General features: G+C 47.5%; 3 protein-coding genes and 1 pseudogene across 3 annotated transcripts; 1 reads left to right on the top strand and 3 right to left on the bottom strand.

The window, feature by feature from the left end:
- The first annotated feature begins 22030 nt into the window (after nucleotides 1-22030).
- LOC124672681 (uncharacterized GPI-anchored protein At4g28100-like) lies at nucleotides 22031-24133 on the top strand. The gene is made up of 2 exons (XM_047208873.1): nucleotides 22031-22651; nucleotides 23735-24133. The coding sequence occupies exons 1-2, from the start codon at nucleotides 22031-22033 to the stop codon at nucleotides 24131-24133; spliced, it is 1020 nt and encodes a 339-aa protein (XP_047064829.1).
- Nucleotides 24134-39265: 15132 nt separating this feature from the next.
- On the bottom strand, nucleotides 39266-42479 carry LOC124678102 (annotated as a pseudogene).
- A 2343-nt stretch (nucleotides 42480-44822) lies between these two features.
- Nucleotides 44823-53250, bottom strand: LOC124678760 (tryptophan decarboxylase 2-like). The gene is made up of 12 exons (XM_047214619.1): nucleotides 53140-53250; nucleotides 50189-50261; nucleotides 49855-50085; nucleotides 48757-48920; nucleotides 48415-48555; nucleotides 47700-47759; nucleotides 47004-47168; nucleotides 46804-46860; nucleotides 46106-46170; nucleotides 45323-45446; nucleotides 45037-45174; nucleotides 44823-44945 (listed from the first exon to the last, which is right to left on the bottom strand). Exons 1-12 carry the CDS (start codon nucleotides 53248-53250, stop codon nucleotides 44823-44825), a joined length of 1452 nt encoding a protein of 483 aa, XP_047070575.1.
- Nucleotides 53251-60114: 6864 nt separating this feature from the next.
- On the bottom strand, nucleotides 60115-66050 carry LOC124672680. The gene is made up of 7 exons (XM_047208872.1): nucleotides 65817-66050; nucleotides 63771-64856; nucleotides 63520-63656; nucleotides 61943-62042; nucleotides 61753-61858; nucleotides 61618-61681; nucleotides 60115-60879 (listed from the first exon to the last, which is right to left on the bottom strand). Exons 1-7 carry the CDS (start codon nucleotides 66048-66050, stop codon nucleotides 60480-60482), a joined length of 2127 nt encoding a protein of 708 aa, XP_047064828.1. The 3' UTR covers nucleotides 60115-60479.
- Between the last annotated feature and the right edge of the window lie 5701 nt (nucleotides 66051-71751).

The raw sequence follows: 71751 nt of genomic DNA, 5'->3' as shown, positions 1-71751 counted from the left end.
ATCGTATGTGTTTTAGATCCATCGCACATGATTAATGGCTGGGAAGGCGTATGTGTATTGTCACACACAAGTGATTTATATCGGCATCACAAACAACTTTTCTGTGGAAAGCCGTTTGCGATTCCTCTGCACTTCCAGTCTATGTCTCTCTCTGCAACTATTTGAGCATAAAAAAATGAAGCAAATTGGTTGCACAGAACACACAATTCATCTTTAAAAAGATTTTATAATATATTTGGGTTTAGACCGGAAGGAACACCAGAAGGAAACCAATCTAAAATAGTTGCTCTTTCTGTTACAAAAAGTCCAGTGTTAACTTCACATTATATACATTACATACTTATATAGGACCTAATAAAACAGTAAATCACTCTCTGTTGCGGTCAGAAACCCACCGGCGGGCAGCGACTCGCAACACCGTAGAGCCGGGAACAACTAGGGCTGCGGCTGGCCCCAGTCCCTCAGAGCGACGGCCCGCAAAGCCTTCTGGTCGCACGTCCGATGCTGTCGCAAGGGCGTGCCACCTGACCTATACCTGGTCAGGGAGGTGTTGGATGATGCCTCGCTTAGTTTCCTGCATGGCATACACGTAAACATTAAATAAGAGCCTCGATCGGCTCTCAGGTTGTCCTGTGAATCGGCTCAAAGAGCCGATCCACCCATGATTCATACGAGGTGCACGAATATATGGTGGTCCTGCTTGATCGCCCATCGCAAGGAAAGCGAAAACCAGAACTCAAAATATTTTCCGGCGATATTCATTTATGGTGGTCCTGCTTGATCAAGATAAAGCTAATGCAATCTACGACGATTTAGGGTTTTCACCGCATAATCGGATCATCCTACTCATGATTGGGCCTCGCGCTCGCGTACGGTGACCGTAAGCCGATCCTAGACAGGGCCTAAAAACCAACACGAGGTTGATCCTCGGAACGTCCTGTCTAGGGCTAGCAAACTCCACCCTACACGCCGCTGGATCCTCCAACCCTTTGTAGGGCCTAACTGTTGGAGATATGCCCAAGAGGAAATAATAAAAGTGGTTATTATATATCTTTATGTTTATGATAAATGTTCATATACCATGCTATAATTGTATTAACCGAAACATTGATACATGTGTGATATGTAAACAACAAAGAGTCCCTAGTATGCCTCTTAACTAGCTTGTTGATTAATGGATGATTAGTTTCATAATCATGAACATTGGATGTTATTAATAACAAGGTTATATCATTGTATGAATGATGTAATGGATACACCCATATTAAGCGTAGCATAAGATCTCGTCATTAAGTTATTTGCTATAAGCTTTCGATACATAGTTACCTAGTCCTTATGACCATGAGATCATGTAAATCACTTATACCGGAAAGGTACTTTGATTACACCAAACGCCACTGCGTAAATGGGTGGTTATAAAGGTGGGATTAAGTATCCAGGAAGTATGAGTTGAGGCATATGGACCAACAGTGGGATTTGTCCATCCCGATGACGGATAGATATACTCTGGGCCCTCTCGGTGGAATGTCGTCTAATGTCTTGCAAGCATATGAATAAGTTCATAAGAGACCACATACCACGGTACGAGTAAAGAGTACTTGTAGGAGACGAGGTTGAACAAGGTATAGAGTGATACCGAAGATCAAACCTCGGACAAGTAAAATATCGCGAGACAAAGGGAATTGGTATTGTATGTGAATGGTTCATTCGATCACTAAAGTCATCGTTGAATATGTTGGAGCCATTATGGATCTCCAGATCCCGCTATTGGTTATTGGTCGGAGTGAGTACTCAACCATGTCCGCATAGTTCACGAACCGTAGGGTGACACACTTAAAGTTGGATGTTGAAATGGTAGTATTTGAATATGGAATGGAGTTTGAATATTTGTTCGGAGTCCCGGATGAGATCCCGGACATCACGAGGAGTTCCGGAATGGTCCGGAGAATAAGATTCATATATAGGATGTCATTTTATGTGAATTAAAATGTCGCGGAAGGTTCTATGGAAGGTTCTAGAAGGTTCTAGAAAAGTCCGGAAGAAACCACCAAGGAAGGTGGAGTCCACATGGGACTCCACCTCCATGGCCGGCCAACCCTAGTGGGGGAGGAGTCCCAAGTGGACTCCCCTTAGGGGGCCGGCCACCCCCCATATGGGAGGTGGAACTCCCACCTTTGGTGGGAGTCCTAGCTTGGCTAGGTTTCCCCTCCTTTTGGAAGGTTTTGGTTCGGGTCTTATTCGGAGACTTGGAGACCAACTCTTGGGGATCCACCTATATAATGAGGGGCCAAGGGAGGGGGCCGGCCACCCCAAGACCACAACCTGGCCGCCCCCTTTGAGTGGCCGGCCACCCCTCCCAAACCCTAGCCGCCCCCTCTCCTCCATAGCTCCCGCGTGCTTTAGCGAAGCTCCACCGGAGTTCTCCACCGCCACCGACACCACGCCGTCGTGCCGTCGGATTCAAGAGGAGCTACTACTTCCGCTGCCCGGCCGGAACGGGAGGTGGACGTCGTCTTCATCAACAACCGAACGTGTGACCGAGTACGGAGGTGCTGCCCGTTCGTGGCGCCGGAACCGATCGTGATCAAGATCTTCTACGCGCTTTTGCAAGCGGCAAGTGAACGTCTACCGCAGCAACAAGAGCCTCATCTTGTAGGCTTTGGAATCTCTTCAAGGGTGAGACTCGATACCCCCTCGTTGCTACCGTCTTCTAGATTGCATCTTGGCTTGGATTGCGTGTTCGCGGTAGGAAAATTTTTGTTTTCTATGCAACGTTATCCTACAGTGGTATCAGAGCCAGGTCTATGCATAGATGGTTGCACGAGTAGAACACAATGGTTTTGTGGGCATTGATGCTCTTGTTATCTTTAGTTGAGTACTTTGCATCTTTATGGCATAGTGGGATGAAGCGGCTCGGACTAACTTTACATGACCGCGTTCATGAGACTTGTTCCTCGTTCGACATGCAACTTGTATTGCATAAGAGGCTTTGCGGGTGTCCGTCTCTCCTACTATAGTAAAGATTCAATTTACTCTTCTATTGACAACATTAGTATCAACGTTGTGGTTCATGTTCGTAGGTAGATTAGATCTATATCGAAAACCCTAAACCACGTAAAATATGCAAACCAAATTAGAGAGCGTCTAACTTGTTTTTGCAGGGTTTGGTGATGTGATATGGCCATAATATGATGATGAATATGTATGAGATGATCATTATTGTATTGTGGCAACCGGCAGGAGCCTTATGGTTGTCTTTAAATTTCATGTTGAGTAGTTTTTCAAAGTAGTTGTAATAGTTGCTACATGGAGGACAATCATGAAGACGGCGCCATTGACCTTGACGCTACGCCGACGATGATGGAGATCATGCCCAAAGATGATGGAGATCATGTCCGTGCTTTGGAGATGAAGATCAAAGGCGCAAAGACAAAAGGGCCATATCATATCACATATGAACCGCATGTGATGTTAATCCTTTTATGCATCTTATTTTGCTTAGATCGCGACGGTAGCATTATAAGATGATCCCTCACTAAAATCTCAAGATAATAAAGTGTTCATCCTTAGTAGCACCGTTATCAAGTCTTGTCGTTTCGAAGCATCTCGTGATGATCGGGTGTGATAGATTCGATAAGTACATACAACGGGTGCAAGACAGTTTTGCACATGCGGATACTAAGGTGGCCTTGACGAGCCTAGCATGTACAGACATGGTCTCGGAACACATGATACCGAAAGGTAGAGCATGAATCATATGATTGATATGATGAACACTTTGAGTGTTCGCCATTGAAATCACACCTTTTCTCGTGATGATCGGGTTTAGGTGCGGTGGATTTGGTTCGTGTGATCACTAAGACAATGCGAGGGATATTGTTTTGAGTGGGAGTTCACCTAGATTTTTAATTATGTTGAATTAAAATTTGAACTCAATTTGTCATAAACTTAGTCTAAACTATTGCAAATATATGTTGTAGAGATGGCGTCCCCAATCAATTTTAACCAGTTCCTAGAGAAAGAAAAGCTTAAGAGCAACGGTAGCAACTTCACCGACTCGGTTCCGTCATGTGAGGATCTTCCTCTCCGGCGGAAATCTGCAATATGTGCTTGATGCACCGCTAGGTGACCCTCCCTGCAGAACTGAAACCGATGAAGTAAAAGCTGTTTACGAGACTCGGAAAACTCGGTACTCTCAAGTTCAGTGTGCCATCCTGTGCAGGCTGGAATCCGATCTTCAAAAACGTTTTGAGCACCACGATCCTCATGAGTTGATGAATGAGCTGAAAGCTATTTTTGAGACTCATGCGGCCGTGGAATGCTATGAAGCATCGAAACATTTCTTCAGCTGTATGATGGAAGAAGGCAGCTCCATTAGTGAGCACATGCTCGCCATGACCGGGCATGCGAAGAAACTCGATGACTTGGGAATAGTGATTCCTAACGGATCGGGGATTAATCGTGTCCTTCAATCACCGCCACCAAGTTACAAGAACTTTGTGATGAACTACAATATGCGGAACATGAACAAGGAGTTACTCGAACTCTTTGGCATGCTAAAAGCCGCTGAGATTGAGATCAAGAAAGAGCACCAAGTGTTGATTGTCAACAAGACCACCGGCTTTCAAGAAACAGGGCAAGTCTAAGGGAAAATTCAAGAAGGGTGGCAAGAAAGCTGCCACGCCTCCTATGAAACCTAAGAACGGCCCTAAGCCCGATGCTGAGTGCTATTACTGCAAGGAGAAGGGACACTCGGAAGCGTAATTGCTCCAAGTATTTGGCGGATCTCGAAGAGCGGCCTTGTCAAGAAGAAGAAAGAAGGTATATCCGATATACATGTTATAGATGTTTATCTCACTAGTTCTCGTTCTAGTACCTGGGTATTTGATACTGGTTCGGTTGCTCATATTTGTAACTCGAAACGAGAACTAAAGAATAAACGACAACTACCGAAGGATGAAGTGACGATGCGCGTTGGAAACGGATCCAAGGTCAATGTGATCGCAGTCGGCACACTTCCTCTACATCTACCTTCGGGATTAGTTTTAAGCCTAAATAATTGTTATTATGTACCTGCGTTAAGCATGAATATTATATCTGGATCTTGTTTAATCCAAGACGGTTATTCATTCAAGTCTGAGAATAATGGTTGTTCTATTTTTATGAATAATATCTTTTATGGTCGAGCACCACAAAAGAATGGCTTATTTCTATTAGATCTCGATAGTAGTGATACGCATATACATAACATTGATGCTAAGCGAATTAAATTGAATGATAATTCTACTTATATGTGGCACCGTCGTCTTGGTCATATTGGAGTGAAACGCATGAAGAAACTCCATACCGATGGATTACTTGAATCACTTGACTTTGAGTCACTTGATAGATGCGAAGCATGTCTAATGGGAAAAATGACTAAGACTCCATTTTCTGGTTTGATGGAGCGAGCTACTGACTTATTGGAAATCATACATACCGATGTGTGCGGACCAATGAGTGTAGCATCGCGCGGTGGTTATCGTTATGTTCTAACCTTCACAGATGATCCGAGTAGATATGGGTATATCTATTTCATGAAACATAAATCCGAAACTTTTGAGAAGTTTAAGGAATTCCAAAGTGAAGTAGAAAATCAACGTAACAAGAAAATTAAATTTCTACGATCCGATCGTGGAGGTGAATATCCGAGTTATGAGTTTGGCATGCATTTAAAGAAATGCGGAATACTTTCACAATTGACACCGCCGGGAACACCACAACGAAACGGTGTGTCCGAACGTCGTAATCGAACTCTCTTAGATATGGTTCGTTCTATGATGTCTCTTACCGATTTGCCGTTATCATTTTGGAGTTATGCATTAGAGACAGACTCGCATTCACTTTAAATAGAGCACCATCAAAATCCGTAGAAACGACACCGTATGAATTATGGTTTTAAGAAACCTAAGCTGTCGTTCCTTAAAGTTTGGGGTTGCGAAGCCTATGTAAAAAAGTTACAACCGGACAAGCTAGAACCCAAAGCGGAGAAATGCGTCTTCATAGGATACCCTAAGGAAACTATAGGGTACACTTTCTATCGCAGATCCGAAGGCAAAATCTTTGTTGCTAAGAACGGAACCTTTCTTGAGAAAGAATTTCTCACTAAAGAAGTGACTGGAAGAAAAGTAGAACTCGATGAGATTAATGAATCTATACTCGTTGATCGTAGTAGCGCAATGACCGGAAGTTGTACCCGTACCACCTACACCGGCAACGAGAGGAAGCTAATGATAATGATCATGAAACTTCGAACGAGGAAACTACTGAACCTCGCAGATCGACAAGGGAACGTGCCACTTCTGATTGGTATGATCCTTGTCTAAATGTCATGATTGTGGATAACAATGATGAGGACCCTGCGACGTATGAAGAAGCGATGATGAGCCCAGATTCCAGCAAATGGCAAGAAGCCATGAAATCCGAAATGGGATCCATGTATGATAACAAAGTATGGACTTTGGTAGACTTACCTGATAGCCGAAAGGCTGTCGAGAATAAATGGATCTTCAAGAGAAAAACAGATGCTGATGGTAATATTACTCGTCTATAAAGCTCGACTTGTCGCAAAGGGTTTCCGACAAATTCAAGGAGTTGACTACAATGAGACTTTCTCACCCGTAGCGAAGCTAAAATCCGTGAGGATTTTGTTAGCAATAGCTGCATTTTTCGATTATGAGATTTGGCGAGATGGATGTCAAAACGGCGTTCCTTAATGGAGACATTGAGGAAGAGTTGTATATGGTACAACCCAAAGGTTTTGTCGATCCTAAAAATGCTGACAAAGTATGCAAACTTCAGCCGTTCAATCTATGGACTGAAGCAAGCATCAAGAAGTTGGAACCGACGCTTTGATAAGGTAATCAAAGACTTCGGGTTTATACAGTGCCATGGAGAAGCCTGTATTTACAAGAAAGTGAGTGGGAGCTTTGTAGCATTCCTGATATTATATGTAGATGACATATTATTGATTGGGAATGATATATAACTATTAAGCAGTGTAAAAGGTTATTTGAATAACAGTTTTTCAATGAAAGACCTTGGTGAAGCATCGTATATATTAGGCATCAAGATTTATAGAGATAGATCAAGACGCCTAATAGGGCTATCACAGAGTACATACTCGGACAAGATTCTAAAGAAGTTTAGAATGGACGAAAGTAAGAAAGGGTTTTTACCTATGTTACTAGTGCAAGGTCTTGAGTAAGACTCAAGGACCGGCTACGGCAGAAGAAAGAGAAAGGATGAATCGGATCCCCTATGCTTCGGCGAAGTAGGCTCTATTATGTATGCCATGCTATGTACAAGACCGGATATAGCGCATGCCGTTAGTTTGACTAGCGGATATCAAAGTGATCCAGGAATGGAACACCGGACAGCGGTCAAGAATATCCTCGAAGTACTTGAAAAGAACTAAGGATATGTTTCTTTGTTATGGAGGTGACCAAGAGCTCGTTGTAACAAGTTACACCGATGCAAGTTGGAACAGTGATCCTGATGACTCTAAGTCACAGTCTGGGTACGTGTTTATATTGAATGGTGCCGCGATGAAGCCGGGCAAGCTCGAAGCGAGTGCACGGTGGCGAAGTCTTCAACAGAATCGGAGTACATAGCGGCTTCGGAGGCTTCATCGAAGCGGTATGGATGAAGAGGTTCATTGTAGAGCTCGGTGTGGTTCCTAGTGCATTGGACCCACTAGTCATATACTCGTGACAACATGGGTGCCATCGCCAATGCACAAGAACCAAGGTCACACAAGAGGCTGAAGCATATCAAGCTGCGTTACCACTCGATTCGCGAGTACATCGAAGATGGAGAAGTAAAGATTTGCAAAGTACACACCGATCCGAATGTAGCAGATCCGTTGACTAAAGCTCTCCCTAGGGCAAAGCATGACCAACACCGAATGCCATGGGTGTTAGGTTCCTTACAATGTAATCTAGATTATTGACTCTAGTGCAAGTGGGAGATCGTTGGAGATATGCCCAAGAGGCAATAATAAAAGTGGTTATTATATATCTTTATGTTTATGATAAATGTTTATATACCATGCTATAATTGTATTAACCGAAACATTGATACATGTGTGATATGTAAACAACAAAGAGTCCCTAGTATGCCTCTTAACTAGCTTGTTGATTAATGGATGATTAGTTTCATAATCATGAACATTGGATGTTATTAATAAAAAGGTTATATCATTGTATGAATGATGTAATGGATACACCCATATTAAGCGTAGCATAAGATCTCGTCATTAAGTTATTTGCTATAAGCTTTCGATACATAGTTACGTAGTCCTTATGACCATGAAATCATGTAAATCACTTATACCGGAAAGGTACTTTGATTACACCAAACGCCACTGCGTAAATGGGTGGTTATAAAGGTGGGATTAAGTATCCGGAAAGTATGAGTTGAGGCATATGGATCAACAGTGGGATTTGTCCATCCCGATGACGGATAGATATACTCGGGCCCTCTCGGTGGAATGTCGTCTAATGTCTTGCAAGCATATGAATAAGTTCATAAGAGACCACATACCACGGTACGAGTAAAGAGTACTTGTCGGAGACGAGGTTGAACAAGGTATAGAGTGATACCGAAGATCAAACCTCGGACAAGTAAAATATCGCGAGACAAAGGGAATTGGTATTGTATGTGAATGGTTCATTCGATCACTAAAGTCATCGTTGAATATGTGGGAGCCATTATGGATCTCCGGATCCCGCTATTGGTTATTGGTCGGAGTGAGTACTCAACCATGTCCGCATAGTTCACGAACCGTAGGGTGACACACTTAAAGTTGGATGTTGAAATGGTAGTATTTGAATATGGAATGGAGTTTGAATATTTGTTCGGAGTCCCGGATGAGATCCCGGACATCACGAGGAGTTCCGAATGGTCCGGAGAATAAGATTCATATATAGGATGTCATTTTATGTGAATTAAAATGTCGCGGAAGGTTCTATGGAAGGTTCTAGAAGGTTCTAGAAAAGTCCGGAAGAAACCACCAAGGAAGGTGGAGTCCACATGGGACTCCACCTCCATGGCCGGCCAACCCTAGTGGGGGAGGAGTCCCAAGTGGACTCCCCTTAGGGGCCGGCCACCCCCATATGGGAGGTGGAACTCCCACCTTTGGTGGGAGTCCTTGCTTGGCTAGGTTTCCCCTCCTTTTGGAAGGTTTTGGTTCGGGTCTTATTCGGAGACTTGGAGACCAACTCTTGGGGATCCACCTATATAATGAGGGGCCAAGGGAGGGGGCCGGCCACCCCAAGACCACAACCTGGCCGCCCCCTTGAGTGGCCGGCCACCCTCCCAAACCCTAGCCGCCCCCCTCTCCTCCATAGCTCCCGCGTGCTTTAGCGAAGCTCCGTCGGAGTTCTCCACCGCCACCGACACCACGCCGTCGTGCCGTCGGATTCAAGAGGAGCTACTACTTCCGCTGCCCGCCGGAACGGGAGGTGGACGTCGTCTTCATCAACAACCGAACGTGTGACCGAGTACGGAGGTGCTGCCCGTTCGTGGCGCCGGAACCGATCGTGATCAAGATCTTCTACGCGCTTTTGCAAGCGGCAAGTGAACGTCTACCGCAGCAACAAGAGCCTCATCTTGTAGGCTTTGGAATCTCTTCAAGGGTGAGACTCGATACCCCCTTGTTGCTACCGTCTTCTAGATTGCATCTTGGCTTGGATTGCGTGTTCGCGGTAGGAAATTTTTTGTTTTCTATACAACGTTATCCTACACTAACTATTGCGGATATTAAACTAATCCTTGTAGAACAAGGAGCAACCGTAACAGATCGGACCTACTAAACGATGATCAAGCGGGGTGCCGCCCCTACACCTGAGATAGGTGTAAGGGCGGCTAGATGCATAAGGGTTGCACTACGACAGCATATGATATGAAGAAAAATGCTAACCCTAACACATCTAAGATAACTACGTTGCTCGCCATCAAAAAGGCTTCAGCACGAGCAACGCATGAACAACGTAATAAGCTTGTGCTGCCTAGATCGCAAGATGCGATCTAGGCAGCATGGTGCTTACAGGGAGAAACCCTCGAGACGAAGGAGTTGGCGATGCGCCGAGATTTGTTTGTGTTGAACGTTGGTTGTTGTTTATTTCATAAACCCTAGATACATATTTATAGTCCAGGGGACTTTCTAACTCAAGCGTGCACCTAACCGTGCACGGGTAAAACTCTAACTCCTAACAGACACGTATCCTACTATGGTACAGATACACGGGCAATTAGCCCAAACTTGGTACACAAGGCCGATTCACATATTTCTTCCATGTATATTCTTCAAACCCATTCTGATCGCGGCCCACCTCTGACTCGGTCAAATTCTGGTGATAACACACTCTACTAAATGTCCTCCTCATCACCATAGGAGAAATTGATGATGTCGATACCATTGCCGGTGTCTGATGCCTCTGCATCGTCGACTGCTACACCCTCTCTGGAGCCTGATGCTTCTGCTTCCCTGACTGCCATGTGCCTTGCCAGCGTGATCATCCACAGCCCCGCAAGTTCGTAGATGGGAAAATACGAAACACCCACTCTGCGGACGGTCTTCTTACCATTCTTATTGGCTCACAGCCATGCACGCAGCCGGTCCTCGCAGAGAGTCTATAAGGAGCCCTCTACCACGCGATTCTTAACTTCTTCGCACGCGGAGTCGACGCGATGGACTCCTCTACTACCAATGCTTCCCAGCCAGCTCCTCTTCCTCTGGAGCATGCTCCTCCTCTGAGTCATACCCCGTCAGGTTGTTGACGCTTCCCCAGCAGTGTTTTGCTGTGAGGAATGCCCCTTCTTCACATATAACGACGCTAGGTCGATGCAACATAGAGTTGATTCACAGAGAAGCATGGCACAAATGCGGGGAGGCTGTCGACCAGAAGTGTGAGCAACGCATTTTATAGGTGAGGATGTAAACAACGCAAAGATTCTGAGTTCGTATTTCGAAAGAAAAAAGGTGAATTTGCAGTAATATTTCACGACCAAAAATTCACAAGCGATTTTTCATATACTGATGTTTGTGAAACTAAGATCAAACTGTGTGTGATACGTACCTACGCTTTTGCACTGATAAATTATGGGTGATGTTAATTAGTTGAGATGTTTGCTTTACAATATTGCAATACGCTTTTTTTCTATTGAAAAGTGTGGACGATATTAAAACTATACGATATTAAAACGAGGTGTGCTTCCGTGCGCACCCGTCCCCAAAAGTTAAAAGGGTAAAATGGTCATTTATGGCTGATTAGTTGCTAATCCAAATTAAATGTCGTAGGTCCATCGTATAGGCATGCATGTACGCTACGAACCTAGGTGAATTCCCATGCTTCCTACTGGAACTGCTATCCCGAGATTCCTGCTACTGCCTCCCTCCACCGCCTAGCCGCCTCGATCTCCCTCTCCGCTCCTCGTCCCTCCGACATTGCTGACCGCTCGTTATTGGAGTTGTGGCCAGTCCGGGCCATCAACAATAACATGCAGCGGTGGAAGAACAACGTTACCTGAGCAGCCGCAGCTTGCGGTAGACGCGGCAGCTCGAGGACGGCAACGTGAGGCCGAGGGCGAGGACATGAGGACCTGCTGCGGTGCTGCCTCATGTGCACGCGGCAGCGTCGGCAACAGTTTGTTGCGGTTCTACGAGACGCCGATGCGGAGCGCTAACGGTGGCGCGCGGCGAGGCGGAGGCCAAGTGCTAGGCAAGGCCGGCCCCAGCTGACGTCGTAGGCGCCGTTCGCCGAGAGGGTGCTCACCCAGCCAGCGAGAGCCGTAGCAGCTTCCGTACTGCAGATAAAGGGGGCCAGTCGTAGCCATTTTTTTGCCACTTAAAAGCTCAATTTATTCAGTTTGTAGACGTACAAGGGTCATTCTGAATACTGTACAACAAAGGAGGGCAGCGGCGGTGAATGGTTCTAGGCGGCTAAAACTTTTCGTTTTCAGGCCCAACTGTAGAGACCGATCCTACATATTGAATCTTGCTTCCACGTTCACCTATCAATATCATCGCCGGCTCCGTCGGCCTTCATCAGATCAACCGAGTCGATGTAGAAAAACGATGTATAAATACGGCCGTACCAAGTATATGACGCATACGGATCTAAATGGACGTACCATAAGGAATTTTTTTCTTTTCAGTACGGGAATAGAGGTTAAGATAATTCTTAATTATCCCTAATGCCCATCATGACCCTGATTTTGAAGGGGTACGGAGAGATCGAGCTGTTCGTGTATTTAAGTTACTGGAAGGGGTGCGTACCGAAGCAAAAGTGTATTAAAACTATCCATTTCATTTAATACCGATCTTCTCAATATAATTTTTTTCGAATTAAAAGACAACAAAAAGACATCTCAAATATTTAACTACTCATATATATAGTTCCTAAATCTTCTCCCCATCATCCGAGATGTCGATGATATCGTCGATGCCGGTGGACAAGCTTGTTGCTAGACTGGAGGCAAAGGCCTCTTCATCGCTGTTTGCGAGGACATTGCTGGCCATCTCCGTGCGCTCTTTGTCTTCCTCGCGTTTGTACGCGGAGGACACCAACAACAACTCCTGCACCTCGAGCAGCTCCTCCTCCTCTTCCTCCTCGTATCACTGCTCAGCCAACTCCCACAATTCGAGCTGCAGCGACTCCTCTTCCTCCGTCGTAATCGTCGCATCTTTTTCGTCCTCCAAATTCCTTTCGCCTTCATCGTCGTTGGAGGACCAGCCCGAGTACGAGGAGCCAGTTTCGAGGTCAGTCCGCGGGAGGGACTTCTCCTCCTCTGTGACCGGAGATGCTTTCCGTCTCTCATCCACCCCGGATGTGCTTGCTCAACATGGCCACGCTGCGTCGGCGGGCACTGCCAGACGCAAGAGAGGCGAGCGGCCTTCTTGCTTTAAACCATGTAGTAGTATTGTGTGTCTACCGTAGTGGGGCTTTAGGTAGCGCGGCCTAGGAAACGGAGTCGTCGGCGACATGTACATAGCATGAGGGAGGAAGGCAAAGATACTGCTAAGGAAAGTTATACACACAACTATTGATTTATTACTGTTTGAGATTAGGAGGAAAAAGCGAGACGGGTGAATTAAAGGAAATGTCGCGGAAGTTTTACACACGGTGGATCTTTCATGGAACGTTAGACATGGACGCTGACAATTGTGTCGAAACGATCTGTGTGAAGTAAATGTTACGGTTCAGAAAGCACTACTGTGTGAATTGTTCAGTGCAGGAAACAACTTAGACCGCGCGCACAAAGTTTAAGTTATTGAGCATCATAGTTGTTTCAGGACACACGAAGAAAAAATCTCCCATGTACCATAAAAGATTTAAGAAGCTAGATCGGAGAAAAGGAAAATATGTAGATGGAAAGGAAACTAGAACTTCCTCCGGTTCATATTAATTAACTTCATTTTATCTAGATTCTTATGTATCTAGTTAATTTTTTTGTCTACATGTATGTTTATCTAGATAAAATGGAGTACTCTTTTAACTCTTTCAGTTCCGTGATCAAATTTCGCGACGAAACTGTATTACTGTTTCATTTGTCTGGCTCCGACAATGCCCAAACCATTTGGCACTTGTTTAGTCGAGGATAGAATCATAGAAATGATTCCACCTGGCCCGCACCTGGCCGCTGCTCCCCCATCGCGTGCTGTTTTTCTCTCTTATTTTTCCCGAAGATCTCGCCTGCTGTTTTAGCGTGGCCGTACGGCAGAACTACCCCTCGCTCGATCTTGACCAATCTGTATCGAGGAAATTGCAAGAACAAGTAACTCTTCGGGACGTTTTTGCGCAGACCAGCGACTCTAATTGTTTTTTTGCACAGACCAGTGACTCCATGTCTCAGAGCTTAGAAAACACTTAAAAATTCGTAAAAAATTAATTACTAATCAAAAAGTTCTGAAATTTTTTGTGGATGTACTTAAGGATGCAATAGAACCATTTTTCACATAAAATCCATTTCGACTGTACAGTAAGCATTTTTTTTTTACAAAAAACACTTAAAAACACTAAAAACGCTTAAAAATTCATTAAAAAATAATTATGCATCAACAAATTCTGTTTTTTTTTTGTGAATGTACTTAAGGATGTAATAGAACCATGGCCCCGAAGCGGGAGTTCGAGCCGTCCGCCAACGACCATGAGGCCGGCAGCAGCCGCCGAACCGCGCCGGCGGCGCTCGAGATGGGACCGCGACCGGATCTACATCACCGTAGGCCTCGCGCGCAACCGCGCACTCCTGCTAGGCGGGCTGGCCTCCGCCCCGGCGGCCTCTACATCAACGAGCCCGCGGCGGCGCCAGCGCAAGCGCCACATGCCTAGCCACGGGCCCAGCCCCAGCCCCAGCAGGAGGAGGACGATGACCCCGAGCTGCAGGCAGCGCTGGCGGCGTCCCGTGAGCTCAACGACCTCGAGGAGCTGGCCAAATGGCCGCACCTCGCCGAGACGCTGCGCGCCTCCGCGCTGGAGGAGATGGCCAGGAAGGCCCAGGAGGACGCCCATGCGGAGGCGTGAGCCCAGGAGTAGGGTGGCGCACCGGCGGCCACCGCGTCCCAAACCCTGGCCTAGGGTTTCCTTTTTTTTAGTTAAAACCCGTATAGGGCTTTCTTTTGTGTTAAAATTACCCAAAATAGGGCTAAGTTTAATGAACTCTAGTTTAAATTTACTTTTTTTCGTTTTTCCTTTTTTGTATTTTTTTTTTTACATTTGCGCTGCGTCCGCGTGTTGGGCGCAGCGTGCGACCCAAACGGACAAGCGGACGCGGGCCACCGTACGGGTGTCCGCGCGGCCACCCAAACGGTCCAAAACAGACTGCCCAGCGTGCCCGTTTGGATCATCACGTTGGAGATGCCCCTACATCCTTAAGTACATCCACAAAAAAATTAGAACTTTTTGATGCATAATTATTTTTTAATGAATTTTTAAGCGTTTTTAGTGTTTTTTCGTAAATGTTGGTTACTATAGAGTCAAAAGGCATTTTATGTGAAAAATAGTTCTATTACGTCCTTAAGTACATCCTCAAAAAAATTCAGAATTTTTTGATGCATAATTATTTTTTAATGAATTTTAAGTGTTTTTAGAGTTTTTAAGTGTTTTTGTAAAAAATGCTTACTTTACAATCAAAAGGGATTTTATGTGAAAAATAGTTCTATTACATCCTTAAGTACTTCCGCAAAAAATTTCAGAACTTTTTGATGAGTAACTAATTTTGTACTAATTTTTAAGTGTTTTCTAATACTTGGTATACTGTTAAAACAGGGAATATGAGCTATGAGACCTAGAGTCACTGGTCCGTGCAAAAAAAATTTGGAGTCACTGATGTGTGCAACAACGTCCCGAATAGTTATTGGTTCTTGCAATTTCCTCTCCTGTATCATCACATCATGACACAAAGGAACTTGCTCGAGGAGAGAATGGTTGATGACCAAATCCTACCCCAATCAAAGAGTTCACCGAAGATAGTATTCGGCATAGTCATTATTATGTTGTGTGGCTAGAATGAGAGCATTTTCCTCCGTAGCCCCAATAATGATATTTAGGGTGTGTTTGGTAGGTTACATGCTCCTTGACACACATCTGAACACTAAAAAATGGGCAGTTTGGTTACCGGAAGGCTTTTGTGTGGTGGTCAGTGTGGTTCTTATAGCACCTCCGGGTCAGGTTCGGTAGGAACGGTCAAATTGGCCGTTTCCAGCGAGCAATCCTCGTCTCGCCCAAAAGTGACAACGCGGTGTTCCCGCACAACCATCGAGGGGAGATGGCACGAGCTTGCGTGGCACGGCGAGAAAGTGGCGGGACGAATTTGGGCACCGCTCGTGAAATTTTGCCACCCTATTTAGGGCAGCTCTATCATCGCGAAATCAAAATCCCCAATTTCCTGCCATTTCGAGCTCGTCCACCCTTCAATATTTAGCGACATGGCCATCTCTTCATCACCGGCTAGATCCACGAGGTTGGCGGCACCGACGTGGCATGTCGTGTCGGCTTCTTCCTCTGCATCGATCCTTCGGTGGTTGTGAGCATCTCAAACCCTACCTCTAGGTCAGATCGAACTGGGCGGTACATAGGGGCAGATTTGATAGCTTCGATTGTAGGTGACCCCATCTAAGACGCGGGGCCCTTCCCGGCTGCCGAGCAGTTGATGTTGGTTCTCTTTTGATCCCCGTCGTCCATGGAGACGATTGTGTTTCCTGCCTCTATGCCGGGATCTCTTTCTTCCTCGACCTCTGTGCTACGTGTTGTCCCTCTCATAGTAAGAAGCATATGTTCATTATTGTTCTTGCTTAGATATGTATGGTTGTGGCTGTTCAGACTCATACAATGCTTAGCAATGTTCTTCATAACATAATGTATGCGGTTGTAGCTGTTAGCTCCCCCGATCTTTCAACTTTGTCAATCAAAAACAATGACATGTCCCCAAATGAGCCTGACCCTTATGTGCATGACGAATCTTCACGCCCAGTTGTCACCAAGGAGGAGCTTTACCAACCACAGTTTCTTATCAATGCACTCAACTTCAAGGCTACAACCATGAGACAAGTCTGGCTCCGCAAGTAATTTTCTTAGGGCTGCTGCTTTATTCTTCATTATGTTGTCGAGAGCGATCGTGATCTGCTGAAGAGATCATGTATATTTGGGGAGGTAGTCTCCTATCCCTGCATTAGAAAGGGATTGATTGAACGTGATCCCCGATTTGTAATGATGAAATTTTTCGAGATGGTATATATATGAACCCCTTGTGTGATTAATTAGCGATGTATCACGAATTATAGTTGTTGTACTCCAGGGTAACTTTGTGTTGTGTATTACCAACACCTTTTGATGAACTGAATGTTGCCGAATGTGGTCTTATGGAGTTAGTACTGCAATGGGTCATGTGTGTATTACCAACACCTTTTGAGCTCACCACTCCAATGAAAGAGGTTACCAAAGCAGGGTCATGTGTGCAACCAAATAAAAGGTGTGTTGCACCAGTGGGGCAGAAATGCCCACACACGGCCAACCAAACAGTGTGGTCAGTGTTGCCTCTCCACTGCATAAATCATGAGCAACCAAACGAAGCGCCAAAAATGGTTCGTGGCTCGTCTGCACAACGAGCTAACACCCACGAAGCCTGCCCCATGGAACCCCAAATTCGCTTGTGACTAGCATGCCGTCACTGGGCGCAATCACGGGACCACCACCACCGGCTTCTGAAGGAGCACAACCCCGTCACCTTTGGCATTCTTCACCAAGACGCCGCCGCCAGGGACGGAGCCAGGAATAAAGTATAAGGGGGGCAATCTTAATATGAGGGGAGCAAAACTAGTTAAAATTATAAAAATAAGGAGCTGCCATGGCTTGTGTTCAAAGAAAAATCATGAGCATAGAACCCTTGTCTCCGTCCCTGGCCGCCGCTCTCGCAGATGGGCTTCAGCCCCGAGTTCGGCTAGAGTGATTTGGTAGCACTATGTGTTGACCGAACTAGATCTTGGTTTTCTAGTCGAGCAAACTTATCTTGAATTTCTGGAACGAGAGTTGTGTTTTGGCATATGGGTGGATATGCTCCATCTATTTTGAAATGCGTGTTGCACATATTTTGATTTTTTTTAAATTGAAACAAAAATATTGCGCAGAGCTACATGCTCATAAAGTCGTTTCATGAAAAATCGACTTATCGTGTGGCAGTGTCTAAATAAGAGAAAAATCTATGCTAAAAAGAAGGCCTTTTAGAAGATTATTTTTCTCTTTTTTACATAGACCACACCAAATATTGGTTCCTCACAAAGTTAACGAACACGTGTATTGTGGACATGTAGAATTTTTTGTTAAATTTTTTTCAACATTTCGAAATATTTTTTTTGTAGAGGGATCATACGCAACCAGATGCCAAATTGAATTTCCGAACTGATATCCTTATATATGAGTTTCAATTTATTTTAGAGCAAAATTTCTATTGAGACTAGGAAACCCATCCCTATACTAAGAGACGTTGTTCTTAGAGCATCTCCACGGGCGGGGGTCAGTTTTTGGGCTCACACCAGTGCGCCCCAAAAAGCGGCGGTGCGGTTTCGAGCCCAATAACAGCGCCGACAACCCCGTGCAGACCCCTTCGTGAAGGGTGCGAATCGGGCGCGCCAGCGCCAAGCGTCACGACGGTTTTCACTGGTAAGGCAGCGACTCAATGGCCGGTGGCATCATAAATGCGACGCCTCGTATGCTTTGCGGCCGGTCGCCAATGAAGCCACCGCTTCTCCACGCGCAGACGCTTATTTACTGCATTCTCCGCCGCGCTATCCTCTCCTCTCTCCACCACCGTCGCGTCATCCTCTCTCTCCACCACTGCTGCTTTCCTCTGCACAACAATGCCGCGACAGCTGCATATGACGTACTCGATGCTCGACCGTAACGGCCGCACGTCGCCATCAGCGCCGCAGCCACCACCGCAGCCACAACCACCGCAACCCGATGACAAGTTCGACGTCAACTCCGACAACTCCGGTGACTCCCAGTTCGCCGAGTGGGACGAGGCGTACATAGCATATGTTGAAGCTAAGGCGGTGTTGCGGTCAGAAACCCACCGGCGGGCAGCGACTGGCAACACAGTAGAGCCGGGAACAACTAGGGCTGCGGCTGGCCCCAGTCCCTCAGAGCGACGGCCCGCAAAGCCTCCTGGTCACACGTCCGATGCTATCGCAAGGGCGTGCCACCTGACCTATACCCGGTCGGAGAAGGTGTTGGATGATGCCTCGCTTAGTTTCCTGCATGGCATACACGTAAACGTTAAATACGAGCCTCGATCGGCTCTCGGGTTATCTCGTGAATCGGCTCAAAGAGCCGATCCACCCATGATTCGTACAAGGTGTCCGAATATATGGTGGTCCTGCTTGATCAAGATAAAGTTAATGCGATCTACGACGATTTAGGGTTTTCACCGCATAATCGGATCATCCTACTCACGATTGGGCCTCGCGCTCGCGCACGGTGACCGTAAGCCGATCCTAGACAGGGCCTAAAAACCAACACGAGGTTGATCCCCGGAACATCCCGTCTAGGGCTAGCAAACTCCACCCTACACGCCGCTGGATCCTCCAACCCTTTGTAAGGCCTAACTATTGCGGATGTTAAACTAATCCTTGATGAACAAGGAGCAACCGTAACGGATCAGATCTACTAAACTATGATCAAGCGGGGTGCCGCCCCTACACCCAAGATAGGTGTAAGGGCGGCTAGATGTATAAGGGTTGCACTACGACAGCATATGATACGAAGAACAATGCTAACCCTAACACATCTAAGATAACTACGTTGCTCGCCATCAAAAGGGCTTCAGCACGAGCAACGCATGAACAACGAGATAGGCTTATGCTGCCTAGATCGCAAGATGCGATCTAGGCAGCATGGTGCTTACCGGAGAAACCCTCGAGACGAAGGAGTTGGCGATGCGCCGAGATTTGTTTGTGTTGAACGTTGGTTGTTGTTTATTTCATAAACCCTAGATACATATTTATAGTCCAAGGGACTTTCTAACTCAGGCGTGCACCTAACCGTGCACGGGTAAAACTCCAACTCCTAACCGACACGTAATCTAATATGTTACAGATACAAGGGCAAACTAGCCCAAACTTTGCATATAAGGCCGATTCACGTATTCTTCCATGTATGATCTTCAAGTCCACCTTGATCGCGGCCCACCTCTGATCCGGTCAAATTCTGGTGATAACAGGCGGCAGAGGAGGCGGCGCAGTGGGGCGAGCAGCAGCAGGTCCCGGTGATCCGGAGCAGGCGGCGATCCTGGCCTCCTTCAACGCGCAACACTTTCGGAGGCTGAAGGAGGAACAACGCGAGTTCATCAACGAAGCCAACTTCGAGCACGCAGTCGAGATCTCGCGCCAGCGGACGGCCACGGAGGAGGCGAGATGTCTCCTCATGGCGGCCGAGCGACAGAATCTCCTTAAGCTCAACGCTCAGCGCCAGGCCGAGGCGGACGCCCGCGAACAAGCGAGGCTCGTCCAGAATGACGCGTCTCGCCTATGGCTTGCGTCTCTGAGGGGGCAGCGCCCCCGGCGGCCATGCCCCACCATCCGATGCGCCAAGCAAGGGAGGAGAGGCGGGCACGAAGCAAGGGAGGAGAGGCGGGCACAGATGCAGCTGGCAAATGGGAAGAACGACGACGAGGTAGGCCCATCGCGCACCCCAACCGACATCCAGTAGATTAGGGTTCGGTCTATTTGAATTTCAAGTTTTATGTAAATTGAAATGAAATTTTGTCAGTTGCTTGTTCAAACTTATTTTGGGGGCTTCTTTGATGTTTACTTGGGTGTGCAACTGCTCCTTAAATTGGGTTGCAGGTGCCGACGACTCCCATAGCGCGGTGCCGGTGGAGATGTTGTCATGACACCAAATACAATTGTTGGTACGGTGTGTCTAAGAGCATCCCCACTCGTTTGGGCTCCCCACGCCCAAATCCGGCGAAATTTAGCGCCGGATGGATGTAGTTTTTGGCCTGGGGAGACCCATTTTTCCAGCCGCGAGCCCATGGACGCGCACCCGCGTGCATAGCGACGGCGCAGTCACCGGGAAGGGCAATCGTCGGAGTTCCCTCGCCGCATTGAACCGTCGCGAAGTGGACTGGAGAGCCGAAACGACTCGTCGGGAACGGTCGAAGTGGCCTCGATGCGAGAACCGCCGTAATGGAGCACGAACTCCGCGGAAGAGCAACCGGCGCTCTCTTTCGTCGAGAGACCTACATATACGGTTTCCGACGGCCGACGCCATTCATCCGTTCTCTCGTCACCATCCTCCGTCAACCATGAGCGATATCTCTTGGCCATCGGACACCGACAGGCGAGGGAAGCCGCCCGGATGGCGCCATTGGTGGGATCCAGCCGCATCGTCCGACGGCCGACGATTCCCCCCGCCGGCCGGCGAGGACGAGTGGGACGACGAGGAGGAGGACGAAGAGGCCGTGGAGCGAGGCCGAGGAGCAGAGCCGAGGAAGAGGCCGAGGAAGCGGAGGAGGAGCGAGGAGCGAGGAGGAGGAGCAGGAGGAGGAGGACGAAGAGGTCGATGAGGACGACGACGAGGAGGACTCAACTTCCTTCGACGAGGAGGTGACGAGCCGGAAGCGTCGCCGCGACGACGATGAGGCGGGGCCTTCTAAGAAGAAGAAGAAGTAGTTTAGTTTTAAAGTTTTTATATGTAATTTTTATGTTTATTCGAATTATATTCGAAATATATATATAATCTATCTATGTTGCACCACTTGAGAGTTCAAAGCTTTCGTTCGACGAGGGTATTGCCGTAGATCGGGAAGACGAGGGTTTTGCCGTAGATCGGAAAGACGAGGGTTTTGCCGTAGATCGGAGGCCATTGTCGCCGACAAGTTGGGGCCACGCGCGCTTTCGTTTCGTCCGGAGTCCCCGAGCGCTCCCCGGGGGGCTGGGGATGGCGTGGGATCGCCGGATGGATTTAGGCCCAAATCCGGACGAAAACGAGGAACCGGGGGCGCGACTGGGCCGAATTACGCCGTCCGGATGGAAAAAACGCTCGCCGGGGACCTCGTCGGGGGGACGAGTGGAGATGCTCTAACAATCTTTGATGCCAGTTTTTCTTTTTTTCACTCTATAAAACTGAAGCGTAAATAATATTCTTGTACAGAGCTAGTATGTCCTAGGAATTTTGATTTTCAATATTGAACTTTTGTTGACTTTGCAACAAAGATGGCTGAAGTGTACCAATCGATTCAAAATATCCTACTATTGAAATCAAAAGGCACACTTATGATTTTTTTCACTGAACTTTGAGAATCTGGGGATGAGACATGCCCTAAACACCACAGGTCCACTAAATTAATCTTGGGATGGGTAGCAGCATCATTTTGTCATCTCCAGCCCCCAAACATCCTCAAGCATGAAGGCAAACATCCCCGCTGATATAAAACCCAGACCCCTGGCCGCACAGCCCCACACTCCTCGCCCCTTGCCCTCTCGCCGGCGGCAATGTCGGTCCACCTCGCAGCCGCGCTGCTCATCGCGCTCCTCGCCCCCGCCCGCGCCTCCGACGTCTCCTCGTTCCCGCTCACGCAGGCGCAGTCCCCGTCCAACGCCTCCGCGGGGCCCTCCTCCCCGCCCTGCCGCCTCGACCTCTCCGCGGAGCTCTTCGGCGGCGTGGCCGCGGCGTGCGGGGCCGGCGGCGGGCCGGGCTCCCTCGACCGCGGCCGCTGCTGCCCCGTCCTCGCCGCCTGGCTCTTCGCGGCGCACGCGCGCACCGCGCTCTCCCTCCCGGCGCCGGCTCCGTCGGGCCTCGACGGCGGGGACGAGGACGAGGAGCCCATGGTGCCGTACGACAACCAGCGGTGCGTGGACGCGCTGGGCACCGCGCTGGAGAAGCGCGGGGTGAAGATGTCGGGGCCCAACAAGACGTGCGACATGGTGCTCTGCTTCTGCGGCATCCGGCTCCACCAGATCGGCTCGCTCCGCTGCCCCGCAGCCTTCGCCGTCGGGACGACCGCCGCCGCCGCCAAGAACGCCACGCCCACCGCCGCCGTCAAGGACCTGGAGAAGAGCTGCCGCAACGCATCCTACGCCGGCTGCTCCCGCTGCGTCCAGTCCCTGCAAAAGGTGAGCCCCTTTTTTCCCTGCTTTCTTTGCTCCGCCTTTTGCCTTTCCATCTTTCGTCTTCTCTTCTCTCTTTTCTTTACTATTTTATTCTGTAAAATCTTTATAGTGTTCTTGGATTTGAAGATGCATTTAGTACATTCTCCTTGGTTCAAACATGCTGATGTCCCTTTCACTTCCGTGAAGATTCGGCTCCCTATTATCTACAACTCTATTGTTCAATTTGTTCAAAAATGCCGCACTACTAGGATAGGAGCAAAAGCTTTTTCTCCGTGTGCTTTTATTATCTACTCTAGTAGAAAGCGCCCATTTGACATCCAGGAGATCTCCCTTTCCACACAGAAAGCCCCTTTTCTAGCCACATTATTGGTTCACATGCTCAGATGGGCTTTGCTTCTTGTTCTTGAGCTAATCACTAATCATCAACTACTCGATTGACACACCATTGCTTTTCTCGAAGCATCTTGGGGAACGGCAACTCACACTAGCTAGACTTGCTCCTTTGCATTGCCAGTTAAATTAATTACAGGACCATGTCTTGTACTACATCGATCAGTGTCTTAAAGCAAGCCATACCAGTATCAAGACAGCTAGGCCAGAAACATTGGTCCAATGCCTTGTCAAATCACAATGATGAATTGAACCCTTTAGCTAGTTAACCACCCCCACAACGTGCTCCCGCACCATCGAAAGCCGTTAATTATTGAGGAGAGTTTGTCCTTAACCCGTTTGTCATCGGCATCCTGAACTAAGCTGTCAAGAACAGGTTGTAAGTTCACTTGTACCGACAGACAGCCATGAATTGGGAAGCGGTGTTGTCCCTGTTGACATTCTTCACCTGTACTGAGATCTTGGTGTATGAAGAAGAACAAGCCGTTGTGCATGGGTCGCATTTATTGAGAATGTTCTTGGTGGTAACATTCAGTTCCGAGACAGTGAAACATACCGATGAGATCTTACCAACTTGGCGACAAGCTGCATTGCTTCGACGTGCCCTGCATGGCACACATTAAATGCGTTTGCGTGATCGCGAGGGAAAGTGTTAACTTATCCGGTGCTCTACTTAACTTGTGAATGAATGATCAGGTGAAGGGGAACGTGAGCCGGGAGGCGACCGGCGGCGACCGCGCACGGCGGATGCTGGGGCTGGACTGCCAGCTGATGGGCCTGACGTGGCTGCTGGCCAAGAACAAGACGGCGTACATCCCCACCGTCTCCGCCGTGCTCCGCGCCATGCTCTACAGCGCGCACCCGACCGAGTCCGGCGGCGGCGGGGGTGGCCACTCCAGGGTCGCCGGCGGAGGCAGCGCCGCGCCGCCGCGGTGCAGCCCGGACCAGGAGAACATGCCGCTGGCCGTCGACTCGCTGCAGTTCGAGCACGCCAGCAGCACCAGCTCGGCCGCTTCCGCCATGCTCCGCGGTATCGGCTGCTCGCTACTCTGCCTGGTGCTCTGCCTCGGCCTCGTCTCGGGCGCGTTCTTGTGAACAGGGGGAGCAGTGCAGTGCTGATGAATTAAGCTTGTTGATAAGAGTATTTTGTAGGAGCTGTTAGTAGGGAGGAGGGGGTAGTTTTCTTTTTTGCATAGAGTTGCGGATTAATCAGCATTGAGCAGATATGGCATGGCGGCGAGATTATGTTGTTTGTTCGTGATGGCAGATGGCCTTATGTCAAATCTCCGTGCTTTTATCTTGGGTTACCACTGCGATTTTTGTGAAGTGTTAAACCTAAAGATCGACAGTTGCCCCTGAAGTGTTTTTTTCTGAATGCTAGCCCCTGAAGTGTTAGTATTAGGATGAACAATTTAAGTGGTACGTTCTGCTGGGATTGGTACTCTGGAAATGCGATGTTGCTAGAGTGAACATATGAACTGCGTCTGCGTGAACAAGAAATCTGAAAGAAAAAGGTCGAAATTTGGAGGGCAGCTGAAGAGAGAAAGAGAGGGGGAAGAGAAGGAGGAGGCGGAGGTTTTGGCTTTGGTGCGCAACAGGTTCACGTGGTAGGTAGCGTCGTGACGCGTGTGGATGTGGGTCAGTGGGTGTCGTCTAGTGTGCATCTCTGTTCTTGTGGCTGGCCTGGCCTGGGGCGCCGGGCTCCTGCCTGCGCGCGTCTTGTTCCGTGGTGTTGCCTTGTGCTGCTATCCAGCAGCCCGAGGGAAAGGTTTTGCATGCACCGGATCCGGGAATCGAACCCAGTGCACCGTCTTAGAGCATCTCCGCTCGTCCCCCCGACGAGGCTCCCGGCGAGCGTTTTTTCCATCCGGACGGCGTAATTCGGCCCAGTCGCGTCCCCGGTTTCTCGTTTTCGTCCGGATTTGGGCCTAAATCCATCCGGCGATCCCACGCCATCCCCGGCCCCCCGGGGAGCGCTCGGGGACTCCGGACGAAACGAAAGCGCGCGTGGCCCCAACTTGTCGGCGACAATGGCCTCCGATCTACGGCAAAACCCTCGTCTTCCCGATCTACGGTAAAACCCTCGTCTTCCCGATCTACGGCAATACCCTCGTCGAACGAAAGCTTTGAACTCTCAAGTGGTGCAACATAGATAGATTATATATATATTTCGAATATAATTCGAATAAACATAAAAATTACATATAAAAACTTTAAAACTAAACTACTTCTTCTTCTTCTTAGAAGGCCCCGCCTCATCGTCGTCGCGGCGACGCTTCCGGCTCGTCACCTCCTCGTCGGAGGAAGTTGAGTCCTCCTCGTCGTCGTCCTCATCAGCCTCTTCGTCCTCCTCCTCCTGCTCCTCCTCCTCCTCTTCCTCGGCCTCTTCCTCGGCCTGCTCCTCGGCCTGCTCCACGGCCTCTTCGTCCTCCTCCTCGTCGTCCCACTCGTCCTCGCTGGCCGGCGGGGGGAATCGTCGGCCGCTGGACGATGCGGCTGGATCCCACCAATGGCGCCATCCGAGCGGCTTCCCTCGCCGTCGGTGTCCGATGGCCAAGAGATATCGCTCATGGTTGACGGAGGATGGTGACGAGAGAACGGATGAATGGCGTCGCCCGTCGAAAACCGTATATGTAGGTCTCTCGACGAAAGAGAGCGGCGGTTGCTCTTCCGCGGAGTTCGTGCTCCATTACGGCGGTTCTCGCATCGAGGCCACTTCGACCGTTCCCGACGAGTCGTTTCGGCTCTCCAGTCCACCTCGCGACGGTTCAATGCGTCGAGGGAACTCCGACGATTGCCCTTCCCGGTGACTGCGACGTCGCTATGCACGCGGTGGGTGCGCGTCCATGGGCTCGCGGCTGGAAAAATGGGCCTCCCCAGGCCAAAAACTACATCCATCCGGCGCTAAATTTCGCCGGATTTGGGCGTGGGGAGCCCAAACGAGTGGGGATGCTCTTAGAGCATTTCCAGCTGCGTCCTTAGCGCATTTCCAACGGAGCAACCCATCTCACGCGTGCGCGTCCGGTGGGTCTAACCGGACAAAAACGATGCTCAGCGCGCGGACTCATCTCTAAAACGAATGGCCGCGGCGTCCGGGACGACCCAAACCCGGTCCAAATCTGAGACGAGTTTGCGTGGCCGCGGACGCCGAAGGCTGGTCGCTCGCGTCCTCCCCTTGTCCGCCCCTGACCCGCCTGTCTGTCTCCAAAAACACAAACCCCCCCCCACACATCTCCCGCCGCCAGCCAAGGACCGGCGATTTGGGAGCGGCATCGACGCCGGCCACCGTCGCCGAGACGCCGGCAAGCGGGGCGGAAGCATAGGTCGCGGCCCCGCGCTGCTTTCGCCGCGTCATAGCGGAGTCGGAGGACGTCGTCGCCGTCGCTGTTGTCCTCTCACCGTCGCGAGACCTCCCGCCGTTCGCAGCTGCGCCTTACCGCCGGAGGTGAGCTCTCGTGCACCGTGTTTCCAGACCGCAAGTCGGCCGAGACGGCCATGGCCTGCAGGTCCCTACGGACGCATTGGATGGCCTCCGCCTGCGAGGTGTTCGATGAAATGGGCGTACTAAAATTTGTCCCTTTTCAGCTGTAGATCATGGTGGACAGCGACGACGACTACTTCTTCAAGAACTTCATCGACACGTCGTCAGACGAGGAGTCCGACGACGAATTTTTCACGGAGGCTGCGGCGATCATTGATACGTCTCCGACGTATCGATAATTTCTTATGTTCCATGCCACATTATTGATGATATCTACATGTTATATGCACATTTTATGTCATATTTATGCGTTTTCTGGAACTAACCTATTGACGAGATGCCGAAGGGCCGGTTCTGTTTTCTGCTGTTTTTGGTTTCGAAATCCTAGTAACGAAATATTCTCGGAATCGGACGAAATCAACGCCCGGGTTCCTATTTTGCCCGGAAGCATCCGAACACCCGAGAGTCGCTAGAGGGGGCCACACGAGCCCCGGATGATAGGCCGGCGCGGCCCAGGCCCTGGCCGCGCCGCCTTATGGTGTCGTCGCCTCGTCGCCCCTCCGACTCCGCCTCTTCGCCTATAAAAAGGTCCCAGACCTAAAACCTCGATACGAAAAAGCCATGGTACGAGAAACCTTCCAGAGCCGCCGCCATCGCGAAGCCAAGATCTGGGGGACAGGAGTCTCTGTTCCGGCACGCCGCCGGGACGGGGAAGTGCCCCCGGAAGGCTTCTCCATCGACACCACCGCCATCTTCATCAACGCTGTCTGTCTCCCATGAGGAGGGAGTAGTTCTCCATCGAGGCTCGGGGCTGTACCGGTAGCTATGTGGTTAATCTCTCTCCTATGTGCTTCAATACAATAATCTCATGAGCTGCCTTACATGATTGAGATTCATATGATGATGCTTGTAATCTAGATGTCATTATGCTAGTCAAGTGGGTTTTACTTATGTGATCTCCGGAGACTCCTTGTCCCACGTGTGTAAAGGTGACGAGTGTGTGCACCGTGTGGGTCTCTTAGGCTATATTTCACGAGAATACTTATTCACTTGTTATGAATGGCATAGTGAAGTGCTTATTTATATCTCTTTATGATTGCAATGTGTTTTGTATCACAATATATCCATGTGCTACTCTAGTGATGTTATTAAAGTAGTTTATTCCTCCTGCACGGTGTAATGTTGACGAGTGTGTGCATCCGTGTTAGTACTTGGCGTAGGCTATGATTATGATCTCTTGTAGATTATGAAGTTAACTATTGCTATGATGGTATTGATGTGATCTATTCCTCCTACATAGTGTGAAGGTGACAGTGTGCATGCTATGTTAGTACTTGGTTTAGTTGTGTTGATCTGTCATGCACTCTAAGGTTATTTAAATATGAACATTGAATATTGTGGAGCTTGTTAACTCCGGCATTGAGGGTTCGTGTAATCCTACGCAATTAGTGGTGTTCATCATCCAACAAGAGAGTGTAGAGTATGCATTTATCTATTACTGTTATGTGATCAAAGTTGAGAGTGTCCACTAGTGAAAGTCTAATCCCTAGGTCTTGTTCCTAAATACTGCTATCGCTGCTTGTTTACTGTTTTACTGCGTTACTACTGCTGCGTTACTACTGCTTGTTTACTGTCATGGGCAAAGCACTTTTCTGGCGCCGTTACTACTGCTCATATTCATTCATACCATTTGTATTTCACTATCTTTTCGCCGAACTAGTGCACCTATTAGGTGTGTTGGGGACACAAGAGACTTCTTTCTTTGTGGTTGCAGGGTTGCATGAGAGGGATATCTTTGACCTCTTCCTCCCTGAGTTCGATAAACCTTGGGTGATCCACTTAAGGGAAACTTGCTGCTGTTCTACAAACCTCTGCTCTTGGAGGCCCAACACTGTCTACAAGAATAGAAGCACCCGTAGACATCAAGCTATTTTCACGGCGCCGTTTCCGGGAGGAAAGGTAAAAGGCTCTCATACTCCGGTCCCGGGTAAAGTATTTTTACGGCGCCGTTGTGTTTGTGCTCGAAGCTATTTCCTTTAGATCCTGCAATTGCATCTTTTTGTTTCTTGTTTACACTAGTTTGGCATAATGGACAACAGTGAGCTTCTTATTCTATTTCCCGATTTAAGACATGGATGGTTTGATGCGAAAATTAAAAAACCTATGGAACCTTATTTGCATGCTGGTAGTAATATTAGTATGAACGCTTTGAACACCATTGTTGATAATGATATAGAAAGTTCTAAGCTTGGGGAAGCTGGTTTTCATGATCTTTTTAGTCCCCCAAGCATTGAGGAGAAAATTTTCTTTGATGATACTTTGCCTCCTATTTATGATGATTATAATGATAGTGGTCTTTTGGTGCCGCCTACTATGGAGAGTAAATTTTATTGTGATTATACTATGCCTCCTATATTTGATGATGAGAATAATAATGATAGCTATTTTGTTGAATTTGCTCCCACTACAACTAATAAAATTGATTATGCCTATGTGGAGAGTAATAATTTTATGCATGAGACTCATGATAAGAATGCTTTATGTGATAGTTATATTGTTGAGTTTGCTCATGATGCTACTGAAAGTTATTATGAGAGAGGAAAATATGGTTGTAGAAATTTTCATGTTACTAAAACACCTCTCTTTTGCTGAAAATCTTGAAGCTGCACTTGTTTTATCTTTCTATGCTTGTTGCATTATGCTTCATGAATTTGTTTATTTACAAGATTCCTATGCATAGGAAGCATGTTAGACTTAAATTTGTTTTGAATTTTCTTCTTGATGCTCTCTTTTGCTTCAACTACTATTTCTTGGGAGTGCATCATTAAAACTGCTGAGCCCATCTTAATGGCTATAAAGAAAGAACTTCTTGGGAGATAACCCATGTGTTTATTTTGCTACAGTACTTTTATTTTGTATTTGAGTCTTGGAAGTTGTTACTACTGTAGCAACCTCTCCTTATCTTTATTTTATTGCATTGTTGTGCCAAGTAAAGTCTTTGATAATAAGGTTCATACTAGATTTGGATTACTGCGCAGAAACAGATTTCTTGCTGTCACGAATCTGGGCCTAATTCTCTGTAGGTATCTCAGAAAATTATGCCAATTTACGTGAGTGATCCTCAGATATGTACGCAACTTTCATTCAATTTGAGCATTTTCATCTGAGCAAGTCTGGTGGCTCAATAAAATTCGTCTTTACGGACTGTTCTGTTTTGACAGATTCTGCCCTTTATTTCGCATTGCCTCTTTTGCTATGTGGGATGGATTTCTTTGTTCCATTAAACTCCATTAGCTTTGGGCAATGTCCAGAAGTGTTAAGAATGATTGTGTCACCTCTGAACATGTGAATTTTTGATTATGCACTAACCCTCTAATGAGTTTGTTTTAAGTTTGGTGTGGAGGAAGTTTTCAAGGGTCAAGAGAGGAGGATGATATACTATGATCAAGAAGAGTGAAGAGTCTAAGCTTGGGGATGCCCCGTGGTTCATCCCTGCATATTTTAAGAAGACTCAAGCGTCTAAGCTTGGGGATGCCCAAGGCATCCCCTTCTTCATCGACAAATTATCAGGTTCCTTCTCTTGAAACTATATTTTTATTCGGTCACATCTTATGTACTTTGCTTGGAGCGTCGGTTTGTTTTTGTTTTTGTTTTGTTTGAATAAAATGTATCCTAGCATTCTTTGTGTGGGAGAGAGACATGCTCCGCTGTTCCATATGGATAAGTATGTCCTTAGGCTGTACTCATAATATTCATGGCGAAGTTTCTTCGTCGTTAAATTGTTATATGGTTGGAATTGGAAAATGCTACATGTAGTAATTGGTAAAATGTCTTGGATAATGTGATACTTGGCAATTGTTGTGCTCATGTTTAAGCTCTTGCATCATATACTTTGGACCCATTAATGAAGAAATACATAGAGCTTGCTAAAATTTGGTTTGCATATTTGGTCTCTCTAAAGTCTAGATAATTTCTAGTATTGAGTTTGAACAACAAGGAAGACGGTGTAGAGTCTTATAATGTTTACAATATGTCTTTTATGTGAGTTTTGCTGCACCGGTTCATCCTTGTGTTTATTTCAAATAACCTTGCTAGCCTAAGCCTTGTATCGAGAGGGAATACTTCTCATGCATCCAAAATCCTTGAGCCAACCACTATGCCATTTGTGTCCACCATACCTACCTACTACATGGTATTTCTCCGCCATTCCAAAGTAAATTGCTTGAGTGCTACCTTTAAACAATTCAAAATTTATCACCTCTGATTTGTGTCAATGTTTTATAGCTCATGAGGAAGTATGTGGTGTTTTATCTTTCAATCTTGTCATTTACTTCTGACAGACTTTCACAATGGACTAGTGGCTTCATCCGCTTATCCAATAATTTTGCAAAAAGAGCTGGCAATGGGGTTCCCAGCCCCGATTAATTAACTTGCATTAATAATTCTCTTCACATGTTTTGCTCCGATTCATCAGTAAGCAACTTAATTTTGCAAATAGACACTCCTTCACGGTATGTGATTGTTGGAAGGCACCCGAGGATTCGGTTAGCCATGCCTTGTGTAAGCAAAAGGTTGGGAGGAGTGTCATAAATAAAGAAAAACTAAACTAAAGTACACGTGTAAACAAAAGAGAAAAGGGATGATCTACCTTGCTGGTAGAGATAACGTCCTTCATGGGAGCCGCTCTTGAAAGTCTGGTTGATAAGGTAGTTAGAGTGCCCACTACCATTCGTTGACAACAACAAACACCTCTCAAAATTTTACTTTTATGCTCTCTATATGTTTTCAAAACCAAAGCTCTAGCACAAATATAGCAATCAATGCTTCCCTCTGCGAAGGGCCATTCTTCTACTTTTATGTTGAGTCAGTTCACCTATTTCTCTCCACCTCAAGAAGCAAACACTTGTGTGAACTGTGCATTGATTCTTACATACTTGCATATTGCACTTGTTATATTACTCTATGTTGACAATATCCATGAGATATACATGTTACAAGTTGAAAGCAACCGCTGAAACTTAATCTTCTTTTGTGTTGCTTCAATGTCTTTACTTTAAATTATTGCTTTATGAGTTAACTCTTATGCAAGACTTATTGATGCCCGTCTTGAAAGTGCTATTCATGAAAAGTCTTTGCTTTATGATTCAGTTGTTTACTCATGTCATTACCATTGTTTTGATCGCTGCATTCATTACATATGATTACAATAGTATGATCAAGGTTATGATGGCATGTCACTCCGAAATTATCTTTGTTATCGTTTACCCGCTCGGGACGAGCAGTAAACTAAGCTTGGGGATGCTGATACGTCTCCGACGTATCGATAATTTCTTATGTTCCATGCCACATTATTGATGATATCTACATGTTATATGCACATTTTATGTCATATTTATGCGTTTTCACGGAACTAACCTATTGACGAGATGCCGAAGGGCCGGTTCTGTTTTACGCTGTTTTTGGTTTCGAAATCCTTGTAACGAAATATTCTCGGAATCGGACGAAATCAACGCCCGGGTTCCTATTTTGCCCCGGAAGCATCCAGAACACCCGAGTGTCGCCAGAGGGGGGCCACACAGGCCCCAGATGATAGGCCGGCGCGGCCCAGGCCCTGGCCGCGCCGCCTTATGGTGTCGTCGCCTCGTCGCCCCTCCGACTCCGCCTCTTCGCCTATAAAAAGGTCCCAGACCTAAAACCTCGATACGAAAAAGCCACGGTACGAGAAACCTTCCAGAGCCGCCGCCATCGCGAAGCCAAGATCTGGGGGACAGGAGTCTCTGTTCCGGCACGCCGCCGGGACGGGGAAGTGCCCCCGGAAGGCTTCTCCATCGACACCACCACCATCTTCATCAACGCTGCTGGGTCCCATGAGGAGGGAGTAGTTCTCCATCGAGGCTCGGGGCTGTACCGGTAGCTATGTGGTTAATCTCTCTCCTATGTGCTTCAATACAAGAATCTCATGAGCTGCCTTACATGATTGAGATTCATATGATGATGCTTGTAATCTAGATGTCATTATGCTAGTCAAGTGGGTTTTACTTATGTGATCTCCGGAGACTCCTTGTCCCACGTGTGTAAAGGTGACAGTGTGTGCACCGTGTGGGTCTCTTAGGCTATATTTCACAGAATACTTATTCGCTGTTATGAATGGCATAGTGAAGTGCTTATTTATATCTCTTTATAATTGCAATGTGTTTTGTATCACAATATATCCATGTGCTACTCTAGTGATGTTATTAAAGTAGTTTATTCCTCCTGCACGGTGTAATGGTGACAGTGTGTGCATCCGTGTTAGTACTTGGCGTAGGCTATGATTATGATCTCTTGTAGATTATGAAGTTAACTATTGCTATGATGGTATTGATGTGATCTATTCCTCCTACATAGTGTGAAGGTGACAGTGTGCATGCTATGTTAGTACTTGGTTTAGTTGTGTTGATCTGTCATGCACTCTAAGGTTATTTAAATATGAACATTGAATATTGTGGAGCTTGTTAACTCCGGCATTGAGGGTTCGTGTAATCCTACGCAATTAGTGGTGTTCATCATCCAACAAGAGAGTGTAGAGTATGCATTTATCTATTCCGTTATGTGATCAAAGTTGAGAGTGTCCACTAGTGAAAGTCTAATCCCTAGGCCTTGTTCCTAAATACGCTATCGCTGCTTGTTTATCTGTTTTACTGCGTTACTACCGCTGCGTTACTATCGCTTGTTTCTCGTCTCGGGCAAAGCACTTTTCTGGCGCCGTTACTACTGCTCATATTCATTCATACCATTTTTATTTCACTATCTCTTCGCCGAACTAGTGCACCTATTAGGTGTGTTGGGGACACAAGAGACTTCTTGCTTTGTGGTTGCAGGGTTGCATGAGAGGGATATCTTTGACCTCTTCCTACCTGAGTTCGATAAACCTGCTGTTCTACAAACCTCTGCTCTTGGAGGCCCAACACTGTCTACAAGAATAGAAGCACCCGTAGACATCAATCATCCACGAGCACATTATCTCACAGATCCTCGTGCACCGGGGGTCCTTGTCGGGGCGCGCGGCTGCCTTGGACCGTAAAAGAGAACGCGACCACGACCAGCTCTTCACCGACTACTTCCAACCCAAGGCATTGTTCACGCCGGCCATGTTTCGCCGTCGTTTTCGGATGTCCAGACCGTTGTTCCGCCAGATAATGGATGGCGCCAAGCTCTACGACGACTACTTCTGCGCGAAAGTGGATGCAATTGGCAAGGTAGGCATCTCTTCGTACCAGAAATGCACGGCAGCGATTAGGATGCTCGCATATATATGGCGTTGCCGGTGATTTCGTAGATGAGTACACGCGCATGAGTGAGTCTACCGGCTTGGAAGCGATGTACAGGTTCTGCAGAGCAGTGATCGGTTCGTTCGGAGAACAGTACCTCCGGCAACCTAATGCAGAGGACACAGCTCGTCTGTTGTCAATCAACGCTTCCAGGGGGTTTCCTGGGATGCTTGGTAGCATAGACTGCATGCACTGGGAGTGGAAGAACTGCCCCTTTGGTTGGCAGGGGGCATACAACGGTCATTTTGAGGGGTGCACAGTCATTCTTGAAGCCATTGCTTCACAGGATACATGGATTTGGCACTCATTCTTCGGAATGGCTGGCTCGCACAATGACATCAATGTGCTGCAGCGCTCTCCGGTGTTTGATAGGCTAGCGTACGGTCAGTTCCCTGATGTGGGTTTTGAGATCAATGGCCACCACTACACCAAGGGGTACTACCTTGCTGATAATATCTATCCACCTTGGGCTACACTCGTGAAGACAATCCGAAAACCCAACTCAGAGCAGGAGGCAAGGTTTGCCAAAGAGCAAGAGGAAGCCCGGAAAGATGTCGAGCGGGCGTTTGGCATCCTCCAAGCTCGTTGGGCTATCGTCAGACACCCTGCCAGAGCCTGGGATGTGCAAACTCTGTGGGAGGTGATGACTGCTTGTGTAATCATGCATAACATGATTGTTGAGGTAGAGCGGGATGATTCACTCTTTGATAATGACTGGGAGGGCCAGGGAGAGTTGGTTACTCCTCAAGGTGTTCCGGCATCATTCTAGGATATTCTTCATGCACACCATGAAATTTGAGATCTAGCTGTACACAACCAGCTGCAGGCTGATTTGATCGAGCACATGTGGCAGCATGTAGACAACAATGCTGCAAACAACAATGATGAAGGAAATCCCGAAGCCTAAAGCATTTGTACCGTTTTTACATTTTATTTGAATAATACTTTATCATTGATTACGTGGATAATGTACTGTGTAATAAATTTTGAGCATTTGAACTATTTTCTATATTTTCTATAATTTATTCGACGTTTATAGTGAATTTTCAAGCAAAAACCTACCATACGGCGCCGCGACCCAATTCTGCCGCGTTAGGCGCACCGGCGTGACCCAAACGGACGCGCGGACGCGGGGCTCCGTCCGCGCGTCCGCTCGGCCACCCAAACGGCCCAAAACGGACGGCCCAGCGCGTCCGTTTGGGTCGCTCGGTTGGAGATGCCGGATTTAGGATGCACCGGACAGAAAAAAATTTCCAGCCGCGTCCTTCAAGTCCGATTTTTATCCGGCGCGGTCTGATACGGTGTCCGGCGCCCCGATACCGTCCCCTCTACATAGGGGACGCTTCGGGGACGCCGGACACACCGAAAAGCGAGGCGTGGCGGGACCGACGCGTCATCGGCACAGGAAAAATTCGTCCACCGCTCCCGCCTAATCGCGCCTCTCCCGCCGCGCATTTCTATCATCTCAACACATTTGACCTATCCCGTTGATTCATTTCTCCCTCCCGCCGTCACTACGTTGTTCCTCCTGCCACCACCCTCTCCCGATCCATGGCGCCGCCGACTACCCCAATAAAATGGCCAAGAAAGCGGCCAAGAAGCTGCCGGGCAATGAGATGAAAGGGGCGAAGGCGCCCTTGGTGAAGCCGCGGAAGGCGCCGACTCCGAAGAAGAAGCCAGAAGGCTGGACCGATGATCAGTGGCATCAAGACTGTTTGCGCCGGAAGATGTCGACGGCGGAGCGGAAAGGACGGAGGGCGGCGCAGCTGGAGAAGAAGGCGTTGGCGGCGCGCGCGCACCAGCACGCGCTGGTCGGGTGTATCGCTGCCACCAACGCGAGCCCATGGAGTACGCCGGTGCCGCCGTACATTCTGGGAGTGTTGTCCCCATCGACATCCGGGTTCTACAACGACGGCCCCTCCACCGGACGCGGCGCTGCTCAAGAGGCAAGAGGAGAAGATGGAGCTAACGCAGTGACGACATGTCTCTGCTAAGAGCGTCGACATAAGGAATGTCTCCCCGAACGCGGGCGGCGCACAACTTCTTCAAAGGCTAGATCCTCGACCCATCGAAGCCAAAATGGCGGTGGCCAAGGCGGCGGCCCAGGCAGCGGCCCCAACCTCGAAGCAAGAGCCGGCAGACGCGTCTGCGACAACATCCGCTGCTACACCTACGTTGGCCTCTGCCTCGACGTCGGCGACGGAGCATGCACACCGGGCAGATCACGACGAGTTCATCGTCATCGACGGGCCTACGTCAACTCAGGATGCGCCGTCGGCGGCGACGTCGCCCAACCCCAACCCCTTCTTCTATTTCTTTCGTTGGCCTGTAATATGATCGCGCGCCTAGTACTTTGATTGCCGCTATTCTGATCGCGACAACTTCGGCGGGAACGATCTCTTTGGAATGGAGACTATTTGAATTCCTCATTAGAGACGGCGTTTGGGGGACGCGACTGGGGAGCGACGTCCCCCAAACGCGGCACGAACAAAACTCGTTCCCCAAACGCTCGATCTGCCGCCATTTGGGGGACGGTTTGGGGGACGCGACTTGAGATGCTCTTAGTAGAATGTTTTTTTATAAGCATACCAAAAAAGCCTGCATATTTCATATTTAAGGTATGTTTGGATGGCATAATTCAGATATGAGAAATTCTTGTACTAATTCCGATTCACTAGAACGAGATCGGGAGATTAACTTCATTTCAAGTTTTGGGATGACAAAATAATCAGAATTGTGCCGGAAATTTAATTCGGCTCATGGGTGCATATGCTCCTATACCACAAAATTATATTTCAACGTATAAAAAAATTTGATAAAAAATCTACATATACATCTCCACAATAAGTGTCGGCTCGTAAAGTTTCGTGAAAAACCGATATTTTTTGTTGTCTATGTAAAAAAAGAAAATTTGTCTTGTCAAAAGCCTTATTTTGAGCATATTTTATCTTTTTTACACGTGTCACACTATAAGTCGATTTTTTATGGAACGACTTTGTTGGAGCATAGCACCTGAACATGTACGCGCGAATTTTTAGTTTCAGTTTTTTAACACTTGAAAATACGTCTAAGATGCATTTCAAAATAAGGGGAGCAGATACTCCCATCAGCCAAAACATCGCTCCCGAATTGTGTGCCCAACTAAACAGCTAGATATTCGTTGAGTTCAATTCCAATTTCAGAATTATGTGCCAGCTAGATATTCGTTGAGTTCAATTACAATTTCAGAATTGTGTGCTCGGTTATGCCAACCAAACAGCTGTGCCCTTGCCCCGAATGGTTATTGGATATAACTAGCAAAAATTTGTGCCCAAGCTCGTATCCAGAGTGGCCAGATAGCACGTTCGGCCATTCCACCTCCAGCCCATGGGGTGGTGGGCCTGCAGGATATGAGCCGTTGTCGAAGCCACGTAGGATACTGAACAGTCGGGTACCACATGCTACCGATCCAGACACCCCCTCCCCCGCCACATCGCATCTACTCTTGCTCAAAGGCCGCTCCCGCACAGTCCCCCCCTTTCCTCTCTTGCCCAGCTCTGTTTGAATTGTTGTTTGATTTAGAGAATATGGATACTGATAACGAGATGATGACCCATCAATCCATGGAAGAATACATCACTAGTACAACAAAAAAGCCATTATGGGTAACTTTGACTGGAAACCGGCGTACATGAGCCTTTTTTCGCTCGGTACATCGCGATAAGCCGCACATTCTCGTACGCAGCGCAAAAATTGTAATTCCTCATTGCATGAATGGACGGCCCTAACATTACCGTAGTGATATGGATATGTGTGGCACAAATCATTTCGCGTAATTACGTTCTCATTAGCTCCGTTGAACACTTAATTACAATTAGGGGTAACAAAATTACGGTCAAATCATAATTTCATTTCATTTAAAATATCAATTCCATTATTTGGATACAATGCTAAAGGAAATGAAAATCAAATAAATAAAAATCTAATGCTATGCCCCAAAAGATAGATGGATAAATCTGGCATAGGTAAAAATCCTATGTTTCTCCACTTATCCTAGGACATATTTCCCAAATCCTAGTTGACTAGGGACTATTTGAAAAAATTGTCATACATTATATAGTTCCACAAAAATCACATATTGTATTATACATATAATGTTCAAGACAAATTACATAACTTATGACTACACTTAGGATATATATCACCTTAATTATGTGATTGGCTCTAGGGCCTATTTCTAACAAAGTGTGCCCATGTTGCTCAACGATCTGCATAACATCCACTCGCCGGAAGCGCATCATGGATCTAGTTGTTTTTATGGAACTCACACGAGATATTAATATAGAGACATCATGATTCATGGACCTAGTTGTCTCTAAACTATGCAAATACACGGAAGATATATTGTAGTAAGTATTAATAAAAACACCAATACATCATTATTAAATAACTTAAAATAACTTGTTGTTAAAAGCTTCCAACATATTATCGATGGAGGAATGCAACATGTTTGTTACTTAGGATAATTTCACAATACCTAGCCAGGTATAAAATAGTACTGGACATTTATTAATTTGTACTTAGAATAATGCTATAAAAGTATTCATTATAGCCTTTTTGATAAAGAAAATATATTAATATTAAAAGATAGCAATTATATCCGGCATCTGCAACAACGTAACACCCTAATAGTAGTACAGATGCACACAGCTAAAAAAGAGAAAAGAATACTAAGAAATAAAAGTCCCGTCACAGTATCCTAGATCTAGCAACAACAATACATCCACCACCAAGACAACACCTGAAATACAGACTCTGCAAAAGCGACGCCTCCAAGAAGGAAATAGTGCATCAGCGTCACCGTCGCCCGATCAAAGATCTCAGGTTTTCACCCTGAAGATAGTCTCCGCTCTCAAAACAATACCTCCAACAAGGTTATTGCCAGACACAACCAGTTAAGGCCAGACCTTGGGTTTTCACCCTGAAAGGTAGGACTCTGAACTTCACTTGTCGTACCGCCTCCACTTTCATACGACTGCGGCGAATCCCGGAACACCGAGCAAGTTCCTGAACATCGCGAAGACTTAGACCTTCTTTAGCTAATCCCCCAATCTCGTCTTCATGATATTCTCTGCTTCTGACTTCACCATGGACCAAAAGCCACTTGATATCAACTCAGAGCAGAGCTTCACGCCGCTCCCTCGGAAACCAAACGGTCGGAATAAAAGCATGGGTGCGTGCGACTGAATACTACCCGAACCTATGAACTCCAGCCAAAATATGCACTATTCCATTCTCTATTGGAGCCTTCCGAAACTCATCACTCCGGCTAGATGAAAAAAGATCGGCATCTGGAATTTCTTCATCTTCGAGAAAGAAAAACCCAAGATCCACCACCATGAAAGCCGGAAAAGACGCCCCCACACCACCGCCATGATTGGGAACCCCGGAATATCATTAGAGCCTCTTAAGCACATCATACATATCTGCATGTGGCTTGCACAAAGCCTCAAATGGCACGGCCATATGGATAACAAACTATTCTCCTCATTCTGTCATGTCCACCTCCGTAGAGTCTACCACTCTACCAGGTCCCAGTAGAAGCATTTAATGAGTGCCCCAAGAACAAGTCCTATCGTCCGTAAGGGCATCTCCAACCGGGCGACCCAAACGGACGCGCTGGGCCGTCCGTTTTGGGCCGTTTGCGTGCCCGCCCGGACACGCGGACAGCGCCCCGCGTCCGCGTGTCCGTTTGGGTCGCACGCGGCGCCCAACGCGGCGACCCAAAGAGACGCCACGTGGTTCGTCTTCGCTGCGCGGCGCTGCGCCATGGCGAGGCCTCGACGGGACAGCCATGGCGGGGAGGTGGAACGCGCGGGAAAGATCCCGCGCGCACCAAGGTTCCCGCGCGCGAAAACGCCATTGGCGCGCGCTCGCGCCCAAGTTTCCCGCCAGACCGCCGGCGGTCTCACCCAGACCGCATCACCGTTCTCTTCCCCTCCACCTTCTCCGGCGCCATGCCGCGCACCCTTCAGTCCACATGGGCCAAGCTCTCCCTCGCCGCCGGGCCGGGTTCCCGCGGACGGACGAGGAGGAGCGCGCGGACTCGCGGTGGGTCGCCGACGACGAGGCGCTCCGCGTCGCTGCCGAGGCGGCGGCAAAGAAGGCCGGTGACGCGGAGATGGGGGAAGCGGCGGCCGCGGAGGGCTGGCACGAGACCCCGGACGGGCGGGTACGCGGCCGTGGAGGAGGGGCGGACGCCGCGGAGGAGCCCGTCGCCGCGGAGGACCTCGCGCTGGCGAACATCAACGCCGCCATCGAGGAGCGTCTCGCCGACCTCACGCGCGTGACGAAGGAGCACGAGGGCATCTGGCGGGCCGGCCGCCGCCGCTTAGGCGACCTCCTCGGCAAGAAGAACGAGCTGCTCGCTATGCGAGCAGCCCGTGACCTCATCCAGATGCCGTCGCCCGAGCGGCGCGCCCGGGAGGATGCCTGCGTCGGCGGAGCGCGGCCGGCAAGAGCGCATGCGCCGGCGGCGGGGCAACCACGAGGCCCGGAAAGCCGGCCGCGTCCGCCCGGAGGCGCGCACCGCCGTGGAACGCGCCGCCCTGCGAGAGCTTGAGCTATGCGGGAAGCGGATGGTTCCGCCTCGGGGAGGCGGAGCGCGGCGCGCCCGAGCTGCGCCGGCGGAAAGGAGGAGGATGATGCCCTCCGTCCAAGCTGCCGAGGCCCGCGAAGCCGCCCGCGCCGCCGCCGACGCCCGCGCCGCCGCCGACGCGCCACCCGGCCCGTAGAAAGCCGGAGTGGAATCCTCACGCGCACTGAGCCGCCCGCGTCGAGTGAAATCCACGGCCCCGACGGCGAGCCGGCGAGGAGTCGCCGGCGAGGCCGCCGGCCCCGTACGTATAGGATAGAAGTAGTAGCTAAAAAAAAATGTAATGAGTTCTCTATTTAATGAAATATATTACTTATGCCTATGACACGCGGGCCAGGGCGGACAGCGGGCGGACGCGAGCGACCAGCCTTTCGCGTCCGCGGCCACGCAAACCCGGCCAAGATTTGGGCCGGGTTTGCGTCGTCCCGGACGCCGCGGGCATCCGTTTTAGGGATGGGTCCGCGCGCTGGGCCGGGTTTTTGTCCGGCTGGACCCATCCGGACGCGCGGGCGCGGGATGGGTCGCCCGGTTGGAGATGCCCTAAAGCCATTGCCTCTCCTGGACACTTCCTCCTCCCCATTCCAAATGGTATCATGAATAGCCCTTCAGCCTTGCCATCCTCAAACCTCTCCGGCCTGAACTTAATGGGATCCTCCCACATGTTCGGGTCCCTATGGATGGCATATACATTAACGATCAGCATGGTTCCACTCGGAACTGTGTGGCCACCAATCTTACAGTCAGCGTAAGACTGATGCGGCAGCAGTAGCGGGGCGGCGGGGTAAAGACGGGGGGTCTCAACACATCGGTCGATCTCAGCATGCGCCTTTTTTAAGGCCGCTGGGTGGTTTAGTTGGAGTGACATAGCCCATTCTATGTCAGCCAAGTTGGTATCCGTTCCAGCACTAAATAAACTCTGCAGAAACAATAATAGAAGAAAAAAAAAGAAATGTTAGCATGATTGTTTTGTTTGTGATTTGTTATATAGGGGAAACCTCAGATCCAGCCAAGTTGGGGTTTAACGGACAAGAGCAGTATGAACTATGAAGTTGGCTTTAGGCATGACGTAAAATGGAAGAACTCACCGTGCACAGGCCCCTGATCATTGTATCGGTATAGACATTTGGCTCTTTCTTCTGCAGAGTGAACATCACGGCAATCATGCTTTTTTCCCCGTCTTCACTGCCGCCGTCGTCCAGCTTCCGCCGCTCCGCGTCGATCAGACTCTGCAGGAACGCGTCCCTTGACTCCCTTCTAGTCACCGGCTCACCGCAGCCCGGAGCTTGTTCTTTATGCCGGAGACGTCGAGCCACAGTATTACTGCCAGGTACTCCCACAGGTTGGCCAGGCCGACATGCGGGTTGATATCGTCCATCGCCTTCCGGAACTCCTGGGCCTCAACGGACATGTCCGTGTCGGCGTCCGCTTCTGAACGAGTTGCCTTGGTGTTTGCGATAGTCTCCATGAGTACGCTGAGGGACAGCTCAAAGAGCCTCTGCTTCAGCTGGATGCGCGGCGATGCCGTGGCCGATCTATACAACCGCCGCACCATGGCGTGCACCTCACCGGAGATGACGCCTGACATGCAGCTGACACGGTGCGTCGAGAGGAGCTGCACGGCCGCGACGCGGCGGAGGGTTCGCCAGTGCGGACCATAGCTGCACGTGGCAAGCATTGAGAAGTCCATGGACAGGAATTGCCACGAGGGGAGCCTCGGGCGGTTGGCGAAGGTCACGTCCAGTTCCGTGAAGCACTCCCTGGCGCACGCCGGTGAGGACACCACCACAGCGTTGCAGTAGCCGAGCTGCAACGAGAACACGGGCCCGTGGCGCGCTGCAAGGCGCCATAGCACGGCGTGGAACGGCTTCTTCACGAGATGGATATGGCCGACGAACGGGATGGCCGGAGGGCTCGGCGGACGCACCTTGTTCTGCTTCCTGCCGAGGAAGTGGTGGATCAGGATTCAGGAGGATGAAGGCCGGCGAATGACAGGATGGCAATGCAAGAATTATCCATGGCTATATTTTGAGAATGCATCGCAACATGGTAAGGATGTATATAGGGTGCACCACGTTTTGAGGACAAATAATTCTTTGTTTTTCGAGATCTTAACTTATTTTTCGAGATCGAGGACAAATAAATCGATATTAGCAAGTGCTAATTAAGAACTACTCCAAAGTCAGACTCCAGGGGAACCTGAGACCGACTTTTGTGAAAGGTATCTTAGTATCTACGTTGAGGAGATGACGCCGGCAAGATCCTCGACTCGCGCGGGCAGCGCGGAGGTGGAGGAGGATAAGCTGCAGAACCTGATCCTCGACTCTGTGATCGCCAAGGTGAAGAAGGACAAGCTGCAGATGATGGGTACGTAAATGTTTTCTACGCAACCTATTGAGGCGTCCTCCTCCGTATGCATTGACATCCCGACGGCGGCCGGTGGCCTAAAGGGATCTCCAACGGCCCGGCGGGACGCGAAGCGACCGCACGGTCAAAAAAAAATAGGGCTGCATTCTGAACAAAGTGACTGGACTATCCGCAGAGACGTAAATGCGACCCAAATATGTATCACATTTGCGTCTGTCTGGTCGCGTCGCACGCCCCCGTTGGTTGTATCCACGCCCACCAAGCAGTGGCGGAGGTAAGTAAAAAAATTCCCATCCTAGTGATTGGCTAAAAAGACTATCTTTACAGAGATGGTTAGTCGAGTTAACCTAAAACTACGACGGCCGTACTTACTCGCTGTCGCACGACCTACTATGGTCAAGGTTACTTGCAGTCGTGCGGCCTACTGGCCGCTGGCGTGACCTGAGGGGCCGGCGCCGTTGTCGGAGCGCTTCCAGGCGGCGAGCGCCTTGCCCCGTGCGCGTCGGTGGTGTTCGATGGCCTCGGCTAGAGCGCAGTCCCATTGGACTCTCTGTGCCGCCGCCATTGCCTCCCTAGCCGCCACCTCTGCCGCCTTCATGCGCGTCAGCTCCTCCACCGCCTCCGTGCGCGCCACCTCCTCCTCTGCCACCGCCGCTAGGTCGTTGTGGTAGCAGGCCCTGTCCCTCGCTGCTGCTTCCACCGCCTCGCCGCGATGGCTTCCTCTAGCTCGCGGTTCTCCCGGTCGATCCGCGCGTGGTCCCGTCCCATCCATGCGACCGTCGCCAGGTCGGAGCGCATGTACGACCGCCTCATGTCGAGCGCGACGCCGCGAGCTTGCGCCTCTGCCGCCAGAGCCCGATGGCGGCCGACGTCCTCTGGGAAGGTCTCGATTGACGCCAGCAGCACCCTCTGCTCGGCGCTCGCACCCTCACCCACCTCGTCGGCAAGGAGGAAGCCCATGTCATCGTCATCCTCGTCGTCGACGGTGTGGATGACGGCGTCGACGGCCGGGGCCGCCACCATCACCACCCTCGCAGCCGCGAGTTCCTCCATGGCCTCCGCGAGCTCCGCGTGGAGGTGGGACATAGTCGTTGACGACTCCGTCGCGTCCGCCGCTGGCTCAGCCAATACTTGCGCAACCTCCGCCGCAGCCGTGTCCGCCTCCAGTTGGTTGGCCTAGCGGCCGTACGCGGCCGTCTGCTCCCCCGCGACCGCCTCCGCCGCGTGGATGGCGAGGAGGTCCGAATCATCCGGGTAGACGCGGAGGGCTATCTCAACAAGGCGAGGCCAAGTGCGATCGATTGCTTGGCCATGGATGCTTTCTATGATATTGATGTGTGGCCTTCTCACCCGCCGGTGTCGCCGTATATATGCACGACGGGGCGGGAGAAACGCCGATCACGCGCACGCGCAAGCTGCTTTCCGCGCTCGAAATGGCAGCAAAAATGCGCCACTCTACTAGCCGCGTAGGAACCACCGGTCCCGTGCAGGAAGTGGTAATCGTTGGCGGAAGGTCTCGACATGATGTTAAACCACCATTACCGACTGACGATGTCAGGGAAAAAATTACGTTGACCTGCTGGGCATACCCGACACAAACGGACACGGAGGATATAACCTATTTGGTATCCACGAGCCGACGCAAACAAACACGCCTGGTCACTTTTGACGTCTGTTTTGCGTCAGTCTATTGGAGATGCCCTAAGTTTGGTCCATTGGAGATGCCCTAAAGCGAGTTCCTGAGCAGACCGTCAAGAGGGGCTGGACGGTAGCCCCATTTACTTTTCACAAGGTCAAATTACTATTTCGTACAGTTTTGAACCAATATATGGAGTTAATATTATTTTAACTGTCATGGCCGATGAAGCCGGTAATCACTGTTATTATGACTTCATCAGGACATTTCAAAAATACATGTATCAGCAGGTGTAAAAGCTTATCGGGATAATAGGCCTGAATGGTGGAGCTTAATCAATGAGCACCTGCATTTATAATCTACAAACTTTCAAAGAGCTTGCTGGCCTCATCTTGCAAAAGCTTCCATGCGGCATCCACATGTCGCTCCTCGGTCAGCGGTGCTCCAACTGCAAATCTCAAGACAAATTTACCAGAAAGAACCTGTTGAAGAAGAAAGTGCCACAAAATCAATGGATATTTATGCTTCATGAATACATATCGAGATCATCAAAAGCATCTGCTAATAACCAACCGTATGTGATATGAAGATCTTTCCACTTGAGTTAGAGGTCTCCATTAGGCTGTAGTTAATGTTACGTCCATTGTCATCCTCAAAAGTTGGGGGCAGAAGGCGGAAACAAACAAGGGAAAAGTTCCTTGGAGTTACTACCTAAATTAGTGAAGTAAATAAGAACTCTGTAAAATAGAGGTTTCCAAAAGAAGGAGAAAACATGATGTTCTTTCGGACTACTGCTAACCGAGAGTTTCATAGTATCATTAAATAGATGTATAATTAATTGGTTTCTTTTCTCTGTTACCTCAAATCTTGAATCAGATAATACAAGTTGTTCAAAATGTTTAGCCAACTGTATGTGCTTTCTGATATAGCTCTGCAGGTTTTCCACGCCGTAAAGCCTCAATACCATCCATAGCTTCAGTGATCTAAAAGAAAAGTTTCACTTGGTAAAGAGAAATCAATGCAATTGCCATAGAAGGAACTGCCGCATATAGCCTGAACAACAGTGCGACGAGTCATACTGCCAAAGTGACTGCACTTGGAAAGCTGGATGTTAACACATTGATATATGGTGCTGAGCAACACTAAAATTGTAAGATTCTTTTTCTATAATATCCATATGGATTCATATTCTTTCAAAAATGTGTATGGCCTCAAAATTGATCCGGCAATTGCAAGCAAAGTAAATGTAGCAAAAAAAAGCTACAATTTGGTCTCTAATAGGAACGGTGATATTGAAAAATGGGCAGGCCCGCCTAACAGAAACTGTTCAGATTTCTTTGTGGCACACCGTGCAGCCATCCAATACCACATGGGATAGGAGCAATCTTTCGTTGCTTGGTGATTTTTTTTAATCATTTGACTACATCGTTATTACCACTGGTGATTTATTTTGCAATACAGAAAGCTTATTGCATACACTTCATCTTAGAAAAATATTAAGTCCACAAAGAAAAACTATATAGACTTTATTGAAATATTAATCTGATGTTGCATTCCTTGTCAAATTTTAAGTACTAAACTGTATGTAAGAGATAAACAGTACACTTAATAAAGAGTCATGAAATTGCCAAGAGGAATTCACCTAAAACGACGGCCAAGTGGAATTTGCCAATCCTTGAAATCAACAACAGAATTTGCTTGGGAGGCCTGAAAATGTAAAACATTTATAGAATCACCAATCGAAAATTAGTTTTACAAAAAATTCACAGTATTTTTACATGTATTTTTATTAATTAGATAGCAGGCATGCAGACCTTGTCATCATTCTTTCAATATAACCCTTTTGTTCTCTTGAAAATATATACTTCAGTTTTTCCAATCAATTGATTAAAACTGCGGGAATATTTATGTATCACATTACTACAAATAAGGTAATTGTTGAGAATTTCAACGAAATTCAACAATTACTCAGGAGATATTTCCTACAATGGTACAACCTGCCGAGAGCCAGTAACTGGTCAGATTTTACTCTTTTCTCTTGTGTCATTTCAAAAAGTTGGCAAGTACAATTTCTAACAACATAAAGTTGTAAATAAAATAAAAAATAGCTCAAACTAGCATATTCCCATTAGGAAAAAAGCTCCCAGTAGCTAATAGGATTTCTGGTCCTGGCGATAACCAGATGGTATAACAAGTTTGGAAAATGGGGAACCATATAAAATAACATGCATTCGCAATCCAGAGAAGCTCAACCTTTCAAAAGGTAGATTAATCCGCTACAATGAACAATGATGGAAATATCCCAAGAGAAAAATAGACAAGGGAAGTATATATCGTAACCTTATTCTTAAGATACTCTGGAGTTGTAGATAATGCTTCTATGAGATAACTCCTGTCCTGTTTTTATACGCGTGGTGTCAGTTTGTGCATTTGGAAATATTGACATAATATCGACGCAATATGCGTAGGAAAAACAAGTAGAGCAAGATTTCAGATGTGGAAACATGGTATTCCAATTGGAACATCATCACATGACTTACCTTAACCCATAACAAGGAACAATCGAAGTTTGTGAGAAACCATTTGTGTGCATTCATATTGAATGAATCAGCTTCTTCTACCCCATCAAGGTGATGTCGGTACTCTGGGCATATACAAGCACTTCCAGCATATGCAGCATCAATGTGGAACCACATGCCATGGGCCTAAAAAAACAGAAGCAATCTATCAATGTACATTCATCAGTATATTTGAATTCCTATATTATAATTTGCACAAGTCATATACAAAATAAGATAGTGAATAACAATGGGAATGTAGAACCAACAATCCAAAAAGCATGTTGCAAAAAAGACCCCAGAGATAGGAACTGGTTCCCACTGGTCAACTGATCAAAACCTACTTTTTGCTCAACTAAAAATTTCGATTACGTAGGACTTAAATACGGAACATAAACTAAATTCAGTTCTATAAAAAGGATTGCTCTTCAAAATTATGGCCCATTTAAAATATCTGGGGACCGCTGTTAACTGATCAGTTACCTATCAAGATGCAGACTTGTTCCTCAAAAGTGGACATAATAACTAGGTTTTCAACTAGCAGCAACAGATCAGTGTTCTGTGCATAGCTGGCAGAAATTCAAAATTCTATAAAATTTTAAATACATAGAAAGATTCATTACTTCATTATACTAGTTTTGCTATTTACTAATTATCACACCCAACGAGCCCAAACACCTGTGCTATATTTCCTAGTTTATGCAAGGGGTCCACGGCCGATGAAGATGTTGTGCCTACCTGAAACAAATAAGAAATTCCTTTAGAAAATAACATGGAGCAAAAATATAAGTGTACTAATGAGCAGATGAAAAGCTAGGCATAACTATTAAATATAAGAGAATGTCATTCAAGTAATTACTTTTTGTAACATTCATCGCATTATTGTTTAACTATATGTTGATTGCCCAAAATTTTCCATCAGAGTTAGGGCTTTTGGTTCTACTGGTTGGAGCATGAAAATTAATATGGTTTTACCACTCCTCCACTCGAAAAGAACCACAACAGAAGATGAGCAACTGATCGGGATCATTGAACAGGTAGTGGCCCAATATGGCGGCAGCTTAAGGCAGCTCTATGGAGGCTTCGGCAATGATGAAGACCCTCATGCTCGCAAGTCAAGATCATGATATCGATCACCTGCAGCAGGCCAATAATATTGCCCTCCTGTGACAAGTTTTATACATAAATGTAGCTGCCGTAGTTTTGCACAGAGACAGTTGGACGTCAGACTAGTATCAGGATCTTAAACTTTTTCTTAACATCAGTAATATTAACTCAAATAATTATTTAATAAAGTATAGTAAATCATGTCGAGACTTCAATGTTGAAATTCACACAAGTTTTCATTAACTCAAGAAGTTTGCATACAAAGAAATCACAGCTTATTGCTTACTGTTGCACAGATGAAGAATGGTATCAACCCAGATGACAAGTCAACGGAAATGGCTTCGCTAACTGTTTCAGGTGCAACAGCATAACTATTACTACAGTCAGCCTTCACAACTCTGAAGTTCTCTGGAAAAATTCCTGCAATCTATAAACAGAAGAATTTTAGGTCAGGTCAAAACAGATCTTTAAAAAGTACAAGAATAAAATGCACATTATCTAACTACTTCATTGCCATTCTTTGAATAACTTCAAATCCAAAGAACGGACAAAGACAGGTAATTTATTCATTATAAAAGATAACTAGAAATAATTCAAGTGAGACATGAGTTGGATTATATAAGCATACCTGGCATGCCTTTTGCAGAGCAGAATGTGTCTGGTCAGATGCATAAACTACTAGTTTCTCAAGGGATTTTTTCCCCTGCTTTTTTAAAATTCTATCTCGTGCAGCCAATAGTACAACAAGGACTGCTTCACTGGCGGTACCTTGGATTACTCCTCCACCAAGCGCTGTAAAGGGGGACGCAGTAGAGAAACTCAGAAGGGTGACTTTAGCTAAGGATATGCACGTACTATATCAAAAGATAGCACCTCTATGTACCATTCTACTAAAGCAGAATCCATAAAGTAAATGTGTCGGATCAAGGATAGTCCAAATCATAGTCTGTATCATAGGATCCTATCAAACTATTTTGATTACGATCCACATATAATAATCGGGTCTAGCATATAATTCTAGTACCGTAGCTCAGACCATACGATCTCTAGAGCCATGATTTTTCAGGTCAGATCCTATCATGATGATAAGATCCACGAACATGAAAACAATCCTAAATAATCTAGATAATGTTGTACAACATGGCTACACGGTTATGTGATTGCTAATGGTACAGCTTGATAACTATTACAGACGTTCAACAATGTAGATTGTCCTAGGGTGCATACCATCAGCTGTTCGAAATTATGTCTGTGTGAAAAAGCATGTAATTGACTGTGAAAATAATGTCTCTGGATTTTTTTTCATGTTTTTCATAACATATTTTTATAGCAAATATGATTGAAAATTGTAGTTAGTGTCTTCATTGGAGAATGCAGTAAAGTAAGAAATGATCACTTTTTTTTGGAGTAGCTTGAAAAAGTTGTTCAGGATTCTATGTAGTAACGTTAAACTAGACCAAACAATCAGTATGTCAAGGAAGAAGGAAACAAGAAACGTTACCTTAATAAATAAATAATGGAAATGCACGAGAAAAAAAATTATTGAATAACCAAGTATGGGAAGTTCCACATAGTGTTTGTTAATCAGAAACTTCTCGTTCATATCATAACTAGAGATGCAAATTAAATGAGGTGCTAGATATAAAGAACAAAATCAAAATTATATGTTGTGATCAATAAATAGTTTATGCATCAATCAAACTAAAAAATATGATTGCAGCCTTACCAGATGACAGAAACTGGCTTGGAAGCTTAAGCATTTTTGCAAACCAGTCTAAGACTATGACCTCTAGCTCGGTTGCAGCAGGAGAGGTTATCCAACTGAAGCCAACGATGTTAAAGGCGGCACTAAGCATCTCCCCCAGGAATCCAGCAGTGCTACTATTCGAGGGATAGTAAGCAAAATAATTCGGACTTTGCCAGTGAGTTACTCCCGGTACTATCTTCTGTCGTATATCTGGGCATCAGAAGAATTTGCTGATTAAGCATAGCTCAAGGATTGTGCAATTGGTAAACATGAATTCCAATGTCACTTCAAAGTGCACTGGAAGGAAGATCACCATCAAAAAGGGCATCCAAAGTATCAGGTCGGTTTGGAGCTGAATCAGGAAGAAGTTCCTTCAGATATCCTGGCTGCAATGAAATCACCCGGTCAATGGATACAGATGCACAAATCTTAGTTGAGTGCCAAATATAGTATTAACACAATCCATCTTCTGTAGACAAAGAGTAGTATGTTCGACTGTTTTCTTAGTTCTTCAATGACAACATCACCACTTCACAAGATGACGGATGCATAGTTTTGTGACCCTTAAAATAAAGAGAGAAAGAAAAGGATGTTCTAAGTCCTTATACACCGTGGCAAGCTCAGGATGCTTGTGTGCTGTTACATGTAGGTTGTTGGCGATATATGGCCCGTCGCAAGTGTCAGGCGTCGCGGTCGGATGGCGATATGGCCGCAGCATTGACCGAGGCACCATGTTGCAGCGGTGGTTTGGACTTTGGACAAGCATGTCACAGCATCCTCCGGTGGCCTTTACGTATGCGGCAACGAGGGGATCTAAGGTGGTGGAGCACAAGGCGAAGGAGGCCTTTACAGATGCAGTACCAAGAGGATGTAAGGTAATGATGTGAGCGCTCACATGAACACCTTAGAGTGCCCTCTTCTTTGATGCAGATGGGCGAGGCAGCCGGGACGTTCTCGTCGGTCTCCGGCAGCGGTGCGGGTGGCGTGATCATCAGAGACCATCATGGCAGATTCAGGGCTGAGGCCTGACATTTTTTTTTTCCTTATGTTGCCGATGCTGAAGGAGCTGAATTGCTTGCTTCCCGAAGGGCTCTTGACCTCTTGTTCTCGCGAAGGAGGTGCAGGTCCAAAAGGTGTGCCTGGAAACAGACAGCACAGGGGTGGCAGCGAAACTTCTGAAGGAAGAATTGGACAGGTCAGCGAATGGACAGTTGGTTAATGAGGTCAAGCTTCGTCTGATGAATTTCCAAGAATCCTTGGTGCGAGCGGTGCGACAATCTGCTAATGTTGTTGCACATGTTTTAGCAAAGAAAAGCTGTGCGAATAAAAGTTGTAATAAGTAGCTAGGTGTTCCACTGGCTTGTATTGTAGACCTGTTGGATCTGGACATGTCCACGATATATGAATATAAAGGGCAGCGTTTTAAGCTCAAAATAATGAGTAACTCCTTTGATGTATATTTTGTGGCATTTGTTTCTGGTCAATTTAATTTGATTTGTATCTAGTGATGATGACTCTTGTCTCTTGAGCATGGTACTCACCCCAACAGGTCCAGTAATTAGAAGCCCATATTTGTAATCATTAGCAACTCCAGTTTGCTTGTTCGCGTTACCTCTATCATCCATGCTGGACTGTGTCTTTGTTTTTGATCGAGAAAACACAAGCTGCCTTTTATTTTCTTGTGTCGTTGTGTTGGCTGATGGACGGGAGTAACCGAACAGAGTTTAAGATGCAGGCGAGTTGATAATTGTGCAACTTTTTTTTTCCACAGGAGCTTGTTTGATTCGAAAGAATTGTGTAGGATTTTTGTAAGATTTGAAAACTTAAGATTTTTCTTCTTATAAAAGTCGTTTGATTCAAAGGATTACAATCCTTAGAGCATGTCTAACAGGCCCCGTATAACCCCGCTCACCCCGTAAAATTCCGGCGGGATACGGGGCCGGCGCGAGTTTGGGCGTCTAGCAGGCCCCGTATTCGGGCCGGCCCGTTTCGGCGGAATACGGGGCCCAGGAAATCGGCCCCGTCGCCCCGTACTTATAGTGGGCGCAGGTGCGAGTGAGGGGTTAACCCCTCACTCGCAACCCTAGCTCCGCCGTGCGCCGCCGCCTCCTCCTCCTGCTCCGGCGAGCAATTAGCCGCTCCCCGCGCCGCATTCCACCCGCCGCCACCCGCATGGACTGCCGCCGCCGCAGTAGCGCCTCGCCGGCGAGCGGATCGAGCGATCCCGCTCGCCGGACACCGTGGAGGAAGCGTGGCGGCTTTTCTGCAAAAGATCCGCCGCCGGCAGCCGTCGCGCGGCCTGCAAGTACGACGGCGCCGCGTACGTCCCGGACAAGCTCGTCGACTTCGCGCGGGGCGGACGCTGGTACCACGAGGACCCGCCGCTCAAGCCGATGAGCGGGCCCAAGTTCTCGGCGTGGCTCGCCGAGTGGGAGCGCCAACGCCGGGTGAGCGAGGCGTGGAGGGCGACCATCGGGAGCACCAGCGGCGGAGGTGCCCCGCTCGCCGGGGAGGAGGAGGAAGACGAGGACCCCGCCTTCTTGAAGGCGATTGAAGACTCCCTCAAGGACGCCGCCGAGAAGGACGCGGCGGAGGAGGAAGAAAGGGCGGCGGCCATCGCCGCCGTGCAGGAGGCGGAGGCGCGGGAGGCGCGAGGCGCAGGCGGCGACCATCGTCTACCTCTCCGACTAGAAGTCGCGAGCCGATCGCGCATTTTGTATGTATGTAGGTACGTCGATTTCTATGTATGATCGACGAACTATGAATGAAAGTTTCCCGGGGTTTTAAATTTACAAATATACGGGGTCAAATACGGGTTCTGCTAGACGGAGCGGTGTCTGATCGACCATTTTTTTTGTACGGGGCGACATTCGAGCGTTATACGGGGCAGAAAAGTAAGGGGCCTGTTAGACATGCTCTTACGAATTCTTTCAAAAAATTCCTTTGCACTAGTTTTGAGGAAAAATTTCATCCACTCTACAATTCTTTTGTTTATCCCGTGCAATCAAACACTACTTCATCCAAAATCCCAACAGTTTCCTAATCCAATCCTGCGTTTCTCCTATTCTTCGTTTTGAGAATCCTGGCCCTCAGTGGGAGAGTTATGTGTACCAGAGAGTAACTTACAGAACACATGGATTAAACTTTTTTTTTTACACAAAACACATGGATTAAACTAGTGGATGGGTGAGTCGGCGAGCCAAGTCATATTATATAGGCGATATATAATGTTGCAGATTTGCAGAAGAGTCAGAGTGAACGTGCCTGGACTTGGCTGAGGACGGGAAATGCCTCGATGGATTTGTAGTAGTCGGCGATGAAATCCACCATCCGGTGGCCGCACTCCCGCAGCTGCTCCGCGTCCATCGGCCGCATCGACCAGCCGCCGTCGCCCCCATTGCTGGTACCACTCCCGTCCCTTTACTCGGCAACAACAAAACAAGAAACATCAACATAAGAGTTTAGCCCAGGGCATTACAGGATATCGATCTGCGGGCATGAGGATCGATGGGATGTTCACATGATAAAGTTTGCAGTCCAACGGCAGGAGGCTGAGGAAGGAGATATACTGTTGACGGAGACTGCCAGAGAGGCGCGCGAGGGGAGAAGCCAAGAGGCGAGGGGAATATATTTCGTTTTGTGCTGGCCAGATGAGATCTAGATTAGTAGATTGCACAAGGGAGAGATAACTTGAGAATCTGGGGTGACGAAAGTCGTTACTCGTTTTTTTTACTGTGACACGGAAATCGTTGCTCGTTCAAGGAACAGAAGGCGATAGAGACGGGCTATTTACAATGCGCATCCCGAGTTTCCTTCTTTTTCTTAAACAGAGATCCCGAGTTTCATGCCACAGCATGTCCCCAACGGGCCGACGTGCGCCGTCCGTTTGTGGTTGTTTGGCTAGCGTAGATTAGAGATCAGTTTTAAGAAAACGAGTTTTGATCGGATTTTTAGGAAAACCAGTTTTATTTACTTTTCTGTTAAGATTATTAGGTTCAAAGAAAATCGCGTTTGGTTAGCCTCACGGACTGGGAGAAATCGTCTTGCATACGAGGTAGGAAATTAGAAATACGGACGGGGACGGAGACGGGGACGGCGGCCGGGAACTCGTCGTCGCCCTTGATGGCTCGACCACCGCCATGTTCCCTGATGTCAGCGCGAGCTCTGCGCCCATGCCTCATCCTCCCTTCTGGCCGGTGTACAGGGAAGTCTTCCCAAGTTCCCATCCGGCGGCGGCGCGTCCGGCAAGACGACGGCCGAACTCGTTCCTTGAGCGCCGCCATGTTTCAGGGCGACAGCGTCAACTTCGTATCCATTCTCCCTCCTTCCTCCTAGAGAGGTATGGCGAGGTTTTCCCATCCGGCAAGACGATGTCACAACTCGTCCTCCTCCTTAAGCGCCGCCATGGTTATGTTTCACGGCGACAACGTCAGCTGCGTATTCCATTTCCCTCCTACCTCCTGGACCGGGTGTTCCCGTCCGGCTAGACTGCATACCAACTTGTCTTCCTCCTTGAGCACGGCCATGTTTCCCGGCGACAACGTCACCTCCGAGTCCATGCTCCATCCTTGCCAGGGTACACTCGTACGCCGGTGGCGCGTCCGACGCTTCCGGCGAGATGGCGGCCTAGAGGTTGGCATCCTCCTCGAGCGGGCGGCCGGGATGATAGCATGCCATTGCAGCATCGTCTCCTCAGGGAAATCGAGTTTAGCTAAAACAAGCTTTTACAAAAACGTCTCAGACTCGTTTTTCCAAAAACGCAGATTATGATGGGTATTACGAAAACCAAGTTTTCTTTATCCACGAATTAGTTAGACCGTCCAAACAATGTCGATCCACCTCCGAGACGAGGACGCCGAGCCTCGATGTCTTCGTCGGTCATCGTCGCCGGGAAGTCGAACTTCCGGCCCTCCGCCATGGCCGCATGCCATTCGTGGAAAATGCAGGCAACGAAGTCGTCGATGTCGTCCTTGGCCTCCTCGTTGTGGTAGGCCAGCGCGTTGTAGTCCTCCTCCTCGTCGTCATCCTGTGGAGACGCCGGCGGCTGCCGTGTTCGACGACGAGGTGGCGGTGGCTGCTCAAACAGAAAGTCCCGATCGCCGAGTAAGCCGGCGATTTGGGGGTCTTAGTGAGATAAAGTGCTCATACCAGCGACCACCATACGAAGTCGACGTCATCCCGAGCCCAATAAAATAGCCAGCGAGTCCCAACCAACCCCTATGTTAAGGGAGGCTATCGGGGTCGCTGGCACCAAACCCATGCCACTTCCACGTTGGTTTTGGGATCTTTTTTCTATCGGGAGCGGCTATCGGGAAGTATTGGTGTGGAGGTTTCGAACTTTTTGACCGGCACTTGTTGCCGGCGACCCCCAAACGTAGCCGGCATGTGTGCTACCGGCTACTACTTTGGGATGAGATGCTCTAATTATTTTAGTTTTGTATTTTACATGTTAATGACTTTTGCAAAAACTTGGTCAACCCTTACATTGTTTGAATTTTTTAAAACAATATAAGTCTTATTCGTTATTCATTTGAATGGAGGTAATATTTGCATGGATTGCATGCACTAGCTACTCATCCCCTACAGCAATCCTCGCATGCAACACACCGGGGTCAGGAGCATGGGTGACAAGAACAAGACAAAAGCAAACGGTTGATGCTACAGCCGGTTGAATAAAAAAAAATTGAAAGGGGGCAAAAGCTTTGCCCCGATTCATTAATTAAGAAGAGAATTGTCCAGTTAATTACCGGGAAACTGGACGAAAAGACCGTTACAACGACACCACCAATAACCACAAACACCAGCAACACCTACAACACAAGAAACTACTTCCAAGCCAAGCAACTCCTACAACCATAAAATTTACAGACCAACTGCGGCCTCCTTTCTTGTGGCGCCACTTTTCCTGCTTCTGCTTCTGAGGTACTCTATCACCTTCTGGATTTTGCCACTCGAAGACTTATCCTCTAGGAGGCGAGCGATCTCCTTGCTAGATCCGGGGCTAGCCGCCTCCAACCTGGCAAGAAGGTCACCAAGCTCCCTAGCAAAGAGCGCATCAGAGTTAGGTGTCAAAGCGCTTGACTCGATGACCTTATCGCCACAACAGCTTGCCTCCACCGGTGGTGGTGTGGAAGCCACCTCCGAAGTCACAAGCGAGTCCACCTGCAAGTGAACCATCGATAGAGGAGGGGAGAGGCCCTCACACAGCTCCTGCAGGTCGGGCATAATCTGGATCACATCGATGTCCTCGCACTTAGAGCCAAATAGCACATCAGGTTGGGGCGACGGGGAGGCCCGAGGGGAGAAACAACCAAAGAAGCATTCCTCCCCAACCATATATGTCTCCACATTAGCCGTGTCATCAATGGCTTCATCACCAGCCTTTGACGCCACCGCAGCGACTACATCATCATCAAAAACCACATGCGACTCCTGCTCAGAGGACTCATGCCTAGAGGACTCACATGAAGCAAACAAGTCTGCATGCCCCATAGACTCGGTAACACGCGCCAGTAAAAGCTTCAATTTAGTCACCTCATCACGCAAAGGACGAGCCACATCTTCGACGCGGGCATCGACAAGCTGAACAAGCTCTGTGTGCACCAAGGCAAAGTGGGAATGCAAAGCAGAGTCCTGATACGTCCCAAACGTATCTATAATTTCTTATGTTCCATGCTACTTTTATGATGATACTCACATGTTTTATACACATTATATGTCATATTTATGCATTTTCCGGCACTAACCTATTGACGAGATGCCGAAGAGCCAGTTGATGTTTTCTGCTGTTTTTGGTTTCAGAAATCCTAGTAAGGAAATATTCTCGGAATTGGACGAAATCAACGCCCAGGGTCATATTTTTGCACGAAGCTTCCAGAAGTCCGAGGGAGAGACGAAGTGGGGCCACGAGGTGGCGACACAACAGGGCGGCGCGGCCTGGGCCCTGGCCGCGCGGCCCTGGTGTGTGGGCCCCTCGTGACGCCTCTTGACCTGCCCTTCCGCCTACTTAAAGCCTCCGTCGCGAAACCCCCAGTACCGAGAGCCACGATACGGAAAACCTTCCAGAGACGCCGCCGCCAATCCCATCTCGGGGGATTCAGGAGATCGCCTCCGGCACCTCGCCGGAGAGGGGAATCATCTCCCGGAGGTCTCCTCATCGCCATGATCGCCTCCGGATCGATGTGTGAGTAGTTCACCCCTGGACTATGGGTCCATAGCAGTAGCTAGATGGTTGTCTTCTCCCCATTGTGCTATCATGTTAGATCTTGTGAGCTGCCTATCATGATCAAGATCATCTATTTGTAATCTTTCATGTTGTGTTTGTTGGGATCCGATGGATATTGAATACTATGTCAAGTTGATTATCAATCTATCATATATGTTATTTATGTTCTTGCATGCTCTCCGTTGCTAGTAGAGGCTCTGCCCAAGTTGATACTTGTGACTCCAAGAGGGAGTATTTATGCTCGATAGTGGGTTCATGCCTCCATTAAATGCGGGACGAGTGACAGAAAGTTCTAAGGTTGTGGATGTGTTGTTGCTACTAGGGATAAAACATCGATGCTTTGTCTAAGGATATTTTGTGTTGATTACATTACGCACCATACTTAATGCAATTGTCTGTTGTTTACAACTTAATACTGGAAGGGGTTCGGATGATAACTTTGAAGGTGGACTTTTTAGGCATAGATGCATGCTTTGGATAGCGGTCTATGTACTTTATCGTAATGCCCTGATTAAATCTCATAGTACTCATCATGATATATGTATGTGCATTGTTATGCCTTCTTTATTTGTCAATTGCCCAACTTGTAATTTGTTCATCCAACATCTGCTATCTTATGGGAGAGACACCGCTAGTGAGCTGTGGACCCCGGTCCTATTCTTTACATCTGAAATATAAAGCTGCTGCAATTGTTCTTTACTTGTTCTTCGCAAACAATCATCATCATCCACACTATACATCTAATCCTTTGTTTACGGCAAGCCGGTGAGATTGACAACCTTGCTTTGTTAAGTTGGGGCAAAGTTCTGTGATTGTGTTGTGCGGGTTCCACGTTGGCGCCGGAATCCCTGGTGTTGCGCCGCACTACACTCCTCCGCCATCAACCTTCAACGTGCTTCTTGGCTCCTACTGGTTCGATAAACCTTGGTTTCTTACTGAGGGAAAACTTGCTGCTGTGCGCATCGTACCTTCCTCTTGGGGTTCCCAACGGACGTGTTAACTACGCGCAATCAAGTCCAAACTGATGTTGGCGTTAGAATCTTTGCAACACCGAGAAGGGGACCTAGGTGGCACCACCACACTCAATGACGAGCGTCCGACCACCTCAGCCCAACTACGGGTTAGCGTAGGTTGACAAGGCTGGACGGATGGGGAGCAGCTCCTTTGCCCAGGAGCATGGTTGACCGGAGAACGATCTCTAGGGGGCGGAGAGCGAGCGTGGCAGAACCTTTCCCGATGCTCAGGAAGACGACAACGAATGCACCTAAAATAGTCACGACATGCGCTGACATGGTGGCCATGCTCAAGGCAACGAAAGCACCTTCCTCGAGCCCATCGCTTGAAGGCGAGGCTACGCTCGAGACCTTCCCCCGATGGCTCGGGGGAAGCGTTGTGGCTGGAACGGCGCCCCTGCTCCACATGCACCCAACCCTCCTTAGCAGTAGCGGTAGCAGAGAGGCCGCTGAATGCCAACGTTGAAGAAGGAGTAAGCACATGAGGCTCCAACTTCTCAGATGCTATCTTCTCAAAGAGCACATCGTCGACACACTCCATCTTCTCTTGCGACTTCTCCCAATCGCGCACATCGTCGGTGCAATGGGCATCACTGGAGACATGGCCTTCCGTCACGAGCAACGACGGAGCTTGGGTAATCTTCTCAAGCAGCGGCATCGACAGGGACCCGAGCCCCTCAACCACCACGGCCGGGTCACAGAGTTCACCGGAAGGAGGGCGAGAAGCAGCGGGGTATGCTAAGGCTGACTTGCTGGAACGACGAACCCGACGCATCTGCCCACCAATGGTTGGGTCTGACCTACGGCGAGCGAGGGCGGCCGCAGCAAGAACGGCGGCGGGCACCGGCGACAGGGAGGTTGTCCCGGCGGACGGGGCCGTCGGTGGCTGCGGCAGCATGCCAGCCGGCCAGACTAACGCGTCGTGAGCTCACCCAGGGCCGCCCATGGCGGTGGGCGCGGCGACTGCTTCGTCGCCAGACGATGGCAGGGGCAGAACCGACGACGGCGACGAGGCAGACCAAAATTGCAGCAGCCCCTTCGATTCTCCACTCCCACTTTGCTGCGTCAGCAGTGGACGGAGGCTCGCGGCTCGGGGAAGAGGATGGCCCAGCAGCACCGCACGGAGCAGGAGCGACCGCTTCGATTCCGGCGACGGGCTTTACCTTGGGATGCCGGTTGAATAATAGAGTTTGCGTTACATATATGGGGAAATAGCACTTTTCTTATTATAGAAATCCCTTTATTCAAGGCTTACAAAGGAACCCCTATTTTTGTTGCTTCTTAAATCCTAATAAATCCGGTAGATAATCTATGGGAAATATGAAGCCAATGTATGCAATTAGAATTGATTTCCTATTAGGAATATTTCCCTGAATTGTTCTATTTTTCTGTCCTAAACCTTAAAAAATGGCAAACCCTATTTTAGTTTCTCCTAAATATATTTATTAAAATCACACAAGACATATCTGTGTATCTAGCTATGTACGAAAGAAAGGATAAGTCCAGTTCAATATCCTATCATCATTTGGCAGGCAACATACACCTTGGTCAGATTTAAATTATTTCAAACTTGCTCTTCTGGCAAAACTTTCTTTTAGAATGCTCAGTTGATCGCGTTTAGTGTACAGTGGCGCATGGAGTTGCCATGTCGAGGCCAATGCCGATTGTATCCGAGACTTGCCACACTGACTGCCATATGTTGATGTGCAACCTTCCTTGCGCTGACGAACAGCATGGCGATATTACCCCAGTTAAATGCCGTGATTAGGGGCTCAAACTTCCTACGTGGGGCAGATGATGCAGCCAGCCTGCTTCCGGGGCTCTAATCTTCTGTACAATATTCTACCTTGTATACAATCGCAAAGCTGACTTCACGGTAACACACGACCACTAGAACAAAAGTGTATTGCATACTAGAAAGATCAATGACTGGGCCAGAAATCAGGAATACATATTCAATGTAGCTATCCCACAGTAATGTTTATTTCAGAAGACTACTAATAATCCAATAGCATACGACACTTTCCAAACACGACAATAGCCAATAGAGTACAGACAGATTTCTAAATTTAATGACAGAACGACTGATACAAAGCTTCAACCAGCTTTCTACCGATGACAAATAAAGTCATGCCCTATTTACACTGGTAACCAGCATAATGTCTAAACAAAAGACAAACAGCATGGAAGAATTACTTGAGAATATCCCCAACAGGTCACAGACCTAAAATCAATGGCTGCACTAGCCGATAATCACACACTAGATTGGGCAATCTAACCTCTACCGACTTCAGACCATATCCAATCCCGCAAGTTATGACACTCACACCTGAAAGATGAATCGATAACTGCAACATCTCCAGCAATTATGTGGACATGGATTCCTGCTGGTCACCGGACAATCTAGCACCATTACTCTCTGCTAAAGGAGAGGAATGAGGTTGATCATCTTGAACTCCTGAATGATTGCCTGGAGCATCTAGCTCGTCTCCTGAACTGAGTTCCTCAGGCTGGTCAGATGGGGATGCATATATCAAGTTTAGCTGAGAATCATCCCCACAGCCACCCAACTCAATGGAAGGGCAACTAATGCTGCCATCCTCATGGGCTGACTCTTGCTGCAACAGTCGTTGCGTAAATTTATCTTCAGGGGTGCTGCCAGACATATTTCCCTCACGCATCTTCTGACAGCAACCTAGGCACAGCTTAAAAGGGCATCTTGGGCAGCTTCGTAAGACTTCGTGCACGGACAGCTTACAGTTATTACTGTTACAAAAAATTATCCCTGATCAGATGAGAAATTGTGTATAACAACTATGCATTTGGTAAACAAAGTAAAAAGTAGCATATAAGAGGCTTGCTGGATAATAATACAAACAAGCCAAATCTACAAAATGCAAAACAACTAAGATTTCTCCTTAAGATCCTTGAATGTAAGGCCGTGCAGGGGACACCATAAATTATTAAACCTTTGTAAACAAAGGGATCTGGACAACATAATGGAAGCTACATTCCCTATGCTTTGCTGCGTTTATCAATGGTATATTCATGCTTAACACAACAAATACTTCTTCTCTTAGGGTAATTAATAATTATTCCAACATTACACCATATTAAATATTGTATTAATATTGCATATGCTAGAAAAGAAGGATTTTCTTTATATACAAGAGATACTTTGATCTGTTCAGAACGTAAAGGAGGAGGCAAGGAGGGAGAAGTGTGATGCAACCTGCCATTCAACACCAACTCTGATTCGAAATGCGGATAAAGAAAACAACTAGACAATAATGCTGCTAAACTTGTGATAACATTTGAGTCGAACGACTAACATATAGATGACAAAAGAGACATGTAACTCTTGATACATTTCAAGAGTGAAGTACTCAATGTTGAGTATATATAAAGATGATAATTGTGAACCGGGGACTGAATTTAGTCAGATTGGGATTCAAGCTACTAGCTCATATGTAGATCAGAACAATAACAGGTGTAAGACCTTACCAGTAAAGTGACCCACTCTGGTCGTCTTCAGCTACCTGGACACGGATATTGGATATTTTTGTTCCTAATTAAAAGTAGAACAATTCATCAGTACTGAACATGTGATACTTCTAACAACGAATTGCACTAACATACCTTGTATCTTAGCTTCTATTTCCAATTCATCAAGCTGTTCCTGGTTAAGCTTCAATGGTAAAAGCTTGTACAATTGGTGGTTGCAGATTTTAATCCTGATTAGTTCCTGTAGATTCGAGGCACAAACGAGAATAATAAATAAATCGATATCGCTACATTAACCATCATCAGTTATCTAGTAAAAACCAACCTTGTGCTTAGTCAGGCCAAGGTTGCACCTTTTACAATCACAGCGGCCACGGCAAACTGGACATTGCATCTTGATATCCTTCCTAGATATCCCAGAATACCTGCAGTGTGCTAAACAGTCAGGAAAAAGGTTGACTAGAACAAGATGCACACATGCCCATATCGCAACCTAGTTAGCAATTGGATCCAATTACATTAAGCGATGCGTTCAAATTTAATGGAAGCACATTACTGGTTCTCAGTCAGCTTTTTGCAAAGATTAGATACTCTTTTAAGTAGAGTGGATTCTTCACCAACTAAGCAGCTTTAACGAGAGAAATTATATGTCCCTCCGTCATCAAACAGAAGAACGCTTAAAATGCATAAAACATATTATGGTAGACAGCTCTAAAGCGAATACATAAATAGATGCATGTACTGATCCATAAACAAAATTGATCTCTTAGAATAAAAGAATTGTACAAAAGATGAATACTTAGACTGAGCCTGTCTATGGCCACAGAACTCTACTTCTGTTGCTCATGAGATATGCCTGATCTTATGTTATCAACGAAGATAACTCTTATTGTCAACCAATATATATAGAAGTAGATATCCGATATGCACTTTGAAAGTGTTGTAATATCCTTAGTTTCTACAATCTAGGGTTCAATTCATGAATTTGCAAACAGATAATGTACCTAGGGAAGTAGGGAACACATCATCATGCCCACCACTCTACCTAAGTGGAGAGTAATCTATGGGTTCGTAATGTAAAGTTTATTCATGATATGATTGGAGCTTATTTGAATTATTGGCGATATATTGAACCTAGGTAGCCAACTTTCAGAAGAAAATACTAAATAAAAGAAGCAAAGCTACTGTAATAATGTGCCTTATATCCTCCAAATACAGCATGGTAGGAGAAATTGCTAGTATTTTACAGGAGACATACCAAACTGGGCCTCTAAAAATACAGTAGTATAACATGATTTTCAATACAACAAAAGTTTCCTGAAGTCATCCAGAGCAGATAAGAAAAATCAAGTTAAATCCTCAAGGTACAAGCCCAAAATACAAAATAGAGAAATCTAATGTGAGAGCTTAGGCAAGGACAGGTCTAAATTATACTAAAAATAACGTTGATTTGTTGAAACATCCAAAATAATAAAAATTAATCAGCTTTAGCTCAAACAGTACCCCTACTATTTGAAGCAATCACAGAGCAGAATGAAATATGAATCTTGTCTATCTAGCAGATCATATCACAATAAGCTACTGTGCGTTACTGGTACTTGATGATTAGGTAAAAAACATGGGCCTAGCACAACCAAGGGGAATATAATAATCCGGTAACTCAACCAAATGTAATTCATAACATGGTGCAAATGTATGCCACTCCCTCAACCTCACCTCCTCTGCAAACTGCAAATAACTACACAGAATGTAAAGCTAAAACTCAACAAATCATTCTTCTAGTTATTTAGGATAAACCAAGTTCTTATGACATGATGGTTGAAAGCATGCATAACATGATGAATTCAGCAAGTCCACTAAGCAAAATAATAAAACAGTGTTATACAATAATAAGAACCTAACCATTTATTGATGCAGCTGTTGCAGAAGTAGTTGTTTTCGCAGTTGTTGCACTTGACAACGCGCGCAACCTTCTTCAATCCGCATCGGTGGCAGGACATCTGTGCCTCCTTTGCTTTACTCATTGCACGAGGAACAACCTAATAATTCCATACAGATGCAAAAAAAAAAAAAAAAACAGGTTGAGCACAAAACTACACAATGCAAATCAAACCATGAATGAACAGAGAATAGTGAAAGATTAGCTAGGTAACCTTGACAGGGCCAACAGGCACTGGATCGGCGTTCTTGGACCGGTAGCACCGCCGGATTGGAGCGGGAACATCCACTCCGACCTTTGTCATGACAGGCGAGCCTACAGCCCCGCTGCTCCCCGGCGAGATAGTCATCAATCCATTGGGGAGATCCTTTGTCGCCTTGGGCGATTCCGGCGTGAGATTGAGGCGTCTCCTCCCCTTCCTCTTGTTCTTCTTCTGCCGCTGCAGAGCCACGGCCAGGACCTCCCCGTCGGCCGGCGGCTTCTTGCCCTTGCTAGCCCTGGCGTAGTGGTACTCGCAGAAGCTGACGGTGGGGAGCGAACGAGCCGAGCAGCGCCACTTCTTGCCATCGCTCCTGCGGCACCGGAGGTCGTCCGGCAGCGGCGGCGGGGAGTCCCCACGCTCCCCCGCCTTGCGGCGGCGCCGCCGCCTGCGCGGGGGCATGGGCGCCTCCTCCTCCTCGTCGTCCGGCTCAGGCGTGGCCGCTCGCTTGCGGCGGCGGCCGCGGGCTGGAGGGGAGGGCGGGGGAGATTCCTCCGCCGCGTCGGTGCCCTCGCCTTCGGGATCGGAATCCGCCCCGTCCTCCTCAGCCTCGCCGCCAGCCTCAGCGGCTTCCTCCTCTCCGGCGGCGGCGGCCTCTTCTTCTTCCTCATCCTCGCCGTCGGTTTCAGCGGCTTCCCCTCCCGCCGCAGCGGCCTGCTCCTCAGCCTCCCCGTCGGATTCCTCTACTTCCGGCTCTGGATCAGCGTCTGCTTCGCGGTCGGAGCCGCTCTCGTCGGCTTCCGCTTCAGCCTTGGCGTCCGTCGCCTCTACCTTGGTCTGCCCCGCATCTGCCCCATTGGCTTCGGGCTGGGAGCCCATCTCGTCGGCCTTGGTGTCGCCGGCTTCCGCGTCCATCTCCTCGGCCTTGGGCTCGGCGGCTTCCTCGCCGCCCGATTCCTCGGCTCCGCTCGCCGAGGACTCCTCCTCGGCGTCGGCCTCATCTTCGGACATGGCGTCGACCTGGGCGGCCTCCTCTACGGGCTCGTCGTCGGTGGCCTTGGCCGTGCCCTTGGAGCGGCGCGGCGGCATGGCGGCGGCGGGCTAGGGTTCCGGCGACGGATTGGGAGATCGGAGTGGGGGGGAGTGCGGTTACTGGTTCTGCGATAGCGGGGGTGCGGGTGGGGTTATGAGGAGTGTCACGTGGGCCCAGCTGTCTGCGTGCGTCAGCACCAGGCGAGGAGCGTCCGCGTCGGATACCAACCAAAGATTTTAATTTGGAAGGTTATTATCTCTCTGCAAAAAGATACTAAAAGGAGGATAATTAATGTCCCGGAGAGCGTGTGGGCCGTTGGATTGCGGTTGCACGGGTGAGATCGTGTGGCGTGCATTTATTACGGAGATTTGGTGTGAGCTGCACCCAATCTGGATCGTGTTAATGCTCTTTGGCATCTCATGCTCTTTCGGAACGTTGGTGGACTCTAAACACCTTCCAATTATAGAATCGGCGACGGTCGTTGGGCCGTGTTTTGGTGGGCTCAAGCCCAATGATAATTAGGACTGCAACATCTTTTAAGAGCCAAGTCCATGACTTAGGGTGTGTTTGGTGGACTGGGGGAGCTCAGAAAATCTCATCTCAGCTGAGATAAATAGCCTATCAAGTGATTGGTAGCCCGGCTCGGTCCATCCTAGCACTGCCCAACTCGCCCAGAAAAGGGGTCTCAGCCAGGCCGAGGTGGGAAGCTCGAATCGAGCTTCGCAACTCGCCCGGGCTGTCCTCATCCCGCAGGGTACTGTAGCTGGTGTAGCCCCACACGCGAGCTACCCCAGACCCCCACCCCGCTCCTCATTTTCCCCCAAACGGACGCCGCCAAGGACGAGCCCCGCCTCTACGCCGCCGCCAAGGACGAGCCCCGCCTTTCCCTCACCGTGTCTCCGCCTCTCCATCGCGCCTCCACCACGCCACGGGCGAGCTCTGCTACCGCCTCGTCGACGCTCGTCTGCGCTACCGCCTTCCCGACTCCGAGCTGTGCCGTCGCCGCCTCGACATCGTCCTGCGCCGACGCCAAGGACGAGCTCCTGCGCCGCCGCCACGGACGAGCTCAGCGCCGCGTCTCCGCCACGGACGAACTCGTGCGACGCCGCCGCCAAGGACAAGCTCGTGCGAGGCCGCCGCCAAGGACGAGCTCGTGCGACGCCGCCGCCAAGGACGAGCTCCTGCGACACCGACCCGGCCAGGCGAGGTCGCGGCGTCCGGCCGTTGACGCTCCAGGATGAAGAATCCCTGGCAAGCTCCATGGCGTGGAGCTGATTAGGACCCGATTGCTTTTTTTCTTTTTTGTTAAGGTTCTTTTTGTAAAAAAATGGAGGTGGGCAGTGCTCCATTGAGAAGTCATTCCAAATACACTCTCTATTCAGCCTAGCTCAGTTCCTACAAGCTAACAAACATACACCAAATTCTCAGTCCAGCTAGTCTGAGGTGGACAATGCTCATATGGGAAAGTGATTCCCAGATGACCCGGGCTACCAAACACACCCTTATATCCTGGACTCATCGCGGCAGCTCATTCGAGTTTGGGTTTGGGAATGAGAGCAGGACCAGATCATTCGAGTTTGGGTTTGGGAATGAGAGCTGGACTCATCGTTGGTGCACTTTTTTTTTTACCTCTGATTGATTGATTCGGTTGCTCAAAAAGAAGATTGATTGGTAGGTGATGTTTCACAAATAATTTTATTATTTGTCACACTGGATTTCCCTGAAATTCTATTATTTGCCAAAAGACCACCACATTTTAGTGACATAGGATTTGTCAAATAATAAAAGTGCAAACAAAACTGTGGCAAGTTGTATAATCCCCCAGTGTTTTGTCGTTTCGTCCACACCAACCTTTGTTGTCCCTCTGTTGTTGGCTGACATCAATTTACTAAACTAATAACATGAAATTTACAATTGAGACGTGCACAATTTACATAGTGCAATCCTGCAACCATTACATTATTTGTTAAACAATATGATTGTACAACAAAGATAACATTTATGGCTAAGTGATCTCCTCGGGACAACTATTTTCAAACAAACCTAGTTAGTATGAGTTTATATTGATACAATTTTGGAGAAATCGTCCTATTTTTCAATTTCTAACCTGATGACCAATATAGTTGATCATATTGTTACATGCTAGTTCTATTTGTCGCTACATAGAGGTACTCATGTTCCTATGGCCACTCTAAAATCAATCATTCTCGTTTGTTTGTATTAAACTTTTTTACTTTGTCGTCGTATCTCATCATCTTATTGATTGCATGTTATTTCTTATTAATTCGCTTTCGATATATTATATTATAATACAATTTCACGTATAAAAAGTATATTTAACATAAAAAGGACCACTTCTTTTAAGATACTTGTTTGTCACATATTCTTGATGTTAATGAATACAAATACTTCTTTTGTGCAAAATTGAAGGGATAATTTTGCAATTTATTTCCCTAGTTTGAAATGTTTACGAGAATGTTTGTTACATGGAGATTCACCCTAATGTTAAGGATATCAAAAGTCTCGCACTAGTCTACAAATTAATTCTTTGATGCATTGTTATGAGTTTATGTACATCATTTGGCTATCTAATGAGCTTTCTCAAGTGATGAATATATTGCATATATCAAGTTTAGGTGTAACTAAACACATTGTTCTAGAGTGTGTGAGATGTCAGAGAGAAGTTTGTCCTTGAGAACACCTACTCTAGCTAGCGCGCGGGCGGTGCCCATCCCTCGATAAAATATGCACATATTGTTATGGGGTCAATGGTTATCCCTCCCAAAAAAATGTGTTCCTTTGTACATGGTATCAAAATCATATTGTATGTAGCATGCCTATGTGTTCAGAATTCAAAGATAAATAATATTGTTTGCTTATTGATATAAGTATGCCTTATCGGGTCTACGTCGTGGATATCCATGGTACATATCCAGGAAGAAGCACATGAATCCCATCCTGAAAGCATCCGAATCCCAGGAACCGGACGTGGAGATAAAGTAAAGGACCATATAGGAACCTACATAAGTATATCCTCATCCACATACTTGTAACCGATCCGGTTTGGACTGTAAGACCCAACCTCGCATATAAAGGCTAGGAGGAGCCACTAGGGAGAGGCAGGCCAACTCATAGCATAATTGATGTAACCCTAGATCGATTCTAATAATACTGCGACTTTGCCTCTTCATCAATACCATTATACAACCTTGTTTGTCTGATAACCCGACGAAATCGCCAGCGTTCCTCTTTCCCTGAAACCTCAAGTAGATAATCATGAACATTGCCGAGGTTACCCCTCATCAATGATTCTATTATTATTATTTCTACTTGAAAAAGTAGTGTAAGTGGTGCTCGATCATCGAGGATTTGTTGTCGAAGTGGGGCATGTATATATATGCGAACCTCTCACTTTGTTTGATAGATATCGCAATGTCATCAGTTAATGTACATAACTACACGCCTCGGTCACACCACATATGCATTCCACAACATGTGTGCGCTTATGTACAATATTTTCTCCTCTATTATCTTTCTACTACGTACGTTTAGGGACGTAAACTGATGGGATAATTTTCTCAGCAAATTTGGCTCCTAATCCATTTTAAGGTATCCATTTCCCATTTAAAACATGGAAAATCATATGGTAAAGCCGAAAGATTCCATCCTCTCGGTTGCTCGCGTGGACCACACGTGATTCTTGCTTCCTTTTAGCACGTGCACACAAAGCTTTGTTGCACCTTTTTCTTTCTTTTTTGTATGTCGCATGTGCACCGGCCTAGGTACATGTAGACCATCTGAACCTCTCCACCCCGCATCTAATGGCTGGACTTCGTGCTTTCCATGGCCAAGCAACGCCACAGGTTTTTTTTATCGTGCCACCGCAGATGCTCGCGGAGGAAGCTCCAACCCAGAGGCCTTTGGATCTCGTGCTCTAGAAAGGGTGGGACGAAGGGGGTGGGTTTGGACTTGCCGGTTCTAGCTCTAGCTAGGCTCTGGTGAGGAATGGCGGCGAGGCCGGAGCTCCATCACAAAGGTTATTAGTTTCTGATTATGGATGTTGTATACATTTGTTAGACATGCAACAAACTCGTGTGTGTTTTGCTGCAAATGCACGAGGAAGATGTTGTGGTGATCCTAGGCATCAGTTGCAAATGTTACTTCAGTGTTGCAAATGTTTTTGTCAGATGATTCAAATTTTGCACCCACGATTCATTCGGGTGCTGACTTTTTTCTTTGAGTTCTGTTGTCATGGATAGGATTTGCTATGACTAGTGAGAATTTGATAAATACTCATATTTCCTTGTTGCATAGGTCTTTTTCGAATTTTTGCTATGTTTTTTTACTACTTTTAACCATCAAGGGATGAAATGCTGCAATGTTGATGCAACAATACAAAAAATGTTGCGATTGTGGGGGTATGTATATGGATCAGATGGACCAAAAAATCGTGTTTTGTGACAATCTAACGGTTAGTGAAGGTATTTGCCAACATTGTTTGGGGGATGCTCAACACTCTTCTCTAAACATTGAATAGGACCTTTTTTGCGGGGACATTGAATGGGGATTCTTATGCAAAAAAGTCTCTTTTGTCGGTCCTAGGGCTGTAAAAATGAGTGACCACGACATCCATTTTATTTCTGTGCACTACTCTTTTGCGAAGGACTGTGCTGACGTAGAGCTCATTCTGTCACCCATTCATGCTATCTAGAGTACCCAAAACTTCCCGCTATAAAATTTGGAATCAGACACAAAAGATATGTTTTTGCAATGATTCATATTTACATAAAAATTTCAAACCTTCATTTTTTTCTCATTTGTGTTCACATTGATGTCGATGAGAAGTGCTATACATATGGCATATTTGTACGACATAATTACTGTGACGACACATAATTATGAATGTGCACCATGCATGGCAAAGTTATATTGAGTCTTGTCAAACAAAAATCATAGCAAAACTGTCCTGCTGTCGTGTGCCTCCTATAGGTTGGCGGTAAGTGTTGCGCTGACGTCAACAGTCATGCGCCTACTCCTGCCATATTAGGAAGAAAAAAAAAGTCGACGTGACAAGAATATTAGCATGGCCAGTGACATGATCCTCAGCTCATCTAAGCATTTTAGTGACATCGGATAGCATAGCGCATCCTTAAAAAGAACAACTCTAGAAAACAATGAATGAATGAAAATCTATAATACAATTATTATAAATAACATGCACATAAAGTGAGTAGCATAAACTTGTACTGTATGTGGCATGAACAGCGAACTTGAGTCCAGCTTGATGCTATCCGTTGTCGTTAGCGTGTGAAACAGGGGCGTGTATCATACAACGTCCATGTCACCACGTGATTGACTAGGCGTGTAAGCAATTTGCTGGTTCTTCCTGCAATCTCGACAGAGCAGAAGTAGGTTTATCAGGGCAGAGAGTGGTAATCATACTGACATCGCTTCTTGGTTAGCAGCGGCTATCTCGCAGCTCTGTGATCTCAACCCGTAGTGCTGAATCCCAGAGGGGCGGTACAAATTTGGAGTATGAAGAACGATCTCAACCCGCAGTGCTGTTGTGTTTCAGACTTCAGAGCATTTCCGCAAGTTATAAAAGGAGTACATGACTGTATTTTGAAGGCAAAAATGCAGGGACCAGAAGTCCAGAACAGAGCGCTTCGGCGGCAAAGTTGCGTCTACTTCCTATCTTCAGAGGCATATTTTGTGGAGGCTTTCTGGCACAGATGTGGCTGTGATCGGCAAAGGGTGGTGAACAAGTTGAGCAATATATTCTTGTTTTTTGTCACGGGGCATGGATAAAATTGGGAACCGAGCAACGCTTGAAACTTATCTGGTGCTGAAGATTCCATTTCCCAGTACTTGCTAAAGTGCTCAAGAATTCAGACGGGCCAAGAAAAGAGCAGGGAGAACGATGTCAAGTCATGTTCCAGCGTGTATCTATCCACCTGTATTTTGCTTTCCTCCCAAGATAGATTCGCACGTCAAAAAAAAAAAACGAAAATGAGACGCCTCGAATTGAACAGGGAAAATGCATCATCCTAAATGGGCTTTTTTTTTGGCAAGCCAGCTCACCAAAACAAAAGAATATTTTGATGATGCGGCCGAATGAAGTAATTTTTTTATTGTACGTTCAACTTAAGGTATTCCCGTGCAACCATGCAAATTTGGCAATGCCGACGATTACAAGCTGTCAGCATCGTTTGTTGCAGGTTCTCTGGATTAGTTGCTGACGTAAAGCAAGTCCCAACCATCCTTTTCAATCGGTATAAAGAGTACTACGTAATAGTACGACTTTGATCATAGATTCGGCCAGTGAAAGAACAACTTGCGCAAACATCGCAATCACGGGTTCACGACGTTTTGACTAAGAGAGACTGCAAGAAAAGGTGCGATTTTGGAAGCAACGGATAGCATAGACAAATCGATGTAGTAGTACAAAGTGGCAGACAGAAAACCAAGAAAAATAACTTAGCCGCCCAAAGTGTATATATACAATATATAAACTATAGTAGTAGCAAGAAAAAGCTAGTAACTTTGGGCAGAATCTGTCCGAAGTTTCAGTCGCGGGTGAGACTGGATGAGATTAGTGGATCATATATTACGGCGTCGATCTCAAAAGAGCATACGTGAAAGCGAGGTGGGCATCCACACTCTGCTTCTTTGGACTTTGTGTTGTGCAAGTTCAGTAAGAATTTTTCTAGGCCGATTGAGGCTTTTATTTTCACCAAACAATCGCTTACTCCTACTATATATTAAACGGGTGTCTCCAGATTAAACAACTCGAGCAAACATCACAATCACGGGTTCAGAGCGTTATGGCTACGAGAGCGTGCACAAAAGGGCGATTTGGAAGCAACGGATGGAATCGACTAAACTAATGAGCTGCTTAGTCCAAAGTAGCAGGTACAAAGCCAGGAAGATAAACATGGTGGTGCAAAGTAAAGTAAACTGCTA

Source organism: Lolium rigidum, chromosome 7, assembly GCF_022539505.1.
Source record: "Lolium rigidum isolate FL_2022 chromosome 7, APGP_CSIRO_Lrig_0.1, whole genome shotgun sequence".
In the NCBI taxonomy this organism is placed as follows: domain Eukaryota; kingdom Viridiplantae; phylum Streptophyta; class Magnoliopsida; order Poales; family Poaceae; genus Lolium; species Lolium rigidum.
The sequence above is the reverse complement of the archived record's forward strand: the minus strand, read 5'-3'. Positions and strand labels throughout refer to the sequence as shown.

Coding starts and splice junctions, on each gene's coding strand:
- LOC124672680 (XM_047208872.1), bottom strand. CDS start 66,050: ATGGAGCTTGCCAGGGATTCTTCATCCTGGAGCGTCAACGGCCGGACG. Junction 62,043..63,519: donor AACAGCTGCATCAATAAATG/GTTAGGTTCTTA, acceptor AGCACACTGCAG/GTATTCTGGGATATCTAGGA. Junction 60,880..61,617: donor CAGAGTGGGTCACTTTACTG/GTAAGGTCTTAC, acceptor TTTTTGTAACAG/TAATAACTGTAAGCTGTCCG.
- LOC124678760 (XM_047214619.1), bottom strand. CDS start 53,250: ATGCGGCCGATGGACGCGGAGCAGCTGCGGGAGTGCGGCCACCGGATG. Junction 48,556..48,756: donor CTCTGCAAAAGGCATGCCAG/GTATGCTTATAT, acceptor TTCTGTTTATAG/ATTGCAGGAATTTTTCCAGA. Junction 46,171..46,803: donor CAGAGTATCTTAAGAATAAG/GTTACGATATAT, acceptor TTACATTTTCAG/GCCTCCCAAGCAAATTCTGT.
- LOC124672681 (XM_047208873.1), top strand. CDS start 22,031: ATGTCGGTCCACCTCGCAGCCGCGCTGCTCATCGCGCTCCTCGCCCCC. Junction 22,652..23,734: donor GCGTCCAGTCCCTGCAAAAG/GTGAGCCCCTTT, acceptor ATGAATGATCAG/GTGAAGGGGAACGTGAGCCG.